General features: G+C 44.3%; 1 protein-coding gene and 1 long non-coding RNA gene across 2 annotated transcripts; both read left to right on the top strand.

Moving 5' to 3' along the window:
* Positions 1–33803: 33803 nt before the first annotated feature.
* LOC140905773 (killer cell lectin-like receptor subfamily F member 1) lies at positions 33804–42003 on the top strand. Its single transcript, XM_073329233.1, has 6 exons — positions 33804–33873; positions 35174–35269; positions 35979–36125; positions 37403–37551; positions 37659–37765; positions 41874–42003. The coding sequence occupies exons 1-6, from the start codon at positions 33804–33806 to the stop codon at positions 42001–42003; spliced, it is 699 nt and encodes a 232-aa protein (XP_073185334.1).
* Positions 42004–44824: 2821 nt separating this feature from the next.
* On the top strand, positions 44825–50301 carry LOC140905769 (uncharacterized). Its single transcript, XR_012156939.1, has 3 exons — positions 44825–44982; positions 46398–46501; positions 49649–50301. It is a non-coding gene; the product is annotated as an uncharacterized lncRNA (long non-coding RNA).
* The last annotated feature ends 21788 nt before the right edge of the window (positions 50302–72089 follow it).

Raw genomic sequence — 72089 nt, 5'->3', positions numbered from 1 at the left:
AATAAATGATCATACCTGGTTAGTAGTGAATTTGTGCCCGTTGTAACTTGAGGCATGTTTGGTGGAGGCATGCTGAATTCAATCTTTCAGACCTTTAAAATTTCTAAACTGATTTTCTTCCAATTTTGTTTGATAAGTAGGTCTCATCCTACACAATAACAATACATGGCTTTGATTTCAAAGTGCTTTACAAAGAAGGTCAGTGTTGTTATCCCCATTTTACAGATGGGAAAATTGAGGCACAGAAATGCGAAGTGACTCATCCAAGGTCACCCAGCAGGCCAGTGACAGAGCTGGGAATAATAGAATTTAGGTCACCTTTGGCCCAGTCCAGTGTGCTATCCACTAGGCCAGGCTGCCTGCAAGACAAACTGTTTGAGGGTAGTATTGGAGTATAACTTTCTGATTTAACGAATGCTACATCATGCTGGGTCTCCACCTGAGCTGAATTTTTAGAATTATTCTCACCATCATTTTTTCTTCTGTTCCCACTTTTCCATCATAATAATACAATTTTCACATATCCAGATGAAGACAGCATAAGACAAAACACAAACCCTGGGTACAACTGTTATTACCATTCCACCACCTGCTAATCTCTTATCTCTATAATCAGCATGGACCATATTCAGTTGCACATTGACTGGTGAATGTGATGGGGAATGTAGGTGTGTTGATGGTGGGGCATGAGTATAAGTGAATATGATAAATGAGTTGTGCTCAGGGGAGTTTATGTATGTGTGGGAGAGAATTTACCTGGCGATTATTTATGAACATAATAATGGCCCATACTGTGTCAGACCAATGGTCCATCTAGCCTAGTATCCCGTCCTCCGACAGTGGCCAGCTCTAGAGGCTTCAGAGGGAATTAACAGAACAGGGCAATTTATTGAGTGATCCATTCCCTGTTGTCCGGTCCCAGCTTCTGGCAGTCAGAAGATTAGAGACACCCAGAGCATGGGGTTGTGTCCCTGACCATCTTGACTAACAACCATTGATGGACCTCCATGAACTTACTTAATTTTTTCTTGAACCCAGTTATACTTTTGTGCTTCACAACTTCCCTTTGCACAGAGTTCCATAGGTTGACTGTGCATTGTGTGAAGTACTTCCTTGTGTATTTGTTTTAAACCTGCTACTTATTAATTTCATTGGGTGACCCATGATTCTTGTGTTATGTGAAGAGGTAAATAATTCTTCCCTATTCACTTTCTCCACACCAGTCATGGTTTTATAGTCCTCTATCATATTCCCCTTAGTCATCTCTTTTCTAATCTGAGCAGTCCCAGTCCTTTAAACCTCTCCTCATACAGAATCTGTTCCATATCCCTAACCATTTTTGTTGCCCTTCTCTGTTGTTTTTACAATTCTAATGTATCTTTTTTGAAGTGGGGTGACCAGAATTGCACACAGTATTCAAGGTGTCCCCCTACTACCTTCAGAGTGAAATCCTGGCTCTGTTGAATTAAATCGCAAAACTCCTACTTTTCAATTTCACCATTAGCCTTTACGGTGTGGACTGGAGATGTGAGGGGAGCATGCTAAAGACTGAGAATATGGGGAACAATATGTGGAGGAAGGAGAATAACGGCTGTGTGGAGAGGGCTGGAGAAGGAAAATCAGGGTGTAGGAGAGCTCCCTTTGGTGAACCACAGCTGAGCCATTGGAGCAGATGCCCTCTCTGTTCCTGTTTCTCCCTTTCTGACTCCAGGGGAGCAGTCAGCTGGCTAGAAGCAGAGGTGAAAGTAAGCCGGTCTGGTCCGGTATGGCATACCAGCAAGAGCCAGGACACCGTGCCGGGCCAGACCAGGCTGGCGCTTTAGAATCATAGAATTCTATGATGTAAAGCGCCCCCCGAGCCCTGCTCCCGGAGCCCCGGGGTAACAGCGGCAGGGCTCCAGCGGTGATTTAAAGGGCCTGGAGCTCTGCTGCAGTAGCGGCGGCCGAAGCCTGGGGCTCTTTTAATCGACTCTGAGCCCCGGGGCTCCCAGCTGCCTCTGCAGCTGGTAGCTCTGGGGGTGATTTAAAGGCTCGGGGGCTCCCCACCACAGCCCTGGGGCCTTTAAATCTTGATTTAAAGGACCCGGATATTTAAAGCCCCCGCCTCTTCCGGTTGAGGCCACACCCCCCTCCTCCGCTCAGGACTCTGGAGTACCGGTAAGTCCTTTAAGTTACTTTCACCCCTGGCTAGAAGACAGTTCCTGAATTTTTGAGCCTTGACATTATCCAAACCCATTGGAAGCAGAGGCAGTCATTGGCTCTGTTTAAGAAGAGTGACATGGGTTGTTCCCTGCTAATGTTTTTAAAAGGAAGAGAGAAACCCAGGGCTGGAGGAAAGTCAGTGAAAAGAAAATCTCAGCCTTTACCATTTCCCAGTGCAGGCAGGTATAAACATGGGGGAGGGAGGAGTTTTGGGGAAGTAGGGCCAGAAAGCAGCAATGAGGGAAGCTACATCCTCTTGTATGGAAGCAGACAGGGACTGGCTCCTGAATGGAGGACTATCACAGGGAGAGGAAGCCTTAGATGAACACCACAGGGCTAATCCGAGACTAGTTTAGGGAGCAAAAGTGGCAATTTGGGGTCTAAGAAGGCAGAAGAGAAATATAGTGAGAAGGCAAGAAAAGGTGTATATGTGTTTGTAATGGGGTTCACTCACCACATGAGCACCTCCTCATGGCCATGCTTAGCATAGTGGCTGTCTTACCATTTAGCGCCACATACCAATGGTTGCTCCATTATTGTGGTGGTCTCTCTTCCTGCAACTTGGCCCTCTGGCCAGGTCATGCTATAATCCACCCCTGTTATGGTACCTTCCAGAGTAATACAGTCCAGTGACCTTACAGCAGGTCTTATGTCTCTCTCTCAGCTCCATGGTCCTTACTTCTCTTATCTCAAGGGGTTTCTCCTCACTTTTCTTGGTGGCTGATAGGGGAACCCAGGCTCTGCCTCTACTCAGATTCCAGTCCAGGGACCCTGCGGCTGGCAGCTAAGGTCTTCTCCCTCAGACTCCTTGGTCCCTCCCTGAACCGTTTCCATCCCCCAGAGCATGACTGCAGACTCTACTTGTAGCTTCTTTCTTCTTCTTCTTGGCTTTTGTGGCATACAAGACTCACTTCCTGCGTGTTTTACCACCATGCACTGTACTTTGTATCTTCTTCATGACTTAAGAGTCTTGCACCTTTCCCGGTATCCTTCAAGAATTGCAGAAGAGCTTTTTTTTATTCGGCCCCATTTTCCTTGTATTCTTGATAGATGTTGCAAGCAAACTTTTGTTACTTTTGTTAATTTCGTTACTTTAAGACCTCTGACTTTTCTATATAAATACTTCCTTTCACTGGTACAGTCTTTACAATCCCAAAGAATATGATCTATCATTTCCTGGACTCTACATGTTACGCATAATTCATCTTTATACTTGTTAAATTAGAAATCAATTACTATTTAACCTGCAATGCCCTGTTAGAATTCTAAATGGAGCCACTTCAGTCTTCCTCGTAGGCTTTGGGTCATATCAACATTTTCAACTGGTGAGCATACGTCAAAGAATTTTTTCCCTTTCTTTCATTTGCCCACAGTTCTTGCCATTCCTTCCTTAGCTCATTTTTTAATAGGTGTTTAAATTCCAGTTTGCTTAAGGGAATCCCTAGGTCAACTTGTTCAAGATTAATAGCACTTTTTGCCTGTTTGTCCACCAGTTCATTGCCCGCTATCCCTAGTTGTACTAGGAGCCATGCTATTACTATGTTTATATCCAATTGTAACAGTTTGGTTGTTAGCAGTAATATTTCATTAAGAATATAATTTCTGCTGTCAGATTTACACTGTATATTGCCTGCTGTCTGGATAAGGAATCAGTAAGGATGGCTATGGCAGCTAGCCACACATTTAAAGCCCAATGTAGTGCTAGAATAATTTCTCTTAGCTCAGCTGTAAAGATAGCTACGGAAGTTAGTTAGCATTATGGTTTTCTTGAGTCTGAGTGAAGGCATGGAGAAAGCTGTTCCCACTCTTCCTGTTCCTTCCTCTTTGAAGCTGTCTGTATATATTTGGCAGTAGTGTTCACACTTATCACCAGTTTATTGGTTTGCTATATCTTGTATATTTATCATTATTCTTTTCTCATTTCTTTCATTATATAATTCCATGTTTCTCTCAGGGGGATAAAAAGTATTTCCCCATAGCTATAGATTTTTCAATCTTCTATTTCCATCAATATTCCTTATCACATCTGTACTCTACTTACCTTGGGAATTCTGATTTTTTTGTCTTACCCAACCTCCACTTAATTCCCAACAATCATTATATTTTAGCTCTGTGTGATGTCATCTTCACTATTACTTAGTCAAAGGTTAAGTCCAAAAGCTTCCTTGTAAGCATGATGGGCATTTCACGGGCTGCTATCTGTAGTACATACAGTGGCAGAGTAATAAATGCACCACATCAATATATATTGCCTGTGCTTGGATATAGTCTAATTTTCTTAGATTTGCATTCACTGCTAACCCAAAGGCCTGGCATCCACACTCAGTAATTGGACTAACTTTCTAGCCTTACCACCATTTTCTTATCCACGCCACAGGATGTTCCACAGACACTTTTAAGTAAGTTAATTCTGCCTTTGGACTTATCTTTAATATTTTCATTGTGGTCCCTCCAAGTGAGCTTGTTATCAAATATCACACCTAAGAATTTGTAGTTTTTCGTTATATTTATCTGTTGGTCATACAGATATAACTTTACATCTTTCTGGATTTTCCTTTTTTGTGAAAATCATTCCAATCATTCTTAGTTTTGTCTATGGAGAAACTGAAGCCCCCACCTGTTTCTCTTTTCTGCACTTCTCTCACGTGCATCGTTGAATATTTTGGAGGTGCTTTCATGGTTTCTGCTTTTGGTCCGTATGGCACAGTCATCAGCAAATAACATGATCCCTATTCCTGTACTCATCTCCTTAAGGAGGTCATTTATCATGATGTTAAGAAGGGTTGGTCTAATTACACTCTCCTGTGGAGTTCTATTTGCAATTGAATATATGTTGGAAAAAGGTTTCCCTATTCAGAGATGTATAGTTCTTTTGCTCAAGAAGTCCTTTTTCCATCTGTACATTTTCCTGTAACACACATGGAGGCCACTTTTTATGAAGAAGTCCTTCTCTCCATGACACATCGTAGGCTTCTTCCATGTCTATGTATCATGAATACTTCGGTATTCATACTTTTTTATGCATCTGTCTGTATTTTTACAGTGTGATCAATCACATTCCTACCTCTTCTGAACCCACTTTGTATTCCTTCTATGGACCTATTTCTTTCTAGGTGAGCTACTAATGTCTCCATTACCGTTCTTTCCATAGTTTTACCTAAACATGCTGTGAGGGCAATTGGTCTGTATGCCTCAGGACCTGAGCACATCTTACCCGATTGCCTCACTGGGACAATAATTGCATGTTTCCAGTCATTAGATATTTCGCCTTTTAGCCATATGATATTATGGAATTTTAGTATCACCCTCATGCTTCCTTCACTTAGGAGTTAAAGCATTTCAAGCTTATTCCATCCTTACCTGTAGTGCTTTTATTCCTTATCATTTTCTGGAGTTCTCTCATACTAAACTTTTCATTAAAATAATATCCACATCCTCCTCCCACCTCTTCATCCTCTCATAATTATCCTTAATGAACGTTCTTTTCCTCTTCCTAATTTCTATCCTGTGATCCTTGTCATTGCTGACTTTTTGAAACATAGTGGCCCTCACATGCAGCCCCATGGCCTGACAGGAGCTGTCTCCCTCCCAAATACAGAAGTCAAACTATGCTTATGGATATTATCCTCCTCTTTGGTATTTCCTATTTCTTTAATATGTAATTAATTCCCTTCTCTCAGTAAATTTCCCAGCTGAATTTTATGGTATAGAAGCTAAAGAAGCTTCGGTCAACTGCATTGAATCTGGTAGGTGCTCCATCATTTAATAGTACTAAATTATTCTCTTCAAAGAATAGCTCTAAACATTTTCCATTTTTATCATTTTTCTTACTTCCTCATAATCTGTTGTGACTATTCAGATCACCACAGATAATGAGCAGGCATGTGACATCCACAATTAATTCTTTCAGTCCCATAGCCTCTAGTTTCCTGCATGGGTTATAGACATTATAAAGTCTTAGAGGGGCAGAATTGCTTGGCATCAGTATCTCAGTAGCAGTATACTCCATACTTAGCTTCGGCTTCCAAGTAGTTCAGGTTCTACTTAATGAAGGTGCAGACACTACACTCTTTCCTATTTCTCTCTGAGGTTTATATGTACCATATCCCTGGATTTTATAGTCTAGCTTTTCTATTGGCCCAGCGTCTCATGTGCACATTACATCAGACTTGGTTTTCATATCAGTAATATTTTTATTTAATTCCTGCCCATCTGCTATTAGACTGTAGGCATTCCAGCTGAAAACAGTCACTACCGTTCTTTTAACCTTCAATGTTTCCTTCGCTTCGGAAAGTATGAAGTCATTCGTTCACAACACTTTTCAGCAGCTTTAATTATAATTCTCATGTTCTCTGTTTTCTTTCAGCCTCTTTCTACTACAACCTTTTTGGCTTTATAATCACCACGCAGCCCCTCCCACACTGGGCTCGGTTATCAATGAAATCAGAGAGGCAAGCTCTCTCTCTCTCTCTCTCTCTCTCTCTCTCTCTCTCTCTCTCAGGTGCTGCCAGATATGTTAATTAGCCTCTCAGGCCCACATTAACCCTTTCAGGGCCTGCGTGGGTACATACCCAATCAGAGTGTTCAGAGTGGGGAGAGAAAAAAAAACTACATGTAAGGAGTAGTGACAATAAATAAAATACTTGCTAATAGTTTATGGACTGCTAAAAATAGAAGACTATGTCACTAAAAGTATGCTGATTGCAAGGTTTTGGGGTCCAAAGACCTGAACTTCTATTAGTCCGATGTGTTAATCCAAATAAACAATTAGACAAAAATTAACAACAATTAATCAATTAATATATTTTGGAGATATTTGGAATATATGTATCTGTGGAATGGGGAGGGAACAGTGAGACAAGAACAAAAATACCATTGAACTGTAGCTAAATACAGACTGAAATGAAGAGTCTTCCATGAATTAAAAACATTTTCAGAGTTCTCCCACACATTCCCTTTCTGTAACTCCGAGCTTCCAGATCTGTCTGTACCTCTGAACTAGTCTTGGTCCAGCTGTTCTCCATCCTAGGCTCTCCAGGCCCCACTGAAAACAGCAGCCTCCTGCCAGCAGGAACCCTGGTAAACAGAACAAGTGAGACTACAAAGAAAACCTCCTTTCCCCTGATCACCAGCTCTCTCTAGTATCAGTTCACAAAAATTACAAGTGTGTAATATAATCTTCCCCTACAGGCAGAAAGCCAACACAAGAATTATTGTGCTTGTGTTTTTGTTTCATTTTTTAAAGTTTCAAAGCCTGATTGTTCTCTCATGTTGGTGTAAAAGCAGAAGTAACTATTGAAATCTGTAGAGTTGCACTGATGTAAAAATGATGTAAGCGTGGTCAAAACCAGAGCTTTAATCTGACAGGGGAATGCCCCTCCTAACTAGAAAAAACAAGGAGAAGTCCAGTGGCACCTTAAAGGTCCTTAAAGATCCTGTAAGGTGCCACCGGACTCCTCGTTGTTTTTGTGGATACAGACTAACACAGCCACCCCTCTGATATTTGCCTCCTAACTAGAATGCTGGGACCTTAGCACCTCCCTGTTACATGATATCTCGTCCTCAGACTAGCCAGGCTGACAAAGGTCTGGCTCTGGTATGGGGATCCCAGGAGGAGCAGAAGTTATCTGCTGTCTTTTAGAACCATTCCTTCTGTGACCAAGGGAGCTGTCCATGTGCTCTAAGAAAGGAGATAAATAATTTAGGCCTGCAATCCCTCCCAGGGTGTGGCTGAGGTGGGCAGAGGGTTAATCCTGGGAAAGGAACATAACCTGGTTGTGGAACACTTTGGCTCTCAGATAGAAAGTTAGTCACAGCAGTCCTGGCTCTGTTGGAAGATTGCAGCACCCCTGATTCTGGTGTCTGGCTTCTTACACCAAGCCATGCTGCATATGCCACAGGAAACAGGGTTGGGCGAAGGAGCTGGTCTGGCAGTTGGATAAACACAATGCAGTGTCCCTTTGCCTTGGAGAACTGAGGTACTTGTGGTGCTGATCTGAAACTTAAGAGAACCAAATAAAGTTGTGGAGTGTGTCTCCTTCTTGCCCTGTCCATTTCCCTGTTGTGAGCATAGGAGTAGGATTTTCTGTGATGCTGGGGTGGGTGGGGTGCAGATGATATTCATGGTCACATCTTCCTTGGTGTGGAAACTCCATCTGCTAGTTGAGAATATAGTCAATTTCCAGTCAAGTTACCTTCCAGTGCTGTAAATGTATTTCAGCAAATGTCTGGTGTAGCAGAAACTCCAGTCAGGTCTTGAAGTTCAACAACAGCATAAATCTGCCTGGTCCACTTTCAGAGCTGACCAACCCCCTCCATTCAGCAATGGGTGGGTTTGACCTTTAGCAGAAACATCTCTCTGGCATAGATCGCCGGATCTCTTCCTCTATTCCATTCTGGTGTGTTGAAAACCACTATGTTTTCCAAATGTTGGCCAGCCTTTAAAGAAAACATTGCCAACCAGTAATGAAGTCCCAGGACCCTCTGAAGCACCCTATCAACATTTTAATTTTTTTAAAATATCGGTAAATTTTCCTTACCATTAATAGCCTCTGCTCCTTCCTCATGGGCTGCCAGAACTTGTCTGGGAGCCAAGGATAGTTTAACAGTTGTATTCCTGGAATGCTGAAAGGTATCAAAATTTTGGCTTTCTACAGCAAAGTTATATTACACGGGGGGATTTCTCAGCTTCTTTGAAAGGAAAAAAATATATAGTACTATCCTTGTATTTGAAAGGACAGGATCTTCAGCTCCTGAGGTGAAACCATGCCACCGGGGGGGGGGGGGGGGAGGGGCAGGAGCAGCACTACAGGGACAGCAGAGGAAGAAGGACCCTGGAAGAGCTGCTCATAGGGATGGACAGGAGGAACTGGGAGAAGTTTGAGTTCCTCAGGGCATGGGAGGATTTCGTTTTTCAGCAAGAAGAGACACTAATGAACCGGTTTATGGAGCAGAAGGCACGCCAGAAGGAATTGGGAGCATTCCCTAAGGGAGAGGCTCATTGAACTGGTGGCTGAATGAGTTTGGGATCTGCCTGCAACCTAGGCCCCTGAACATGTCCATAAATCTCCAGCTCCTCCGAGGGTGCTGCTAAGCCAGAGGCTCATCTTTCAAGAACTATCCCAGTGACCAGGAGGAGAACATGGAGCCTGCAGGACTTCTGGGGCTACACCCTCCACTGGTACCCAAAACACCTCACATCCAGTAGGGGAACGATGAGCCTGCAGTAGTTCCTGAACCCCACCAAGCACCTGTCCCCCCAAGCCCTGTGGAGGAAACATCCCCAGTTTTCTCCCCTGTCATTCCCCACTTGTCAGGGGGAGGACAAGGAGGCAGGTGCAGGGACAGTAACATCTGACTGGTGTTCATGAATGAGTTCCCTTTGTGTTTTGAAGATTTTTTGGTTGATCTTTCTTTTTAAAGAAATTTTAATTTCACATTCTATCTAGTACTTTTAATAAACATGGTCTTTTCCTTCTCTTGTGTGTGGACCCTCCTTCCTAGTGTGAGAAACAGATGACATTTTGGGTGGTCCCACACCCAACCCCAACCCCCCCAGCTTCAGAAATATCCAAGTCCCATGAATACACAGGAGGGAGAGGGGAAATGCAATTAAAGTAATGCAGAAAGCATGCTAGTTTTCAATGCGGCAGAACTCTACAACACAGAAAAGGATTAGATGAAAGTCTCTATGGCTTTGTGTGCATGCAAACAATCAAAACACAATTCCAGTTATAATTCAGGCAATGGCAGCATCTGCCACTACCCTGTGCATAAACAGCACCTCCCTCCCCAACTGTAGCAGGGATTGGTGCTGTATAACAGCCAATAAGTGCAGTTAGCACCACTGATAATGAATGATTAAAAAAAACCCCCAAGAATGTCTGAATACCTTTCTCTCCTCTCTCCATTCCCACCCCTCACAGCAAATCGTCATAAGGTCATTCCGAGAAATTTAGTGCTCCTGATAACAGAGGTTTGTAAGCACATTTGAATAGTGAGGAGCCTTAGTATGTTCACTGTTCAGTATTTGAAAATGTTGTTGTGTTTGTTCTTTTCGGGGGAGCTGTTATGAGCAGCAAGGGAGTTTGTTCTCTGCCTTAATCTCTGTAACTAGAGTCAATTCTTGAGGCAGAGTTGCTCTCTGGGAACTCGCCACTGATGACAGAGGGATTTGACTGGATGCTGGTTATGGCCACCTCTATTCAGGGACTGCTGTCAACAGTGTAAAATAATCAACTTGCAGTAAATGTATGTATCCAGATTCCATCACTGATTGCTCCTCCAATAAGAAGCTGACTTGCAAGTCCCTGGACATCTGCTTCTGCTCAGCAGAGGGATGACATGCATTCCTTTCTTCTCTATCATCTAGTAACCTTCTCTCACTCCCTTTTTTGCAGCAGTATTATTAATCCTGTGAAGTAGGATATTCCTCTTCAAGCATGGATTACATCTGATAATGAGTCTCAGGGCAGCAGAATTCACTGCAATTCAACACGGAATGCAAGAAAGAAAATTCAGGGACTTAGAATCATAAAATATCAGGGTTGGAAGGGACCTCAGGAGGTCATCTAGTGCAACCCCCTGCTCAAAGCAGGACCAATCCCCAATTAAATCATCCCAGCCAGGGCTTTGTCAAGCCTGACCTTAAAAATTTCTAAGGAAGGAGATTCTACCACCTCCCTAGGTAACACATTCCAGTGTTTCACCACCCTCCCAGTGAAAAAGTTTTTCCTAATATCCAACCTAAATCTCCCCCACTGCAACTTGAGACCATTACTCCTAGTCCTGTCATCCGCTACCACTGAGAATAGTCTAGATCCATCCTCTTTGGAACCCCCTTTCAGGTAGTTGAAAGCAGCTATCAAATCTCCCCTCATTCTTCTCTTCCGCAGACTAAACAATCCCAGTTCCCTCAATCTCTCCTCATAAGTCATGTGTTCCAGTCCCCTAATAATTTTTGTTGCCCTCCGCAGGACTCTCTCCAATTTTTCCACATCCTTCTTGTAGTTTTGGGCCAAAACTGGACACAGTACTCCAGATGAGGCCTCACCAATGTCGAATAGAGGGGAATGATCACGTCCCTCGATCTGCTGGCAATGCCCCTACTTATACATCCCAAAATGCCATTGGCCTTCTTGGCAACAAGGGCACACTGTTGACTCATAGCCAGCTTCTCGTCCACTGTAACCCCTAGGTCCTTTTCTGCAGAACTGCTGCCAAGCCATTTGGTCCCTAGTCTGCTGCGGTGCATTGGATTTTTCCGTCCTAAGTGCAGGACTCTGCACTTGTCCTTGTTGAACCTCATCAGATTTCTTGTGTCATTTTAACAAAATGTTATTATTTAAGCATACAGTCTCTTAAACTGGAGTATATCATTAAGCAAAAAAAGCCATCGTGTGCAGTTTACCATAGACCCAACTTTCCCATTTGCTAGATGTCTGATCGGTTCACTGCCATCAAGTCCAATGGAAGCACCTAAAGGGGAACCTATCCATTGTGTGGACTAGGGTCTTGACCTGTGAAAATGTAAAGTATTAGACTGTATATATACACTTCTTGTATCTCCTGAAATGTGTGAGAGATGGCTGGTTTGCACTCTTTGTTTAACTGGACACTTTCAACTTGATCACATTTCTGTCTAAAGTTTTTTTTATTTTATGTTGTGACAAGTAACCCATAAGAGGTGTAAAACTGCGTGGGATTAGAGAAAAATTTAATTTTTCCATTTAATTTGTCTACTAAGTACATTTAATAATGCTCTTGTGTCGTCATTTGCTCTGCTGGTGGACAGCTGAACTTAGTCTGATGCATTAATATGGGCACATGACACCCATTCACTGCTCTGGAATCCTACATGTATAGTTTTCCCTGGACTCTGCAAAAGCGTATTTACCAGTAATTGTAATGAAGGACCTTCTGATGTTCCAGAGTTTGGGTGGATGCTGCAATATAAGTATTTCTCATTTAAATGATTATGCAATAAAATGTCACTGAATAGTAAATGCAATGCATTTATGAATTTCTATTATATACAACAATTACAACTACATATAAAACACTACATTAAATAAATGTTAAGGTTGCAAAGTCTAGCACTCAAAAATTGGGCAATGCCAGAATTAAGGTTGCTCTTGCAATCTTAATTTATCCCACTGGGGCATATGTATTTTGAAAGAGTCTTTCTCATCATTATATAAGAGGTCTGTAGCAGAGCCAAAACCCTACACTTCTGCCTTCCAGTTACATGCTTTGACCACAGGAGAAAGTCCTTTCTCTTTTTGCAACCCTCTGCTCATTTACTATCTAGCATATGCATTGAAAGAGTCTGGAGTCCCACAGAACAAAGAATATGTGATCAAATAATTAACATTTTTTCATAATTACAAGGTAACCTAAATTCTGGCATTTCCATTTAAGTGATGGACTCTGAAACTTTAATGTACTTTTAATGTAGTGGGTTTTGAATGTAATTTTAATATTTTAACAGAAACATTAAAATACACTAAATTTCTGTTATCTGTAATGACATTGACCTCACACATAGGTCATCAAAAGGATTTCAACAGAGGATTTTGAGATTCACAGCACAAATCTTTACCTTTTGAGCTAAAGAAGTAACTAACAACAGTGATAGGCTGTTATCCTCCATATGGTCTAGCTGTGAGAAGGGTACACTGCATATGCTTTGCAAATGGCTTACATAACTATTAGGTATTGTATGCTAGACAGTAGAAAGTTGGTAACCAGAATATCTGGGTTATCTTTACAGCTGTGGAAGAGAGTGGGCTCTTGTAGTTAAGGACAGCAGAGTCATGCCCACAGATTTGGCACATTCATCAGGGAAGGAAGTGTGGCTGTGAGTGAGACCTGTGTCTGATACCTAAATATACTTTTATGTATGATTTCACCAGAATTCAAGTTGTGTTCCCTTCATTTTGCATGGAATATCCCAGTTGATGTGAAATTATGTTAAACCTGCTAAACCAATTTGTCACTACCATCCAGGATGTCTTAGATCTGCATCAGAGTGGCCCTTTTCTCACAAATCCATTTGTATCAGGAGTTGCAGCTATCAGCATGCATTCCCGTCATCTTATAAGCAGCACAATTTTCTCCTTGCTTCCTTCCTTTCATTTTAAAACTGAAAAACAAACCAACACAAAGATAAGGGAGATCAAAGTATAACTTGGTACTACAACACCATAAAACATAAATAGTGAAACAAAGAAGAACAGATGCTTTCTTGGTACCACCTTACTTGCAGAGGAACTGAGACTTGGAGGTCAGGTCCCCAAAGGCCACAGAGATGGGGCTTCCTTTGGGTCACACAGAATGGGGGCATCTCACAGGATCTGCCATTATTGATGGACTTCACACATTCTTTATGGTTTTTAACCCTTCTGTGTCTCACTGGTGGCTACCCAATTGGAAATTAAAGGTCCCATGGAAAGAGTAGATGTGTCCATGAAGTATCCTGGCCAACATTCCCCCTCTCAATAAAATGGGTTGCTCTTCTTATCGTTGTTACAAAATCTCAGCCTTTTGGAACTATATTGGCTTATTGGAATTTGTGTATGAAAGATGAATTATGGATCAAGCTTGCAATGTACTGGGAGGGGACACAAAGCACTGAAAAATGACTCTGGAATTATGTAGAATATTTATCCTGGTGTAGAGAAAAACAAGGACCTGTGATTGCTCTCTTTGAATCGATGATAAAACAAGCATTGGGTTTGACTTTCCACTGTCTTGTACCTCATATGGAGAGACAAGGTGAGTGAGGTAATATCTTTTATTGGACCAACTTCTGTTGGTGAGAGAGACATGTTTTTGAAACCTTGTTTCTCTCACCTACCTTGTCTTTGTCATATGCTGGGCCTGGCACGGATGCAACAACACTGCTTGCACCTTGTATAGTCATTTACACCTGTCAAGAGTGGGCTCGAGGTTGTGGTGTGCTTTACTTTGTTTTCAGTGTGCCCTTGTATGGATAAATCATCTGGGGGTGGGGGAGAGGAATATACTTGTCCAAGCAACTGAGGCAAGTTAAAGTGATGGCCAGGGCTGCAGGTGAGCAGGGCGTAAAGTAAAGGGGGATCACAGGCATGGAAAACATTTTTGAAAACTTGAGAAGGGTTGCACATCAAAGCTGTAGAGTCATGCAGCTTCTCAGGATCTGCTCCACACCCTCTGGGCAGAAGCACCACTGCCCACTCATTAGCTCATCTGCCCATGTCAGACATGCAGGGTCTGTTTACTGCCTCTCTACTGGGGAGAAATATTTTGACCCTACCCACTGTTGGGAGGAGAGTGGGGAAAGTTGCTGGCCTGATTGGCTCTTTGTTTGGAAGCTGGCAGCCAATGGGGACTGGGAAAGAGAACACACCATAGAAATGAATGGGGCAATTCACATCTCTGCAAGGCTTCTAAGGTTCTTGAGGTGGGTAAGTTACTCGAGAGATCCCTTTTCCCCTCCAGCTCTACACCAGGCAGGGATTCCCTTGTGCCAAGGAAATCCCTAGCTGCCCTGTTTACAGCTCCTTCATACAGCAGTGTAAGTATTGGGGGCTGAGAATCTGACCTCACGTCTCCAGAGGCAAAAACCTAAAAGCTTTCAATATAGTGTCTGGAAATGTTCACAGTTCTTATTTGAAAATTAATCTACCTCTGTTCCTGTTGTTTGGACTCATCAAGCCATATCCGTCTTCCTTTCTTCTCTTCATAATTTAATTCAGCCCAAAGAAAAATAGCATCTTTGTCCTTTAATTTGTTTATAAATTCCTACAGATAGAATTACATCATTACACCCTAATAATAATGGCATGTTGCAAAACTCCAGTGGCAATAAAGTTCAATAGTAACACAATATTTGCTTGTGCACTTTTCATGCCTAAGGATTGAAAAGTGTTTTACAAACCATCAAACTATGCACAAGGGGCCAGATTTGCAGCTGTGCCCAGATTCACTGGTTGCAGCTGCTATGGGGGAGTGGCATGGGAGGCAGATCTTGGGGTCTATTCTGTGCTCTCCCAAGCCCATGCTAGCTTACTTCAGACCAGCTGCAGGTTCTATAGCACACCAGCTTATAATGAGTCTTCTTGCCGAGGGACTGCAGGGGTTCGGGATGCTGAAGAACACTTCACTATTTCTGTCAACTGAAGATCCAAAAAATGTTGGGGAAGTCCCCATTTGGGGAGGTCCAACTGCTTTCTAGTCCCTTTTTGTTGCAGGAGTGACAAAGTTGTTTAGGATTTGGCCCATGAGACCTGATTCTCCACCCACCGGTGAAAAGCAGCAGCCATTGGGGTGGTTTAGTTGTGCACAGAAGTTTAGGACAAAAATTGAAGGACAGAAATCTGTGAATCAGTTACTAAATATCTATTGTTGTTTGGGTTTATCACTAAGACAAATTACTGCAAATATTGTTTAAGTGAAATTTAGGCTGATGCACATCACATCATTCATACAGACAGCCAAGAGGTTTCTTCATATACAGGGGTCTATTTTCCCTCAGCGCACTTGCTTACTAGTGTGGAAGTATAACATTGTATAAGTATAACATTGTATAAGGGGACATGCTGGATACATTGTATATGAGAGGGCATGCCAAAACATGTTACAAAGTATCTGAGGGAGCACATGTAGGGACAGTTAGCTTTTGAATGCAGAAGCAATTAAGATAGAGCCAGCACGTCTAAGAAGCAGGCATCAGAATGGAAGGTGTGAAGGGCAATTAGTTAAGTTAACTGGAAACTGTTAAAGGAGATTGTTAAGGGTGGCAGGTAATTGAAGATACATGACTGGTCTCAGGGATCTCGAAGGTGGTGACTAAAATCTTTTTCTTCTTTTGTCTGTAACTTCTCTGTAACTTGTTCTCCAAAAAACTGTATAAATTAAAAGACACAAGCCCCACTCGGGGGGCTCACTTCCAAATGTATTAGCAGAGCAGCTTTGCTAATAAAACAGAGTGGTCTGATAAATTATGAGTCTGAGTCAAACTTTGACAATTTGGAGGTCCCACTGAGATGGCAAGCGGCTTCACTGAGGCTGTGTGATCCCTGACTGCCTTGCAGGACGATCGTGGCAGCCGGTGCCTGGACGCTTAGTCCAAGCGATCCTCCACAAGACAGAAAGGTACACAGCAACAGCGCAGTCTACACCATTGAACCTGTTGGTTCCCAGTCTGTTCGGGTAGGGGTCTTTGGATCCAGCTTCTGGAATCAGACGTCTCAGGTAATTATTATTTTTGTGCTTTAACCGGTTTGAGGACTGTCTTGTCTTTGTGTCTGTCCGTCTTCCTCGTGGTGTGTGTGTGAATCTGGGAGCCATCTCTGTCCGGAGACTGGCTGACCAAGGGGTCCCCGTCCCCACGGTCTGAATAAGTGGAATCTGCACAGCTGCAGCCGCACCACGCCTTGGGTATAACCCCTGGTGTGAAAGCAAGGGCAGTTGAGGCAGTAGCCTGTGGGCTCCTTTCTGTGTGTTGCACCGGGTACCGCTCTGTTGAGCCCGAATTTCCTTCTTGTGTGAGTGCTGTGTGAAGTCCTCCTGGATGGGTAATCAGAAGTCTAAGGTAGAACAGTTCCCTAAGGGAACTCCAGCTTATTTTATGTATTTTAGGAGGGGTCCAGACTCTTGTAGGTTTCTTGAAAAATGGTCCAAATTAGCTCTAGAGAACCCCAAATTACAGTGGCCACTGTTAGGTTCTTGGGACAAGGATCAAGTGGACGCCTTAAAAAGCAAACTCGTCCTCCCAAAAACCAAATTGGAGAGAGGAGAAGTAGACTGCTTCATGCAGTGGTGGGAAGAGGCAAATCATAGATGGACTGAGTCAAAACTCACCTCTCTTAAAAATTCTATCAAAAAACTAACAGTTCAATTGGATGCAGTCTCTCCCACCACTAGTCCGAGCGCTCCCCTTTGCCCAGTCCTGTGCAATGATCCGGATCAAACCCGACCCCCACCATACTCCTGCGCAAATAAGAAATCAGAAAAGGAAAAATCTTCAGTGACTACAGATAATGAAAGTGAAGAAGATACCCTCATTGGCCTCGCAGCTCTGCAAAATATTATGAAGAAGAAGTCCAAAGCAGACTGCAAAGATTCTCTTGACATCTCTTCTTGGAAAAGAGAACCTGATGGGAGGTTAATGAGAGACTCTGATCAAACTGTTGTGGCACCCTTACGAGTCCTTAAGATGGGAGAAAGTGAGTCCATATGGGATTATAAGCCCTGGACTCGTATGGAACTTTTATCTATAGTTAAAAGTTTTCCCAAACCACAGGAAAACTCTGTCAAATTTGCTGAGGAGTTTCTGTTAATCTGTGAAACCTATGAACCCTCTGAGACAGATCTCTTCCAACTGTGTAAATTGTTAGCTCCTGCCAGTTATTATGAAAAATAGTTGGCTGCCGCAGACTGGCCAGCTGAGGCACGCCACTTAACCATAAAAAGTACTGGGCCAGATTCGGCATACAGAGACCGGTGTATGGCTCTTTGGAAGTGCCTGCATTAAGCCATTCCCAAAGTGTGGTCTCCTAAAACAAACTGGACAGCAATACGTTGCTGTAAAGCAAGGGCAAGGAGAAAGCCCAGGCGACTATAGGTCCCGGCTAACTGATATTTTCCTACAACATTCAGGAATACAAGAGCCCAATGTAAATGGGCAGGGGGCCTTGGCACATGCATTTGTTGATGGTCTTCTCCCTGCCACAGGCAGCATGTTAAAACGAATAAGTGTGGGATGGGAAACTGAAACCATGGACAAATTGCTGGCAGTAGCAGAGCATTGCCACCGCACTTTAAAAGGAAAGGAGGAACAGTCCTCCCAAAAGTTAATGGCTCTGCAGATACAGCATTATTCAGGACTAAGCAGACCACACTGGGGACAGGGACGGGGGTTGCGGAAGGGGGCGGGGAGCTGGATTAACTGGGGTTTGTAACTCCTGTAAACAGCTTGGACACTGGAAAAAAGAGTGTCCAAGACGACCTAATAATTGTATGGAAAATCAAGTGAACCCCCCGCTGGTTCCTCCAGCTGATCCCCAACCCTATTTTTCACCCCAACAATGACAGGATGCTGGGGAACCTCACAAAGTTTTAGCTCCCTTATTACCTCTGTCCCCTACTGGAGAATGTGTCCTGACTGTAAATGATCTCTCTCTCCCTTTCCTTGTTGATACTGGAGCGTCTCTTTCTACAATCCGCACCACTGACTTGCCTGAGGTTCCCCGATCTGGAAAATCTGTGTCTGGTGTTGGCATTACAGGGATCCCTACCTCTTTTCCCCTCTCAAAACCTTTGTCTGTTCAGGTCGGTCCCCTCTCTGAGGAGCATGCATTCCTCCTCTCTGATTCCACCCCTGCAAACCTTCTGGGACGGGACTTGCTATGCAAACTTGGCTGTTTTATTTACTGCTCCCCAGATGGTGTCTATCTGCAAATCCCTCAGTCTTCCTTATGTGATTCTGTAGCCTCCCTGCTGTCTGAAACTTCCCTCTCCACTCCGGTCCCTTGCTGTCCCTTAACTCCGTCCCTAGAGCACCTAATCTCTCAGGTTCCTTCCTCCCTATGGCCATCGCACCCATCTGAAGTGGGCCGATTAAATACTGACCCAGTTTGGATTACTGTAGACAATTCCAAACCTCTGCCTTGCCTGTCTCAGTATCCTTTGAATCCAGTTATATCTGCATTAAAAGAACAAGGAATTATTGTCCCTTGTTCCAGCCCCTGTAACACCCCTATCCTCCCAGTTCAAAAGGCTGATGGCAAATCGTGGCGATTTGTTCAAGACCTTCGAGCTATTAACCGTATTGTCATACCTTCTTTTCCAGTGGTTCCTAACCCTGCTACAATACTAGCGTCTATTCCTCCAAATGCAACCCACTTTACTGTTGCAGATTTGTGCTCCGCTTTCTTCTCTGGCCCAGTTCACTCTGAATCCCAGGATCTCTTTGCCTTCTCCTACAAGGGTCAGCAATATACATGGACTACCCTTCCCCAGGGGTATACAGAGAGTCCATCCTATTTTTCTCAAGCCCTAGCCAGGGATCTCGCTGATCTAGTTTTCCCATCAGGATCCACACTGATCCAATATGTGGACGACTTACTCCTGTGCTCCCCCTCTCTGTCTGCCTCAGAAACTGATTCACTAACACTTCTCACAGCTTTAGCGAATAAGGGTCATAAGGCTTCTCGCACAAAATTGCAGCTCTGCCAAACCTCTGTCACATACCTAGGCTTCCTTCTCTCCCAGGGCTCCCGTACACTCTCTCCAGCCCGGGTACAAGCCATCCTTAGCTTTCCCCAGCCTTGCTCTCCACGCCAGGTCAGAAAATTCTTAGGCATGACAGGGTTCTGTAGGCAATGGATTCCCCAATATGCTTCTCTGGCTAAACCACTCCAAGAACTCACTCGATCCTCTGTACCTAACCCCATGCCATGGCCACTTGAAGCAAATGCTGCTTTCATCTCCCTTAAGCAGAATTTAGTCTCTGCCCCTGCCTTAGGGTTACCTAACTATGACAAACCTTTTACCCTTTTCTGTCACAAACAATCTGCTTGTGCCCTCGGGGTTCTTACTCAGGAGCACGGTGACAGAAATCGCCCAGTGGCTTATTTTTCTGCAACCTTGGACCCTGTAGCCCAGGGTTTACTCCTTTGCCTACGTGCTGTAGCTGCTGCAGCATGCCTGGTCGAGATGTTTGAGTCCCTTGTCCTCCGCTCTCCTCTCACTCTCATGGTTCCCCATTCTGTGGAAACTCTCCTTCTGCAACGCAACCACTGCTCACCTCTCCTCTGCTCGCCTCACTAGGTATGAACTTTTGCTGCTTTCAGCCTCACATATCACTATTAAGCGCTGCTCCTGGTTAAACCCTGCTACCCTCCTTCCTTTACCTAGTGATGGTGAACCCCATGACTGCCTTGCAACTGTCTCCGCTATCACTGTCCTGTGCCCCGACCTTTCAGATGTACCTCTCCCTAACTCTGACCTGGTATTATTCACTGATGGGTCCTGTTATAGAAATGACCAAGGCCACCTTCTTGCAGGGTACACTGTGGTCTCTCTCTCTGAGACCATAGAAGCTGCGCCCTTACCCTCTGTGACCTCTGCCCAGGTGGCTGAACTGATTGCTCTAACCCGTGCCTGCTTTCTAGCCGAGGGGCTCTCTGCCACTATTTTTACTGATTCTCGGGGTTGTGCATGACTTTGGCACCCTCTGGCAGGCTCAAGGTTTTCTTACCTCTACTGGTATCCCTATCAAGAATGGCCCCTACATTGCCGCCCTCCTGTATGCAGTTTTACTACCATCTGCCTTGGCAATTGTTAAAGTGTACTGGCCACTCAGCGGCAGACACCGAGGTGGCAAAAGGTAATGCACTTGCTGATGCTGCTGCAAAACATGCCGCCACTATAAAACCTTCACCAGAAGCGTTTCTTGGTCCCCTCTCTGTCTCTGTAATGCCACCATCCCTGTCTCATCTCGCTCAGCTCCAGGATTCTGCCCCAGAAACAGAGAAAGACTGCTGAAGTGCTTTGGGTTGCTCTTTGCATTCTGATTCCCTTTGGCGATCGCCCACCGGTACCTTTGTAGCCCCCCTCTCACTTTACCCGTCTCTAGTCGCCCTGCTACATGGTGTTTTGCATGTCGGCAAGGAGGGGATGGTCTCTGCTATGAGTAAGGCGGGGTGGTGGGCTCCCCATTTCAGCTCCTTTGCAACCCGCCACTGTGCCGCTTGTGTTACTTGTCAAAGCCACAAAGTAGGCAAATCTGTAAAAGTAACACAAGGGTTCCGGGGTTTGCCTCAAGCACCTTTCCTACACTGGCAACTTGATTTTGTACAAATGCCAAAGTGTCAGAAATATGAATTCATTTTAGTTATAATATGTCTGTTTTCGGGTTGGATTGAAGCCTTTCCCTGTCGCAAAGCTGATTCATTGTCCGTTGCAAAATGTCTGTTAAACCACATTATCCCTACCAAGGGAATTCCTGCCACTTTGTCTAGTGACCGGGGAACACATTTTACTGGAAAAATTGTTCAACATCTAAACCAGGTATTACATGTCACCCACCTGTTGCACTGCCCTTACCATCCACAGAGTGCAGGGGCAGTTGAAAGGCAAAATGGTGTGCTTAAAAATAAGCTGGCAAAAATCTGTAGTTCCACAGGGTTAAACTGGCCAGCTGCTTTACCACTGGCCCTTACAGAAATTCGGTCATCCCCATCCCAGAGACACAAATTGAGTCCATTTGAAATCATCATGGGACGCCCTATGCGAACAATGGCTACTATTACCCCAGCCCCAGACCTAAACCTAACTCACAGCACGCTCCTCCAGTACTGCAAAGGGTTAATGCAAGCTGTGAGCTCCTTCCATTCGCAGGTGCGAGCAGCTTGGCCGACGGAACCCACCTCTGCTGCCTGTCACACTCTGAGCCTGGTGATTGGGTCTACCTGCAGCACCACCTTCGGAAGCACGCCTTGGAACCCCAGTGGAAGGGTCCATACCAGGTACTGCTCACCACCCAGACAGCAGTGATATTATCCAGCATCACTACATGGATCCACGCCTCACAGTGTAAGCCAGCGCCACCTCAAGGGGACCAAGCAGCTCTGCAAGACCACGCAGAACCAGCTTCAACCTCAGAAGACAAAGAGGAACAGCCTGCAATACCTTACAATCTGCGCTCTCATAAGGGTTGCCAGAAGCAGAGGGTAAGCAGACAGCAGGACCCAACAAACAAGAAGCAGTAGTGAGCCTAGCGCCTGCTGCCTGGTGGACATAAAACCGTGACTGCGGTTCCCTCGAAAGGGGTTGTCGGAACCAGAAAGGGTCCTGCTTCCAACATGTGTCCTTTGAGAAGCTTAATCCTCAGCTACTGTGTCCTGAGGGTCTGGGGAATCCAGAGTGACAGTGACAATTCTTTCATCCAACAACAGGTGCAGATAGCCCAGATCCTGAATATTTCTAATTGCTGGGTCTGCAGCCACATCCCAGCTCACTCACAAGCTAGTATCCCCACCATGGCAATCCCTTTGAATTCCTCAGAGCTTGCTGGAGAACCCTATCCACTTAAAAGGACATGGAAGGAAAATGACACTTGGGGGCTGGGAAAAACATACGTTCCTAAACGTATAAGTGTGGTGAAAGGAAAGGGCCACTGGTGCTGGGTGTGTAATGGGACAGGGCTGAATCTAGGGAGGAGCAGCTGTCTCCAATACATCGTGTCCCATGGTGTATGGGACTATTCAAACAAGGTTGGAGAATGGCGAACCGGGTATGGAAAGATAAACTTCCTCTCAACCTGGGATCAAACCAAAGATTCAATCTCTTGCTCCCCCTACAGCCTCCCTGAGAAAAACAGCACCATCTACAAATGTCATGTGAATACTACCTCTTCTCCCAGTGAAAATCATCCTGTGCCCTTTGGGGGATACTATTCCTCCTTCGTAGATTCTTACATGTCAAAGGGTTGCAGTCAACCCTTCCCAGCTTTAATGGGACATCATTGGGTTTGTGGGGAAAATGCTTACACTGTGTTACCAGCAAATTGGTCAGGTATCTGTTATCCTGCTCAGCTTTTCCCACAATTCCGGGTGCTTCAATCCCTCCCAAGAAATCGCCTCCGTAATTTCAGGCGAAAAAGGAGGGACTTGCCAGATGCTAAATGGTATGTGGATAACATAAGCCCCCTAATTTGGGAAGAAGCTGTTGGCATTTCTTTAGTCCCAGTAGGGGGGGTAATCCACCATGCAAAAAGGCTTTTAAGGTTACAAGCGGCGGTTGAGATCATGGCCAATGAAACAGGAGAGAGCTTAAAAGCTCTAGCCAAAGAAGCAGGAGCGGTCCGACAAGTGGCCCTCCAAAACCGTCGGGCATTAGATATAATACTGGCAGCCAAAGGAGGGACCTGTGCTCTAATTGGAATAGAATGCTGTGTATACATACCTGATAATACTAATGAGGTAATAAATCGTGCTAGCCATCTGGAGCAAATTGCATATCTTCCCCATGAAGAACCAAGTTCCTTGTGGAAATGGATAAGTAACTTATTCAATTTCTCTAGTCTGGGAAACTGGTTGTTTCAAGGAATCCTGACTATCCTATTTGGAATTCTAATAATCTTTGTGTGTTTTCAATTGATTTCTTGTTGTATCTGCACAAGACACACCATCCATCAGGTTACCCCTAACCAGAGTGCTAATCTAATGTTGTTAAATGTCACCAGTGAAAGTAATGAAAAAGAACGATTGATGTATGGAATCCAGTAAGTCACTGGTCATGGGTGTAGCCTTGACCAAAAGGGGGGATTGTGGAAGTATAACATTGTATAAGTATAACGTTGTATAAGGGGACATGCTGGATACATTGTATATGAGAGGGCATGCCAAAACATGTTACAAAGTATCGGAGGGAGCACACGTAGGGACAGTTAGCTTTTGAATGGAGAAGCAATTAAGATAGAGCCAGCACGTCTAAGAAGCAGGCATCAGAATGGAAGGTGTGAAGGGCAATTAGTTAAGTTAACTGGAAGCTGTTAAAGGAGATTGTTAAGGGTGGCAGGTAATTGAAGATACCTGACTGGTCTCAGGGATCTCGAAGGGTGGTGACTAAAATCTTTTTCTTCTTTTGTCTGTAACTTCTCTGTAACTTGTTCTCCAAAAAACTGTATAAATTAAAAGACACAAGCCCCACTCAGGGGGCTCACTTCTAAATGTATTAGCAGAGCAGCTTTGCTAATAAAATAGAGTGGTCTGATAAATTGTGAGTCTGAGTCAAACTTTGACACTAGCCATTAATATTGCATTATATGAGCATATTTATAGAACTGACCTCTGTTAACACGGGGAAATATTCTGCTCTTTTTCAGATTTATATCCATGCAAATGAGATCAGAAGTTGACCCACAGTAGGCAATACAGATTTACCATTTCAGTTTCATCTTCAATAACAAGCACCTCAGATTTTTTTTTCTGAACAATATTCTTTATTGTTGTTCCAAGTCTCATGATCTTCTGAGTAACAGTAACATCCCCCACTGTGCAGCACCCATCCATTGGGGCAGAGCTTACATTTTGAATCTGAAGAGTTAAGGAGTGAAGAGATATTAATATTAGTTATTTATAATTGTTTTATGTATTGCCAAATTCAAACTTTTGTTGTGGATTTTGAAAACAGAAGCCAAGTTTTTTTTTTAAATGGGTGCCTAAAGTCATGCCCTTAAGTCTGTATTTAGGCACCTAAATAGGTGCCTGCTTTTAAAAGTCTGAACGTTAAAATGAGGCATTTTTCATGCCTTATGTACCTTGTACCCTTTCTACTTGTGCTGCTTTTCTTTTGGCTTTTCCATAAGGAGAAGTCCAGCAGGCAGGTGTTGGGAACTAGCTGATCCAATTAAGCAGCAGCTAATGATTGGCTCTGATTCCCAGCTGGAAGATCTAAGTGAGGCCTCAGTGCTGTTGTGGGGTGGAGGTGAGAAGGTATAAACACTTTTCTGGCAGGGTTGGTGTCCTGAGGTTAAGAGAGGGCTGTTATACAATTCCCTGAGCTGTGGGGTGGGGATCCTGCAGGATCAGTCCAGGTCAGGACTATCATTTGTTCCAAAACCATAAGGAACATAGAAAAGTGACAGAAAGTAAAAGAGTCTGTGCAGAAGGCTGATATGGAGTGGGAGTGTCTGATTGTTTTGTCCCCTGAGCCAGTGGGGAGGCCCACCACACAACAGCCTCCTTCCATGAAGTCTTCTGAATATAACAGGGCTGGGCAAACTACAGCCCGGGGGCCACATCTGGCCCTCCAGACATTTTAATCCAGTTCTCTAGCTCCTGCCAGGGAGTGGGGTCAGGGGCTTGCCCCACTCCACACAGCTCTTGGAAGCAGCAGCATGTCCCCCCTCTGGCTCCTATGTGTAGAGGCAGCCAGGGGGCTCTGCATGCTGCCCCTGCCCCAAGCACCTCCCCTGCAGCTCCCATTGGCTGGGAACCGGGGCCAATGGGAGCTGCAGGGGAGGTGCCTGTGGATGGGTCAGCGCGCAGAGCTGCCTGGCTGTGCCTACATGTAGGAGCCAGAAGGGGGACGTGCTGTTGCTTCTAGGAGCTGCTTGAGGCATGCACCGTCTGTACCCCTGACTCCCTTCCTCCCTCCCACACCCCAACCCCTTGCCCCAGCCCTGATCCCCCTCCTACACTCCAACCCCCTCCGTCCCAGCCCAGAGCACACTCCTGCACCCTCACCCCAACACAGAATTATAGAATATCAGGGTTGGAAGGGACCTCAGGAGATCATCTAGTCCAACCCCCTGCTCAAAGCAGGACCAATCCCCAATTTTTGCCCCAGATCCATAAATGGCCCACTCGAGGATTGAACTCACAACCCTGGGTTTAGCAGGCTAATGCTCAAACTGAGCTATCCCCCAACCACTAATTTCATGAGCATTCATGGCCCGCCATACAATTTCCATACCCAGATGTGTCCCTTGGGCCAAAAAGTTTGCCCACCCCGGAATATAAGATGCACCTGTTGGGGAATGCCTAGGTTAAGGACATGGATCCACATTCTTAAAGGTATTTAGGTGTCTTGGGAGACAGGCCAGTCCTTGCTTACAGACAGCCCCCCAACCAGAAGCAAATACTCACCAGCAACCACACACCACACAACAGAACCACTAACCTATCCTTGCAACAAAGCCCGTTGCCAACTGTGTCCACATATCTATTCAGGGGACACCATCGTAGGGCCTAATCACATCAGCCACACTATCAGAGGCTCATTCACCTGCACATCTACCAATGTGATATATGCCATCATGTGCCAGTAATGCCCCTCTGCCATGTACATTGGTCAAACTGGACAGTCTCTACGTAAAAGAATAAATGGACACAAATCAGATGTCAAGAATTATAACATTCAAAAAACAGTAGGAGAACACTTCAATCTCTCTGGTCACTTGATCTCAGACCTAAAAGTGGCAATTCTTCAACAAAAAAACTTCAAAAACAGACTCCAATGAGAGACTGCTGAATTGGAATTAATTTGCAAACTGGATAAAATTAACTTAGGCTTGAATAGAGACAGGGAATGGATGAGTCATTACACTAAGTAAAACTATTTCCCCACGTTTATCCCCGCCCCCCCACTGTTCCTCAGACGTTCTTGTTAACTGCTGGAAATGGCCCACCTTGATTATCACTACAAAAGGTTTTTCCCCTCCCCCCCACTCTCCTGCTGGTAATAGCTCATCTTAAGTGATCACTCTTGTTACAGTGTGTATGGTAACACCCATTGTTTTATGTTCTGTGTGTATATAAATCTCCCCACATGCAGTATTTTCTACTGCATGCATCCAATGAAGTGAGCTGTAGCTCACGAAAGCTCATGCTCAAATAAATTTGTTAGTCTCCAAGGTGCCACAAGTACTCCTTTTCTTTTTGCGAATACAAACTAGCATGGCTGCTACTGTGAAGACAGATACCATGACCTTTAATATTGCTTCACCATCACCAGTACAGATAGAGGATTATGTTCTCACTAATGTAGAAACATTCACATACTTGGGCAGCACCATAAGCAGGATGGTGGAACAAGCCAGGACATCCAGAACAAAATCAGTAAAGCCAGGAACACCTTCAGGAGCTTAAATACAGGCTGGAAATCATCAAAATACAACACCAAACCCAAACTCAAGATTTATCAGAGCTGCGTACTTTCAACACTACTTTATAGTGCAGAATGCTGGGGAATGAGAAAGTATGACATGTCTAAACTGTTTTCATTCCATACAACCTGCCTCAGAAAATTCCTCCTTATCTTTTGGCCCAGAACAATTTCAAACCAAGATCTACTGACACAGTGCAGCGAAGAAGATCTGAGCACCATCATTGCCAGGAGGCGTTGGAAATGGATCGGTCATGTGCTTTGGATAGAAACTGATTCCATCACCAAAGTAGCAATAAAATGGACACCTGAAGGCAAGTGAAAATGAGGCCATCCAAAAACAACACGGTGAAGAGCTGTGGAAGCCAAGCTGAAAAACCTGGGGCACAGCTGGGGAACCATTGAAAGACCTGCCAGCAACAGACAGGAGTGGAGGAGCTTCGTCACTGCCCTAAACGCCAAAGACGTAATAGGAACATAGAATCATAGACTTTAAGGTCAGAAGGGACCATTATGATAGTCTAGTATGACCTCCTGTACAATGCAGGCCACAGAATCTCACCCACCCACTCCTGTAACAAATCCCTAACCTATGTCTGAGCTTTTGAAGTCCTCAAATATGGTTTAAAGACTTCAATGTGCAAAGAAGTTACCCATGTGAAAGTTACCCATGCCCTACGCTGCAGAGGAAGGTGAAAAACCCGCAGGGCCTCTGCCAATCTACCCTAGAGGAAAATTCCTTCCCGACCCCAAATATGGCGATCAGCTGAACCCTGAGCATGTGGGCAAGACTCACCAGCCAGACACCCAGGAAAGAATTCTCTGTAGTAACTCAGATTCCACCCCATCTAATATCCCATCACAGGCCATTGGGCATATTTACTGCTAATAGCCAAAGATCAATTAATTCCCAAAATTAGGCTATCCCATCATACCATCCCCTCCATAAACTTATCAAGTTTAGTCTTGATGATGATGATGATCAACTCTTACAAATGGGTATTACTGGGTTGGACTAACCAACAGAGCAAAGGGATGGGAGTGGTATATAAGCTATTTCAGCTGTGGCTGGCAGGTGTGGGGGATGTTGGCACATCTGGCTGATCAAACCTAGAGAAAAAATCAAATCTCCCAAAGTAGAGTTGAGGAAGTGGTACTTGCTGGTTAGTTTTGATTTGGGGTGAGGTAGGGTGTGCGTGTGAATGCATGTATATGTAAAAGGGGGACAGACACTATTGGTGGCCCTGTTACTTAATTTAAATGCCAACTTCACAATGGAGTCAACTTTATTCCCATGTTTTCACCCTCTCCAGAATTCCATTGAAAAATGATGGCCAAAACTTGAACTGTGCTTACCTTAGCATGAAGCAAATGGCTACTGTCGACTGTGTGTTTCTAAGGACTTGTCTACACTTGAAATGCTGCAGCAGTTCAGCAGCATATCTGCACTGCTGTAGGCCAGGTGGACACTGTACACTTACTGTGGTATAACTACGTAGCTCAGGGGGGTGAAAAATTCACCCCCCTGAGGGATATAGTTATACTGACCTTAGCCCCCCATGTAGAGTGCACTATGGGGGTAGCTCTCTTGCTGACATAGCTATTGCCTCTCAGGGAGGTAGAGTTATTAAACTGGTGGGAGAGCTCTCTCCTGCTGGCTTAGAGCATCTTTACACAGAAGCAAGGACTTCCCTGGGACTGACAACAGCATAATATCTCTATAGTTGCTACATTCAGCCTTATAGCCCTTTTTGAACAGAGTCAGAATAATTCCCTTCTTCCAATCATCAGGAATGATACTGGTGTGTCAGATTGTCTGGAAAAGCCTTTGCAGTCATGGTATAATAATATTCTAACCTGTCTTCAGCAACTTAGGGGTGATGCTGTAAACCTCTGGTTCCTTCCTAGACTTCAGCTTATGGACTGCTATCTGGATTTCTTCTTGATTGAAGAAAGGTGGCTCTATTGTAAGTACCGGCACCTCTTCAGTTGAGGAGCATCTTGAAATGATCTTCGCTTCGATGTGACTGATCCTGCAGACTATGGCAGATGATACTATTCTGATGCTTTACTGGACAAGTTTGTGCCACCTTCCCCCGCAAACACCACAAAGTTGAGTAGAGGGTTCAGAGACTGTGCCTGGCAGAAGGCTGTTCTGAACTGGCTGCCTGAGTCAACCACCAGGATTCCTTATCTTTTTTACAGTGGCTTGACAACATTCTGAAGTCAAATCCAGCTCTCGATAAACGTGTTTCAGAAGTGCCACCTCATTTTGTTTCTTAGTTCCAACTGCTGTAAACATCTCTTCACTGATCCACGGTTGATGTTTGAAGGGCTGAGGCCGCAGCACCAAGCTGGCAGCAGTCAGTACTGCGGACAGAGGAAGTGAGACTTCAGTCTGTAATGTTTCAGTGGCCTTACACAGGTCAGAACAGAAAGCTATCTGATAGCTTGGATGCAATACGAGCTTTTGGTTGAATTGCACTAATTTTGGCCCATTTACTGTCTGCCTTCAAAGGTGAAGAAGCAGTTTTGTCAGTAGAAGTTGATGGTCAGTGTCAAGTGGAGCACCTCTGTGAAGGCGTACATCAGTGACCATTGATCACCAATGATTGTTAATAAGGACATGATCAGTAACAGTCACAATGAAACCATCTGGGCTGTACCAGGTCAGTTTGTGAAACCTTGGATGACAGAAGAGCAAGCCAATGGTCACCCTGTCATTGGCAGCTGCAAATTCCAGCAATCACTGTCTGTCCCTGTTCTTCTACCCAATACCAAACTTCCTGAGAGTACTCACCCAGGTGTCATTATCTTTTCCTTCCTGAACATTAAAGTCACTCAGGATCATGATAACATCTCTCATGATGACATATCTTCTTGGAGTTTCATTGAGGAATAACTGCAGTTGCTGGTAAAAATCATCTCCAGCCACATCATTGGCCTTGTACCATATACTGTGATGGTGGTAAAATGTCCAGAGCTGGTAAGGCGTCAGATGCTGCTAAGTCACTCATTAATCACCTACCAACCTGCAGTGCCCATCGGTCATTGTGGGAAAGTACAATAGCCACCCCTTGCTGGAGAAACCTATTGGGGCAGCCTAACAACAAAAATCTATAGTGCTCAACATTCTTTTCCCTGGCCATCACACTTCAGATAAAATGCAGATGTCAACATTCAGGCTTTTCAACTGCTTGACAAGGAAGATGGCTTTATCTGTTTCAGACAGTGTTTGAATGATCCTGGCACAAATTTTACATTTGCCCCGAACATATAGCATACCGGAATGGCACTTTTGCAAGGTTTCATTGGTAATTTTTGCCTCAGTGGCAGAGAAACTCTTGGCTGTTTCATCTACAAGGACCATCAACTAGATCATCACAGGTGGTCAGCTTCAGTATAAACACCCTCACGATGTGAACATACCAATCCTTCTTGTTAGTGTTCTTTCAAAGTGCACTGAAGTCAGTGGAAGAGTTCTGTTGGCTTCAATGGGCTTTGGATCAGGCTTTCTTTGCCTTTTTCTTTCCTGCCTGCATTACTGCCCCCCTTCAGTTTCTGAACCCAGTAACATTCACCCTTACTCACCATCCTCTTCTCAGTCCCTCCCTCCAGTCTCCCTGCAAGAGTCTTTCTTCCATTTATAACATTTACACTTCAGCCTTCTTGCTCACATTCATGAGAGATTATGAGAAAAATGTCTTTGCTGGGTAGCTCTTTGCTGACATAATTTGGCATGAGCAGTCAACAAACAGCACTGTGGTTTTAGCAAACTTTAATGCTTTGGCCACTATGTGAATGTCACTGCAGGAAGTGGAGAAAACTTCTGTATCTGATCACACTCTTTCCTGTCACTGCCTGTGAAATGTGCCTGATATTGCTTTTTAATACAAACCAATTTCAATTGTACAAAGACGAGGCTGTGACACTGGGTGATGTCAGGGGAGTGAAACTGGTATAAAACTGGAGTGATTGCAGTGGGGAATCAGGCCCAGAGATTTTAAGAATCTGAATAAAAATCCCATCTATTTTCAACTGCCCAAGTTTCCCTTCCATGGTGCCTCCCAACTGACTGTGATGTCAGAATCTGATGAGTTCTCCCACCTCATAAACTATTTCAGTATTTTCCATTCACTTTGCACTCGCTTTGTTTAGGGGGAAATGACTATGGATGGTGCCAGGCCATGGGGAATCAGGCCCATAGAGTCAGAAGTTAGTGTTCTATATCGGTGTGTTACTGCTCAGAAGCGTATGGTCTCTCCAGCCCTTCAGGAGTCTTGTGTCAGGATGGGAAGCAACAGCAGATCGTTCTCTCTCTAGTTGCCACTAAGCTGATTTTTCTTAAATCCACTCAGGCCTTCCTAGCCATTGTAAAAAATCAGAGTGTGTTTATATAACCACATTTCCCTTCTGTATCATATTCCACAATCAAGCAGTCAGTTGTCTCCCTACACACAGGCTCCAGCCCTTGGGGTGATAGATCGTTTCCTGAGAAATATTTTCTTCTTTACAAAGGGTCTGGTTAGAGCATTGTTCTGCATCTGCACATCGAATTCTACGACAGAACCAAAGGACGTTCAGCTCGGTTTACTTTTACTCCTCTAGTCTCGCATGTATTTTCCCAGGACAGGTAGGGATGGTGGAGCCTTATTTGCATCGTAAGCAACATGTTGATGGTGTATGAATGATTCAGAAAGAAAAAAGATTCACATTTGAGTCTAATCAGCTCTGTCTTTAAATGGGGGCAGGGGAGGGGTTGTTGAATAGCATCCAAGACTCTTAGGTAGAATCCACACCACCAGATAGGAACACCTACCCGCACCCTGTCTCTTTTTTTCACTAGGATTTAGCCCCTTACCCCCTGCTTATCAAGTGCAGTTCAGTTGAGGGTAACCTCCTCAGTCAGGGCAGGCTAAGCACAGTTCTGCTGTCCTTTGCTCAGACAATAAGGACAATATAATCATTTCCCCTGCATTCAATAGTAAAGTGATTTGTAACCCAACACCAGACAAAATGGATCACTTTGGCAACACAGCTCTGTCTGCTGGATAGCTAGGCAGAGTAGGTGTGTTCATGTAAATACAGTCTGCTCCTGAAGTCTTTTCCCCTCCCCAGGTCATCACTAGCTGTCAGGGGAGAGCTCGTTCAGACCCTGTTACATATAAATTGGAACCCTTTGGTCCCTAAAGAGAGTGGGTGTTATGTGTTCTGGAGACCTGTCTCATGGGGAGGAGGCTGCCTCATGATCCCTACAGATTCAGAGCTACATTTTCCAAAGGCCTGAGCTTTTAACTGCCTGACCAGGTGACCGCCCCGACTCCCCCACACCACCCTACCCAGCTGCTGTGCAATTATTCATTTCACCAGCCGTGGTACATGAACCAGCCAGAGACAAAGAGCAGTCACTCAGAACCTGGTCATTGCTGTTGAACACAGCACCAGCAACATCTTCAGAGCTCACTCCTGAGCCAATCCAACCCCAGGCAGGAGGGGAAAGGGAACAGAAACAGGAAGAAAAGACTCACAAGACCCTCACAAAACACACAAGGCTCTGAGTTGCTACAGAGAATTCTTTCCCAGGTGTCTGGCTGGTGGGTCTTACCCACATGCTCAGGGTCGAACTGATCATTGTATTTGGGGTCAGGAAGGAATTTTCCACCTGATCAGATTGGCAGAGACCTGGAGAGGGGGGTTTCATCTTCCTCTGCAACATGGGGCACGGGTCATGTGCTGGTTTGAACTAGAGTAAATGGTAGATTTTCTGTAACTTGAAGTCTTTAAATCATGATTTGAGGACGTCAGTAACTCAGCCAGAGGTTATGGGCCTATTGCAGGAGTGGATGCGTGGTGGCCTGTGATGTGCAGGAGGTCAGACTAGATGGTTATGATGGTCCCATCTAGCTTTAAAGTCTGAGACCCAGAAATGGAGCAGAGTCCAACTGAACACCCAGCAGGAGTCACAGGATATAGGGACACTGGGATAAATCCAGCAAGAATATCCCTGTTTGGACTTTCCTGGAACCATGTACAAGTATACACACACACACACACACACACACTTGACATACTGTTGGACAACAGCCATATCCATATGCAGGATGTGACAGGGAACATGTGGCATATGAACAAGGACATTGCTGGGATCAATCTCCCACCTCTGCTGCTGCCATATGCATAGAGCAGTCCAGGAGGGCCTGTCCCAGGACATGGAATCAGTAGCATAGGTGTCCATACCACAAAGATGCAGGTATAACCCTGAGAGTGTATGTTCCCAGTGCACAGGGCCCAATCCTTCCCCCACCCCCCAGTGGCCATAACTGCAGTTTGGGATTACATATCCTGTGGCATAGTTTTGGCCTCTCTTGGAGTCAGACTGGGGATGACTCAGGAAATTTCAACCCTCATGCAAATTTCATCGCTGCCTGGGGAGAACATCCATTCTGACTGGCTGCCTTCCCCACAGTTTAACTCAGGCTCTTGTTGTGCCTGACGCACTTCCTGCTGTGACTCTAGGGGAAGGTCAGAGATATGCACAGTAGGAACAAGGCAACATATTTATGAAATCATCTTTTTGGCCCCAATTTAGCAAAGCACTCAAGCACATGTGAATTATCACATCCCTTTTCAGCAAAACTCTTCAGCACATCCTTCATTTTAAGCAGATACATAATCCTATGGAGATTCAATGAGACTATTCACATGCTTGCTAGTATGAACTCAGCCTGAGGAGGTGAATAGTGAATTAAACCAGCCTTGACTGTGGCTGGTAGGAGGCACCTATGATCCCGAAGCGAGGCAGTAGTCACAAGGAAATGATGATAGCCAATCTGCTGTGTAGTTTCCCCTAGAAGTTCTCAAGAGACCTGCCCCTGCTCCCTTCCTGTATGTACTTGCCGTCTGTAGTTGCCTGGCAGTAAAGCTCATACTCTAGAGACCTAGAGATGGAGGATAAGGCTGGTTGTGGTTACACAACCCCACAATTCAAAGAAAGGAAACAAAGCTCCTACACAGGTAGGATTAAGACACCTGTGTGTTTGATACAAAATACAGATATGGAGTTTATTTTCTGTGTTGTCTCTCTCCTCTCTTATCTTTCTCTGCACAGAATCAGACTTTCCACTCTGGGTAGGAGATACAAGTGAGAGCAAGATTTGGCTCTATCTTAATAAAAGTTTGGTTTAGTATTTCTAGATGCCGATGCATTAGAAGCCACAGGTGAGGCACTCCGCTGTCTGATTCTGATCTCACCAGCATAATCCTGGAGTAATTTCACAGAAGCCAGTCTAGATACACTGCTGCAAGTGAGATTACTGTTGGATGTCAAATCTCAAGCTGCTGAATATGAAATTCAAAGGGAAATATAGATCCTAGTGGAAATAGCTTTGTTTTTTTTTTAATAGACTCTTAGGGGACAAGTTCAATTTCAAGTGTAAAGAAAATATTTCTGTGCAGCACCAGTGTTATCTAAACTATTCTTGGTGTTTGCTTCTATACCTTGGATCAGTATAAAGTTGAGAAAGAAGACATAGGTCCAGATCCTCAAAGGTATTTAGGTGCCTAACTCCAACTAAAAGCAATGGGAGATAGGCACTTAAATATACTTGGAGATCTGGGCCATACAGCCTAATAAGGGCCTGAGTCTCAGCTGATATCAATCAAAGTAGCTTCAATGTCAGCTCCACTAACTTACACCAGCTGAAGATCTGGCATCATGAATTAATCCTCACAACACTCCTGGGAAGCAGAAAATATTAAATGATTTGCCCAAGGTCACACAGGAAGCCTCTGGCAGCGACATGAATAGAATTCCCATCTCCCAAACCCCTGTCCAACATCTTAGCTACAAGATCATCCTTCTTCTCCGGTCAGTTATCCCCTAACTTTTTTCTCAAAGTGGTATGTGATCTTGAACTTCCACCTTGCCAGTTCATCAGTGTAGGGAAGAAAAGTGCTAGTCTTCTCACGCTGCAAAAGAACATAGTTTCTCACAAGACAGTACCATACTTCCAGTGGACCTGGGCAGAAAGGCACATAATTTAACATCTTCTTTGAAGGATGCCACCCCAACCCACAATCTGCTTGTCGCTTAACAAAAAATTTACTCTGTCTTCTCTGAACAGCAGCACCTCTAACAATGTATCAGGGTTCAAAAGGGACCTTTTAGCCTGGCTTGTAGACTCCTTTTTACCAATGGGCACCTCTCACCTCTATTCAGATCTAAACTACCCAGCTACTGACACTTATTGGAACAGAGCTAACGTACAGCAGCTTCTCTCTGCTGAAACCAAACTCTTTCATTTCTTATTGCCAGGTCCCTGCTCTCAGCAGCTAGGCTGGTGCATTGTTGCTCTAATTCTAGGGACTAAGGCACTGCTGCAAGGAGTTGCAATCGTCTTAGCTCTGCAAGGTGAGTGACACTACCCAAATGGCACAGTCAATAAGTGTGAGTTCTGTACTGTATTGCCATTGGCATTTTGGGTTTGTGATGGGCAATTTCAGATGAGTGATTAATCTGATATCACTTTGATCTGAGGTTGAGAAGGGTGAAGGTCAACTCCAAAAGGTGTATTCGTTCTATGGACCTGATTCTCCTCTCCCATACCTTGCTGTAAATCAGGAATAAGTCCAGTGAAGTCAGTGGAGTTTCACAGGTATAGTGAGAAGAATCATATTGTCAATATCTAGTTTTTCCCCAGTGACCATACTCTGCATAATAAAATGGTGCGGAGCTAGCCTGTCCCTTCCAGGCCTCATCTACCAACATTTTATCTGTCTACTTATAAGAACATAGGACTGGATGGGACCTCCTGGGTCATCGAGTCCAGTCCCCTTGCTATCACAGGCTCCCATTACAGTAGTACACAAGTGCCTCACCATCAATAATGAATGAATCCTCACCACCACCTGTCAGGTAAGGGAAGTATCATTACCCCTATTTTTCAGACAGAGAATATAAACACCTCATCTGAAGTCACAGTGGAAGGCTGAGGGAGAGCTGGGAACCTAGATCTCTTACTTCCTAGCCCAGTGCCTTAGCTGTAAAACCATCTTTCCCCTCATTTTATGTAACCAAAGTCCCTATTAACCATCAATTTATCTCCTTTTTTGTGTGTAAGCCTTGAGGGAGTGTTGTGAAAAGGCTGTGAAGACAGAGGCGTCACTAAGACATAATGCAAACCACACTTCAGTGGAAGATACCCATGGAGCTCACTCGTTGGTACTGAGCAGACTGAAAGAGAATCTGTGTGGAAATAAACAGGGTGAGGAGATAAAATATTTCTGCAAGAAGATGTTTGTTTGTCATATCTCTGGGTCCCATCATGCTCCAGTTGAAGTTAATAGCAAGACTCCCTTTGATTTCAGTGGGAGCAGGGGCAGGCAACGTAGTAGAAGGCTGCTCACTATGCGGAAGGTATGCTTACACTGCCCCGGGAGCAGTGTAATCCTAATATTCAGCCTACGGCCACATCCACATTGTAAATTAAGGGAGAGCACAAAACTGATCAAATGCAGGTTTCTACTGGTGGTGAACCCAAACGAGCAGTAATTTCTATGAATCTGGCAAGGAAAAGTCCTTTAAGTGCACATATTACAGTGGTGTGCATTTATTTTTATTTTAAAAGGGTAAATGGTACCTACATTTGATGCAGTTCTCAAACACCTGGAAAAGCAGTCAGTCTACTGTGGGCCTTGGTGTTCCAGGGGCTGAACGGCTCTGGTCTTTCAAGTATGTAGCTTTATTGAGACAAACCAGTGAAAGGCAATACAATACTAAGAGGTTTTTTTGCAGGTAAAATCAGGCCCACAAAAATTGTGCCTGCATTTTTTTGTGCCCATAGTTAGTTGAGCACAAAAATCGAAACAAAAATGTAGTTGCAGCTCAGTTATTTATGCCTCTAAATTGTTGGATTTGCCACCATAGTTGTGAGTGCAAAAACTTAGGTGCATTTTTCTGGGCACTACAAAAAACGGAAAGCTGTCCTTTAATACCAAGGTATAAGGCAAGTTTCATTCAAGGATCTCAAAGGGTTTAACAAATATTACCTAAGCCTCACGACATCTCTACAAGACAGCATAAGTATTGTTATAATAATTTTACAGATGGGTAAACGAAGTCATAGATCGATAGGCTCAAATTTCAAGACTCTCCACTAATTTTGGGAGCCCAACTTGAGACATGGTCGACCTGAATTTCAGAGGTTCTAAGTAGCCACAACTCCATCTGAAGTGAATGTGTGCTGTGGATACTCAGCACCTCTGAAAAGCAGCCCCTAAAAGCTTCAGGCTGGGCACCCGAAGTGTTGAAAATGAGGGCCTACATGACTTCCCCAAGGTTATAGCAAGTTACGAGCAGAGTTCAGATCAGCATCTAGTTATCCTGATGCTCAGTTTCCTTTCTTAACTACAGAACAGCAAAGCTTTGTATAGTTTGTGTGAAAAGCCTATAATATTGAGAATTTTCACAGGTATAAACTTTAAAAAATGTACTAATGTAAAGAATAGTAAAAGGACCAAAAATATACGAATGCCCTTGCGGGAACAGAGCATGAGCTCTGCCCTCCTGAGTGGCTGCTGTACAGAGGAAGATGTTACTACTTCTCAGAGGAGAAGAAAATCTGGCAGGCCAGCAAAGATTATTGTGCAGCCAGGAAATCCAGCCTCCTGATTTTTGAAAGTGAGGCAGAAATGGTGAGTACTGAAGTATTGCCCTATTCTTCAAAGAGGAGCAAAACAGACACCACACTCCTGGATTTCAGCAAGAGACTTACATATTCAGGTTATCATCTCACCCACAGGGATTTTTCAGTACCCAGTATGAAGATGCTAGTTTTCACTGGATTGGATTAAATTTCAAAGAAGGAGGATGGACGTGGCTTGATGACCCCAAATTACAAGGATACAGGTCAGTGTTGTTTTTCTTCTTGAAGTTAAATTAGTTCTAAAGCAACTGGTTTGCCCAGCCCTAGTGCACAATTTGCTGCTCCCATTGTGTCATTCCCTTTACCCTGATACCTCAGCCTAAGAAGGCTCTTGAGTGCTGAAGCAGGCTGAGCTTCATATACGTTTGCTTGAAAAGTACCAAAATCCCACAGAGCTGCTACTCACTTTTCCCTGGTCACGTTGTGTATCTCAGGTAGAAAGAGCACTACATGCCCTCCCTTAGCCTTTTGATACATCCTTTTCGGTCAGTGTTAGCCTCTGATTCAAACTAAACCCTACTGATTTTTCCCACTTCACATTGCTGCCTCCCTCATATTTCCCCTCAGTCTCACACTCACTTTCCCATCCCCCCACTAATGCCTCCCCACACTTACACTTACCCCATTTACCATCTGCCACTGACCAGCAGCCTTCTAACTCTTTTCTCATGACTGGAACACTCACTCACTCACTCACTCACAGTATCGCCAACCCCAAATGTTCAAAAATCATGAGTTAGACCAGGGGTTGGCAACCTTTCAGAAGTGGTGTGCCAAGTCTTCATTTATTCACTTTAATTTAAGGTTTTGCATGCCAGTAATACATTTTAACGTTTTCTAGAAGGTCTCTCTCTATAAGTCTATATATTATATAACTAAACTATTGTCGTATGTAAAGTAAACAAGGTTTTCAAAATGTTTAAGAAGCTTCATTTAAAATTAAATTAAAATGCTGATCTTACACCGCCGGCCCGCGCAGCCCGCTGCCGGCCTGGGGTTCCGTCTGCCGGCTCCTGCCAGCCAGGGTCCCGGCTGCCGGCCCCCCTCAGCCCGCTGCCAGTCTGGGATCCCAGCCCTGCCCACATAGAGCAGGTACCTATCTTCTCCCTGGTTCTAGCCCATTCTCTTCCTCTCTCTCTGCACTGAGCTGAGGGTGGGAGTGCACTGAGCACAGGGCTGGGTGTGAAGGAGCAGGCTGGGGGTTGGGGTGCAGGGTCTGGCCAGGAGCTAGAATGTGGGAGGGGGCTCAGGGTTGGGGCAGGAGGTTTGGGTGTGGAGCGTTTACCTGGGCAGCTCCCATTTGGTGCGAGGGGTGCAGGTGGGAATGGGGCGGGGGGTGCAGGAGCTCCCGTTTGGTGCTCAGGTTGGGAGTGGGGATGTGGGGGGTGCAAGAGTCAGGGCATGGGGGGGCTGGGTATGTGTGGGGGGTGCCGGAGTCAGGGCTGGGGTTGTGGGGGGGTGCACAGGGGTCAGGGCAGAGGGCTGGGGTTGTGGGGGGGGTGCAGGGGTGAGGGCAGAGGGCTGGGGGTGTGGACTGGGGTTGTGGGGGTGCTCCCAGCCCCCTGCCCTGAACAGCTCACAGCAGGGGGCTGGAAGGGATATGCCCTGATTCCACCCCCCTTCCCCAAGGTCCCCAGAGCAGAGAGCGTGCTGTGGCTCCGCTTTTCCCTCTCCCCCTCCATAGTAAGGGCCGTCAGCTGATCAGCCGCAGGGAGGGAGAGGAGGAGGGGCAGGAACCCAGCACGCTGGGGGAAGAGGCCGGGGGAGTGGGAAGTTTGCCTGCCCTGCAAGGAGAGAGCGGGGGACGGGGGGGGGGGGGGGGGAGGAAAAGAGTGGGCCGGGCCTGGCAGGATTTTTAGTGGCACGCTGCTGTCTGCCCGGGTCTGGCAGGCAGCAACGTGCCATTAAAAATTGGCTCGCGTACCGTGTTTGGCACGCGTGCCATAGTTAGACCCCTGAGTTAGACTCACCAAATATCACAAGATTGGCTTTAAAATCATGAGATTATGTACAAATAATAGATGTGGTGTGATTTTTATTTGCCTTCTGCTTTTTGAGCCTGCAGGGTGCTCTGGAGTCACATTTTGAAGCTTTCTCCGGAGCCCTCTTTTACCATTACCCCTGCCGTTTTCTGCTTCTTTCCGGTACTCAACTTCACAGTTCACATACCCAGCTACAATCCCACTCTCCCACTGTCTCTATTCTCTTCTCTGTAAAGCATTTCTCAGTAAAACATTAAATCTCTCACTCTCACTTTTTCTCTTTTCTGTAAAATCTGTTCATGCTTTATTTGAAGGATGTGGTATAACTGTGTATGTATTGAGTTGCAGCTAACATAACAAAGTGGTGAGAAGGCATGACAAGATTATAGGAAACTGGGTTACAGCAGGTTTCAGAGTAACAGCCGTGTTAGTCTGTATTCGCAAAAAGAAAAGGAGGACTTGTGGCACCTTAGAGACTAACCAATTTATTAGAGCATGAGCTTTCGTGAGCTACAGCTCACTTCCTCAGATGCATATCGTGGAAACTGCAGCAGGCTTTATATATACACAGAGAATATGAAACAATACCTATTCCCACCCCACTGTCCTGCTGGTAATAGCTTATCTAAAGTGATTTCCAGCACAAATCCAGGTTTTCTCACCCTCCACCCCCCCACACAAATTCACTCTCCTGCTGGTGATAGCCCATCCAAAGTGACAACTCTTTACACAATGTGCATGACAATCAAGCTGGGCTATTTCCTGCATAAATCCAGGTTCTCACATCCCCCCCCACCCCCATACACACACAAACTCACTCTCCTGCTGGTAATAGCTCATCCAAACTGACCACTCTCCAAGTTAAAATCCAAGTTAAACCAGAACATCTGGGGGGGGGGGGGTAGGAAAAAACAAGAGGAAACAGGCTACCTTACATAATGACTTAGCCACTCCAAGTCTCTATTTAAGCCTAAATTAATAGTATCCAATTTGCAAATGAATTCCAATTCAGCAGTTTCTCGCTGGAGTCTGGATTTGAAGTTTTTTTGTTTTAAGATAGCGACCTTCATGTCTGTGATTGCGTGACCAGAGAGATTGAAGTGTTCTCCGACTGGTTTATGAATGTTATAATTCTTGACATCTGATTTGTGTCCATTTATTCTTTTACGTAGAGACTGTCCAGTTTGACCAATGTACATGGCAGAGGGGCATTGCTGGCACATGATGGCATATATCACATGCACATTGTGTAAAGAGTTGTCACTTTGGATGGGCTATCACCAGCAGGAGAGTGAATTTGTGTGGGGGGGTGGAGGGTGAGAAAACCTGGATTTGTGCTGGAAATCACTTTAGATAAGCTATTACCAGCAGGACAGTGGGGTGGGAATAGGTATTGCTTCATATTCTCTGTGTATATATAAAGCCTGCTGCAGTTTCCACAATATGCATCTGAGGAAGTGAGCTGTAGCTCACGAAAGCTCATGCTCTAATAAATTGGTTAGTCTCTAAGGTGCCACAAGTCCTCCTTTTCTTTTTGGGTTACAGCAGCGCAGACAAACTTCTGGCACTCTAGTAGGAGCAAGGGTTGGTTTGTGGGCAGAGATATCACTTGTGTGTGTGGCAGGAAAGCAGAAGAAGCCTTAATACTCGTGGTGGGAAATGTTTCTGGTCTTGCTGGTCCTTGCTGAGAGCAAATGGAGACTTTCAAGGGGCACTGTTGTATCTTAAACTCTGTTTTGACTGACCTTTGCTAAAGGAATCCTAGGCACTTACCTTGCTTCAGGCAGTGTTTCTGTGATTTGCTCACTCTGGCTGAAAGTTCCTTGTTTCCTCTGCAATTGGCAGCAGCTTCTTTCCAGCCTGAAGGAATGAAAATGTCAGTGTTTGGTCAAAATACGATTGGTTTTGATTTTTCACTGAAAATTCAAAATTGGGTGGGTGGGTGGGGGGGGAATTCTGTCCAGCTTTAGTTAGTAGGCATCCATCAAGCCTCGGTTGCAACCCCTGTTGCTTACTATTTGCATTCCTGGTATCCATTTAGATATGGGGAGATGTGCTCTAACTGTACCAAAACACTAAATCAAAACCTATCTCAAAAACTTACTGCTTCCTTCAACCAGCTTAAAAGTTAGGTAGAGGTGGTCCAAAATCAGAACTCTGTACCCAAACACACCTGAGCTTTGATGGTTCGGAGAAAACAGAACCCAGATCTGAAAATTCCTGATTTTGGGTTTGGTCTTGTAAATCCAAAAGCATAAAGGTGCCTCCTCATCCCCATTTCAGAAGTTATTAGCTCATCTTTGAGATCCCTCTCCCTCCCCGCCCCCAGTTTTACCATGAAAGACAGAAAAGGTGGAGGGGGCTGTGCTGCTTTCAAGAAGCAGGAGATTCATGCGGATAGCTGTCATTCATCATACAAGTGGATCTGTAAGAAAAAGGCAACTCTGCTGGATTTCTGAAACACTGCAGGAGGACTAGCTGCATACGCAAGCCTTGTCACACTATATGTTCAAATGGATTGCTTCCCAATAGAGGGCACTTGTGACATTCTGTACTCCAAAGCAACATCCTAGCACCCCATATTCACCATGGTGATATAATTATATGTTTTGTACAAAGTATGCCTTGTAAGGTATCATTCTAAAAGTCTTGATGTGTTGAACAGTTATATCCTGTTGGATTGTATGTGCTGTCATCTAGAAATTTAGAGAACTTTTCTTTCAGGAAGTGCTTGATGAGAGAAGAAAGTACATGTAGAGGAAGGAATAAAGCCTGAATGTTGCACTGTCTTGGCTCTCTCTCTTTGTATGCTGGACCACTGAATGCTCAGTCATTAATGAACTGGTTCCTTTATGTCCACATACCACATGGCTAGTAACCATTGCAGTTGTGTGCCACCCTTGCCAGTGGCCTAGGCTGGCACATATCTGTAACCCACTTACCACAGTTTTATTCAGTGCAGATGGGACCCTAATTGTTCCTGTTTAACCCAGTTTGGCTGCTTCTTCTTCCTCCCAGTTCTCTATGCAACAGAACATCCCAGAGTGCACTGTGCTCCAGCTACTCTCTTCCAGTGCTTCTCAAACTTTTTGTTTCACAGGCCACTTGAAAATTTCTAAGGGTCTCAGTGGACCACTTAATGATCTTTCCAAATGTTGTTTGTACCGTTAGCTAACTATTGTAAAGCTCTTTGGATAAAAGCGTTATAATAAAAAAAACCCTTAATAATAATTAAGGTTTTTTGTTCTACAAATAAAAGCACACAACTCATATTTTAATATCAGTAGTTTTACCTTTCTAATGTGATGGATGTGCCCTCTCTCCCCCACCGCAGCAGTCCCCAAGCTGTGGCTGGGAAGGAGGTGGAGGTCTCTCCCTCTCTCCCCCACCGTGGCAGGCCCCGAGCTGAGGCTGGGAAGCAGGGGGGGTCTCTCCCTCTCTCCCCCGCCGCAGCAGCCCCTGAGCTGGGGCTGGGAAGGAGTGTGGTCTCTCCCCCACCACAGCAGCCACAGAGCTGAGGCTAGGAAAGGAGGACCATTTCTCCCCACCAGCCACAGCCGTGGAGCTGGGGAAAGTCACCTCTTTCTCTGGCCATCGCAGCCCCGCACATTCCAAATTCCCCCCACCCCCTCTTCCCCTCCCACCTACCCGCTATTCCCCACAAGGCCACCACCTCACCTTACATGTGCGTTTTCTCCAGGGTCCAGACACCTAATTAGTGCATCCACGCTGGCCCTTCACTCTCTCACGTACGGCTGCCCAGATGCGCACCTTAGAGGGAACTATCCGTGAACCCCTGAATGCAGCTGGGGGATCACTGGTGGTCCGCAGACCACAGTTTGAGAACCTCTGCTCTATTATATACTACCTCAGCATATGACACTGACTGGATTTTCCCGAAATGCCCTCTTAAAAACATATGGCCTATTCCAATGCAAACATTGCCATTGACTTAATTGGTTATTGCATCAAGGCCCTCAATGTGGGAGCTTAGCAGGTATGGATATGCAAATACAACTGAGCCTGGGTTCGACCCTGTGTGGTGGGAGGGTACCAGAGCTCGGGCTCCCTCCCAAGCCCAGAAGTCTACACAGCAATGAAACTACCCCAGCCCTGCGAGTCTGAGTTGGCTGGCATGGGCCAGCTGCAGGTTTTTCTTTGCTGTGTAGACATACTGTTTGTCTGCTAGCTTTCTCTCGGCTTTCTCTCACTGAAACACACCACACGCACACAGCTGCAAACGATCAATATTTGCAGCCTATGTTTGCAATCAGGCCCTAGGGAAATCCCTTGGCTCACATGGCTTTATCTTCCACTCAGGTCTTGCCATGCTGGCCCTTGCCTTGGACAGTAGCTTTTTTGTTTCATCTATCTCTACACAAAGGCATATGGTTGTGCCTTTATTTATGCAGAGAGCATGCATCAGCTTTAGCCAGGTCTATGATCAATGGTAGCCATTAACACCTTCATTGAGGGTTGTCTCTGAAGCCTAATTACAATTTATCAACACTGCTCTCTTTCACTGCTGATCAGTTCAGCAGAAATCTTCAGCAAATCGGCCTTTCCCACAATCTCAAACAAAGAGTAGAGGGGACTGCTGTAGTGATTGTATTAGCCATGATTTACAGTGAATTCTCAGCTTCTTTTTCCATTTAAATGCATTTCCCATCTACAGTATGAGTGGCTGGGGCTAATATCAGACTGTGGAGGTGGTGCTATCCTCTTTCAAGAGATGGCACCACTGCCTTACACAAAAAGAAAAGGAGTACTTGTGGCACCTTAGAGACTAACCAATTTATTTGAGCATAAGCTTTCGTGAGCTACAGCTCACTTCATTGGATGCATCTCTCACAATCTCAAACCACTTCCCATGCCTCAAAGCCCCAAACATTCTTCACTCAGCTGTCTGCCCTTCCATGTCCTGCCAACTTTTAGCTGTGTATTTTCAATACAGAAATTTACAGCCCATTGTCAATTGATAATTTAGGGAGAAAGTAAAATAAATTGAATTTAATATTTTAAATAATTAACAGAGCATATTGTATTGTATCGTTCAGTTTCATCTTTAATTCAATACAAGCTTCCATTTTTTAATATACTAGAGGTTGCTGCAGAATTTCCAGGTTGTTCTGGCAGTATCACAGACACCAAAGTGCCTTGCCACAGAATTTAAGACCAGCTTGCTGTGAAGTTTTTAGGGAATAGTGAATAAAACACAGTCCTATGCATTTGCTATGTACTAGGATAGTAATATTCACTTCATTTCAAATAAAGATCCTCTCAGATTGCCTCACCTGGAGCCGTGCCCTGATGACTGGTTATACTACAGAAAGAAATGTTATTACCTCTCAGAAGATCAAGCAGACTGGGACTCCAGTCAGAGCTTCTGCTCTGCACACAGGGCTTCTCTTGCTGTGATTGAAAGCCAACAAGAAATGGTAAGGTTTCCATCCTTCTGATACAGCATCCCTTCTCTCACCCCAACGATTCCTGTAATTGTATCACTCTTCCCCCTTCCTCCCTCTCTACCCCCCCCATACATCCTGGAATATCAGAATATGCTGGAATCCAACATAGCATGTGACAGAGCTGCTTGTCACTAACAGAGAAGTCAAATCGCAAACAGCATGTTCAATGACATATAGGTTGTTTTCCATCAGCATCCATCACAGAAGCCCATTCATGTTCTGAGATGGGGTGGAAGAAGCTTTCAGAAATTAAAACTGCAAAGTGGGCATGTATTAAAAGTAATCATCAAAGGAAATAAAAAATTTGAGATGGACTTTTTTTGTGTTTCTTTTTTAATTAACAGAAAGGCCTAAATGTTGTTTTTTTAATAATAATTTTTTACTTATTAGAAATTTAGGGTCTCCTGTACCCCTAAAGTCAATAGGAGGTTTGCAATTTGACTTCAGTGAGTGCAGGATCAGAATTTAGATCTGATCTTCCCAGAAAGAAAATAGAATGAAATGGTGAAATGATATCGCCAAAGTCAAGAGTAAAAATTGAACAACTGGGAAGGTAAGGGATATTTGTTCTGTATTTCTCAACTTTTATGCTGGTGTAACTCTACTGAAATCAGTAGAGTTACCCTGGCATAAAACTCCATCAGGAAAATGGTGAATTAGGCCCCGTGTACTTAAACACTGTAATCTCTTAATCTAGATATGTATTTACTTAGATTTCACCTACTCTCACCCCTCACCACTATTAATTGAGTGAAGTCATTGTACTGAAATATTTTGCTATCCTTCAGAGCATTGTATTATCTGTTATCCATGATATACAGCTGATGATATTAATGATCTATGTACTTTTGCAACTGCAGGGGTAGCGGAGCATGAGGTGAGGTGGGGTGAGGATATACCAGTGTCATTGTGGTGGTTTCTTTCTGACTGGCTGAAGTTGTATTTTGGTCTACTCTGATCAGCGAGCAAGGCTCTGTTTGTCCAATAACATGGCCAACTGGCTCATCCTCCATTGACTATAGGTCGTGACCTCTCTGTGCTTTTAGAATTGTTTCTTGCAATGAAATTTAGCAATAGAGCAGTAGCGATCTAATCAAGAAAACACATTGGGCTTGATTGTCCACTTCCTTGTATCTTGTGTGGCTATTTAGATCTGTACAAAGATGGGGTAAAACCCTTCCTTTTCAGAATGGTGTCATTTTAGACCCACTTGGCCAGGCAAAAATGACAACACAAAGTGCAGGGCTGTGGAGAATCAGATCCCCGGTATCTCTAAAATAAAGGTAGGAACCCATTTTCAGAACGGAAACTCTTCCATACTGAATGGAATCAGAAAAGATGCACTTCTCAGTGTGGAAATTCATTGTGACATATGTTTTGTCTAGAATTTCATAATGAATCGAATACGCACAAGAGACTCTTGGATTGGGCTGCGCAAGAAAGGAGCCAAGTTCTACTGGGTGAATGGAGAGACACTTAATACGAGTCTGTAAATTTTCTTTCAAATGTGCTATGTAAGAGGAGAGTAAGGAAAGTGAGAAATTAAGGGCTTGTCTACACACAAAAGTTGTTCTGCTTTACCTTTACCATCTAAAGTGGACCCCCACCACCACCCCACCCCAAGTGTGGACACAGTTATACTGGTATAAATGTACTTAGGGGAAGAGGAATAAGCTATGCTAGTAAAAATCACCTTTATACTGATGTAACTGTGTCCATACTAGGAAGGCTATATTGGCATAACTATTTCAGTAAAAATATCAGGCCCCTCACTGAACTAATTATACCAGTACAAAGTCTGTGTGTAGACCTGGCCTAATGCTGTTGTTCTTCACAGAAGCTGAGGCTATTGTCCCCCTGAAGTATCATTTTCCTTTGTTCATTAGGAGAGAGCTCAGCTTCTTTTTAGTTAGTTAAAGAGGAGAGAAGAATTAGATATTGAAATTGTTGCTGTGTGTATGGTAACAGTAAAATCAAGACACTGGCCCACTTTCTACTCTGTTACGTCAATGCTGATCTGAAAGTACTTCATTGACTGCAATGGAGTTACTTCAGATTTACACCAGCTTAAATGAGAGCAGATCTGGATCAATCTGTTTCATTTAATCTTGTTGCCTGCCTTTTATTTGACTATATGCACATTATGCTGCTACAGTCATGACTACAATCCATTATATCTATAAATTTCCACCTTATGTGAGGAGAAATTGACAGTAGTAATTTTAGTGGGTAAGATTGTTCTTTAAACAGGAATTACCTATGCAATATGTTAAACTCCATGAGGTTACCCGGTATGTGAATCGTCTAGGATCCAGAGGTCCTGTACTCTTTTAATAGCTCTCTGTAGTATAGCGCTATATTGATAAGGGCTCCAGCACTAGCAGATGTCCCCAGAAGCCCCACTAAAGATTTGTTCCCAGTGTGAACTGGGAAATGCCTGAGGTAGCATTAATTTAGATGATTTTCTCCACCAAGTTGGTGGCCACCTCCACCTCTACCCCTCAAAAACCTAGCAGAGGAGGCTTCTCTGAAGTCTGGAAATCGGGAGACCTATGCTACAGGTGGGACTTTCCCTTTCCGTGGATTCCTCACTAGGTTTTTGCTGGGATTTTGTCCTCTCCATCCATGGAGATGGTCTGGGCCATTCTTTCATATCGAAATACCATTTTAGATTTTGAACTGCCTTGCGCATTCCAAACACACAAGCAGCTCCAGTAACCTAGCATCCAGCTGTGACTAAAGTAACCTTCTTTAGAAAGGGTGTCACACAAAGCAATAGTGGGAGTTTTCCATATACGAGTGTCACATGGTATGCTCCATCTCCCCATGTGTTTTGCTTTGCAAATAGCCCACACACACTCCTCTCTAAGTCCAACATCATGTGCTTTAATTATAATGTCATATACACGTTCATGGTCTCCAAAACATAATGCTTTCCCCAAGCTTCTACTTACTCCCTAGACACAGGATGAGAGGAGGGGGGTGTGCTCACCTTTCTGAGCTCCTGGGCTTCTTTGCTCTTCCTTCCAGCCTCCTCCTGTCCCATTCTGTTTCCATTTTAACTGCCCCCGCTGATGAGCTGAATCCCCTTGTTAACTGGTTGATCACCCAGTCTTTAATCAGTTATCTCCCATTTGAGCCCAGACAGGGAGGCTTACAGAGTGCATAGAGTGATGACTCAGCCTTAGGCTATGTGACGGGTTGGATCACAGAAACCCCCTTGGGGCTGCCAACTGATTTGCCAAGATTACTTCTGCCCCTGCTTTCCTGCCGTGGCAGCTTGGGACTTCAGTGCCCTGCCTGGTTTGAGCGAGACCTGCTAGCCTGCTACAAACCCAGTCCCAGGTCTGAACCATGTCCCCTAACAGCTATAGGCTTAATTGAAAGCAGTTTAAGAAGTGTTCCTGCTTTAACACTCAGATACCCAACTTCCAATGGGTCCAAACCACAAATAAAACCGTTTTACCCTGTATAAAGTTTATACAGGGTAAACTCATAAAATTGTTCGCCCTCTATAACACTAATAGAGAGATGTGCACAGTTGTTTGCCCTCCCCCCCCAGGTATTAATACATACTCTGGGTTAATTAATAAGTAAAAAGTGATTTTATTAAATACAGAAAGTAGGATTTAAGTGGTTCCAAGTAATAGCAGACAGAACAAAGTGAATCACCAAGTAAAATAAAATAAAACATGCAAGTCTAAGCCTAATACAGTAATGAAACTGAGTACAGATAAAACCTCACCCTCAGAGGTATTCCAGTAAGCTTCCTTTTACAGACTAGTCTTCTTCTAGTCTGGGTCTAGCAATCACTCATACCCCCTGTAGTTACTGTCCTTTTTTTCCAGTTTCTATCAGGTATCCTTGGGGGTGGAGATGCTATTTCTTGAGCCAGCTGAAAACAAAATGGAGGGGTCTCCCACGGGCTTAAATAGGCCTTCTCTTGTGGGTGGAGACCCCCTCCTCTCTCCTATGCAAAGTCCAGCTACAAGATGGAGTTTTGGAGTCACATGGGCAAGTCACATGTCCATGCATGACTCAGTTTTTACAGGCAGCAGCCATTGCCCACATGCTATCTTTACTGTCTCCAGGAAGACTTCTTATGTGGATTGGAGCCTTCCAAGATCCATGGTTTGTTAAGTGTTTCTTGGTTGGGCACTTAATTTGCACATTCCTTTCTCAAGAAGCTGACCAAATGCTTTACTAAGGCGACTTAAAAATCAACTAAGTACACAGCCAATATTCATAACTTTGAATACAAAAATGGTAGATGCATATAAATAGGATGACTAGATTCAGTAGATCGTAATCTTTACAGAGATATGTTACATGGCATATGTAGCATAAAACGTATTCCAGTTATGTCATATATATACATTCATAAGCATATTTCCATAAAACCTTATGGGGTGCACCATCACAGGCTACTCCTGTTCTGACCCACAGAGAGATGGACAAAGCAACATGTTTGTTCCTCCTGAATCAGACAAATGTCAAATGGTTCCCTAAAATGTGTTCTCTGGGGCTTTGTCAGCTCCAGTTTTAAATGACATAAGCAATGAAGCATTGATCATTTATTTTAGAATTTTCAGACTGGAATTTCTGCCTTAATTCCTATTTTCTTGTGGTTTTTCAGATTTCCTGTACACCTATCAGGTCATGAAGAATGTGCCCACAGAGATTCAATCTCCATTTCCACATCAGAGTGCAGGTTACTCAGGAACTGGCTCTGCAGTGTGGGTCTGCCTCAGTCCAGCACACTTTCTCCATAAAACAGAGCTTGATGTGTAAATCCATTGACTTTCTTCACATGTGGATCACTGGCCTGTAGTCCACAATATCTGAACATTTTGAAATTCAGGATCATGGTAGCAGCAGAGAAAACAGAGCCATTGTGGTAGGGTTCATGAATGCACATCTTCAGTGCCAGCTGGATACTGATAAAGAGAGCAGTCATCCCTACATGGAGAAGAGTGATAATTCCTACAGAACGCTGGTAGGATCCGAGGGAAGGGCTGATATACTGATAGCAATTGTAGCAGACTTGATGGGCCATTGACCATAATGAGACCTAAGAAATGACTGCAACATTTATGGCGGGGTGGGAGATTGAGGCAAATCTCCTGGCCGCTGGTTATGCGCAGCCAGACACCAGGGCAGTTAGAAGAGCACAGGATGGCACGGTGCGCATCAGAGAAGCTTTGAAAACCAGTTTCATGACTGGCCAGGCTATGGTGTGAAAGTTCTGTTTGTTTCTCCTTGATGAAATCCCCCGCCCCTTGATTCACTCTACTTCCCTGTAAACTAACCACCCTCCCCTCCTCCGTTCGATCACCGCTTGCAGAGGCAATAAAGTCATTGTTGCTTCATATTTATGCATGCTTTATTAATTCATCACACAAATAGGGGGATAACTGCCAAGGTAGCCCAGGAGGGGTGGTGGAGGAGAGAAGCGCCGGGAGGGGTGGTGGAGGTGGTGGGCGTCTGGGTGAGGAGGCTATGGAACTTGGGGAGGAGGGCAGTTGGTTACACAGGGGCTGTAGCGGCAGTCTGTGCTCCAGCTGCCTTTCCTGCAGCTCAACCATACGCTGGAGCATATTAGTTTGATCCTCCAGCAGACTCAGCATTGAATCCTGCCTCCTCTCATCACGCTGCTGCCACCTTTCAGCTTCAGCCCTCTTTTCAGCCCGCCACTTACTCTCCTCAGCCCGCCACTTCTCCTCCCAGTCATTTTGTGCTTTCCTGCACTCTGACATTGTCTGCCTCCATGAATTCATCTGTGCTCTGTCAGTGTGGGAGGACAGCATGAGCTCGGAGAATATTTCATCATGAGTGCGTTTTTTTCGCCTTCTCATCTTCACTAGCCTCTGGGAAGGAGAAGACCCTGTGATCCTTGAAACACATGCAGCTGGTGGAGGAAAAAAAAGGGACAGTGGTATTTAAAAAGACACATTTTAGAGAACAATGGGTACACTCTTTCACAGTAAACCTTGCTGTTAACATTACATACATAGCACATGTGCTTTCGTTCCAAGGTCGCATTTTGCCTCCCCCCACCATGTGGCTAGCCCCTCCCCCCTCCCCGTGGCTAACAGCGGGGAACATTTCTGTTCAGCCACAGGCAAACAGCCCAGCAGGAATGGGCTCCTCTGAGTGTCCCCTGAAGAAAAGCACTCTATTTCAACCAGGTGACCATGAATGATATCACTCTCCTGAGGATAACACAGAGAGATAAAGAACGGATGTTGTTTGAATGCCAGCAAACATACACTGCAATGCTTTGTTCTACAATGATTCCCAAGTATGTGCTACTGGCCTGGAGTGGTACAGTGTCCTACCATGGTGGATTGAATAAGGCTGCCCTCCCCAGAAACCTTTTGCAAAGGCTTTGGGAGTACATCCAAGAGAGCCGCAAATGCCAGGGCAAATTAATCATTAAACATACTTGCTTTTAAACCATGTATACTATTTTAAAAGGTACACTCACCGAGGTCCCTTCTCCGCCTGGCGGGTCCAGGAGGCAGCCTTGGGTGGGTTCGGGGGGTACTGGCTCCAAGTCCAGGGTGAGAAACAGTTCCTGGCTGTTGGGAAAACTGGTTTCTCCACTTGCTTGCTGTGAGCTATCTACAACTTCATCGTCATCATCTTCCTCGTCCCCAAAACCTGATTCCGTGTTGCACTCCATCTCCATTGAAGGAGTCAAACAACACGGCTGGAGTAGTGGTGGCTGAACCCCCTAAAATAGCATGCAGCTCATCACAGAAGCGGCATGTTTGGGGCTCTGACCCGGAGCGGCCGTTTGCCTCTCTGGTTTTCTGGTAGGCTTGCCTCAGCTCCTTAAGGTTCACGCGGCATTGCTTCGGGTCACTGTTATGGCCTCTGTCCTTCATGCCCTGGGAGATTTTGTCAAAGGTTTTGGCATTTTGAAAACTGGAACGTAGTTCTGATAGCATGGATTCCTCTCCCCATACAGCGATCAGACCCCGTACCTCCCGTTAGGTCCATGCTGGAGCTCTTTTGCGATTATGGGTCTCCATCATGGTCACCTCTGCTGATGAGCTCTGCATGGTCAGCTCTGCTGATGAGCTCTGCACTCACCCGCAGCTTGCCACGCTGGCCAGTTTTATTCCCGGAAAACAAACATTTGAGAACAAACATAGCTAAGCACTGCTGTTGAGATATTACTATAGAATTGCCCTTGCCAGGAAGACCCTGGCTGAACCAGTTGCTTGTTCTTGTTACACTCTTCAAATGCAAACAATCGCTAGTTCAGAAAAACAAAACAAAACTGTGCTCTGTCTCTGTCTGATTTTAGCACTGAAACAGAACAAAGTGTTTGACTTAACCACGTTAAACTTATTTATTGGAATATGGGTTTGAGCCAAATTCTCCTTTTAGTGATATGCAGGCCTGCCTGTAAAGGCCTATACTTTAAAAACTTAGGTGTATTTTTATCACTTAGCTAGTTATTGAGGTATAAAACAAAGAATCAAAATCACAAGTCTGCCTGTGTATGGGACTTCTTTCACTAGAATAGTCTGAGGCTTGGTTCTTAGGCTAAGGCCCTTGGCTAAGCAGCAGGGGCAGCCATAAGCTGGGAAGCATATGGTCACATCCTCATATTCCAAACCAGTCACATTGAAATAAGGTGGTATTGGGCTGTTAGGAATACAATCCTGTCTGGCAAGAAATCACTTATCAATGGTTGTGGTTGTCAAACCCTCATTTCTGTATGTTTTATCTTTATAGCCCCCACTTTTCTATTGTTAATCTGTCTGGTTCTTTAATTATTTCTGTCTGCAGTATAATTAATTTTGCTAGGTGTAAGTTAATTAGGGTAGTGGGATATCATTGCTTAGAGAATTATGTTACAATATGTTAGGATTGGTTAGTTAAATTTCAGTAAAATGATTGGTTAAGGTATAGTTGAGAATATTACTATATAAACTGGAGTCAGACAAGAAGTGGGGGGAAGGGAAATTGGAATCATGTTTGCTAAGGGGGAGGGAATGGGAACAGGAAATAGGGAATGGGGAACAGGGACACAGGCCAGGTTCTGCGGCATCAGAACTGGGAAGGGGGACAATGGGCAACAGACTCTATCGGCGTATAGAGATAAGCCCGACTGATGTGAAGGGCTTCGGAATATGCTTGTTTGGAAACTAACCCCAATAAACATTACATTGTCCACACTTTGGACTTCTGGTCTTTTGCTGCTTGCTGTCTCATGACAAGAACCAGGGAAATGGGAGTGTTGAGGGAAAGCCCTCTAACAGAAACCAGTGTAAATCCAGAGTCATTCCACTGCAGTAACTGGAGTTACTTTGGAATCACCCCAGTGTAACTGAAAACAGAAATTGTCCCGAGAAGTGTAAAGTTTTTTATTTACTGAAACCATTTTAAACTTCTTTCACGATTAATGCATTTTGATATTCACAGATTTCATTGAGTTATGTATGACTGGTGAAAAGAATCTAGAACAATGGATATTGGACATTAAACACTGAGCACTAGTTAGTATTTTAACCGAAAATAAAGCCAATAGCTCCTAGATAATCAAGATTCTGCAAGTAAACTTCTGCCCTCTATTACACTTATGCAACCCTATTGTGGGACCTGCCCAGATGTGTAACTGAGACTCAGGGTATGTCTACACTGGCAAGTTTCTGCGCCACGAATTATACCACTTTTATTAAAATGCTGGAATTAAACCGCTGTTGCATGTCTACGCTGTGCTCCTTGTGACGCTGGAGTGAATCCACATTAGCAGCCCTTGCAACGGCAAAGACAGCAGTGCACTGTGGTAGCTATCCCACTGTGCAACTGGCTGCAGGGTGCTTTGGGAAGGGTTTGCAGTGCCTCATGGGGCAGGCACAGCATCACATGAGGCAGGTTTCCCATGGGCATCCGACTACATTGCCAGCCACTTTTCAAATGAAGTGGGTGGGGGGGAGTGTGTGACAGGGAGTGTGTGTGTGTATGGAGGGGGGAGATAGTGTGTTTTGGGGCACAGAGAGTGTGTCAGCATGCTGTCTTGTAAGTTCAGACAGCAGCAGGAAGCAACCAGTCCTTAGGCAGTGGGAGGGGGAAACCCCAACATCAGCCCCCGCCTCCCTCCCTGGGTTCTCTGCACAGCAATCTCTCTCTCACACACATGCACACACAGAGACCGGCCTGTGTGTTCACCGGCATGAGCATTCTACATTAGTGGTTTGCTTTTTGTCCCGGAGCAGATCAGCACAGCATGCAATGGCTGTCAGAAATGGTGCTTTGAAAGGGGAGGGGCACATGTCTCCAAAGCTGCTGAGTTCAAAACAATGACAGAGCGGTCACTTGAGGCATTATGGGACAGCTCCGGAGGCCAGTTACAGTGCAGAAAGCAATTAAGTGTTCACACTGGCAATAGGGCGCTGGAGCCTCTGCGCAAATAGCCTTCCAACTCTCGTCAAGGTGGGGTTTTTTACAGCGCTGCAACTGAGGAGTTTCTGCGCACCAAGTGGCTTGGCGGTGCGTACATGTCTGCAGCTTGAGCGCAAAAAGCTGCTTTACTCCGCAGAAATTTGCCAGTGTAGACAAGCCCTGATTCTCTCCTGCTTTGCACCTTGTGTTATTCCGGTGAAAAGTGGATGTAAAACTACCAGATTAGAACAACCGGGCCTGATTCTTCTCCCACTTACACTGATGGAACTTCATTGATTTCAATGGAGCTACTCCAGATTTAGGTCTGGTCTACACTAGAGACATTGGTATTACTGTGTTGCTCGGAGGGCTTCTCCCGTCGACAGAGCTACTGCCTCTTGGTGAGGTGGATTAACTACACCAATGGGAGAGCTCTCTCCCATCAGCCTAGACCATCTTCATTACAGGGCTGCAGCAGGACAGATGCTTCGGTGCAGCTGTGCCAATGCAGCGTTTTAACTGTACAGCTGCCCTTACTTAAGTGTGGGAGAAAGTTCAAGCCATAGAGCTGGCCACAGGTGTAAATTGCGTGCACGGGTTGCCAGGGAGTGGAGAATCAGGCCCTTTGTTTTTAATGTGGTTGCAGAGGTGTAAGAGAAGAGTTTATCCCTGCATTTGGAATATAACAATTCTGCTGCTGATGCACAATGTGGAATAGGATCATCTCATGCGCCCATTGCTATCAGTCTCTGCAGTGCCACTAGGAGTGAAAAGGAGTGAAAAAAAATTTGTTCCTGATGTAAGCAGATATGACTGTGAATACAGACAGGTGGCCTGAGTCTCCTGTCACTTGATCCAGGTTGTTTAAAACACTTTGTTTTTTGTTAGTTAACTATTTAATTCAAATTCTTGAAAATCAGTTGGGTTGAAATATCTCTATTAAACATTCAACACCTCTCTCTGCCTTTCCCCCTTCAATTGAGGGCTGAGAAATCTCCATCTCCAGTTTTCTGGTCTTGTTAAGGAGTCTTCCAGCAACAGCAGGAAAGACAAGTCTTCTCATTTCTGAGGTAAAAAATAAAGAAGCAGATTTAAAAAAAGAAACCCTCTCAGCCCTCTTTATCCCTCCTAAAGGAATAACAAAATGGCAAAAGCTCAATTTTGTTTTCTGTTGTGGGTCCCCTTTAAGTTCCAGATTTCTCCTTCCCATATAATATTCCTGCCTGTTATTGTATCCCAAACTCTTCAGGTGCTGCAGATAGCACAGTTTTTTGCTCCCCATATTTCAGTGCACTCCTTCCCCTGGTCAAGACAGATTCTTTTTCTCCCCACTGGGACATATTACAGTTTCTTGCATCACATGCTATTTAAAGGGGGTTCAATCAGAAAATATATTTAATTACCTTTTTGAGAAGTTGACAGATATTAGAGCCTACAATTCTGAGAGAGACGTGGTCTTCAGCCAGCAATCTAGATCCATGACCCTAAGAGCTCATAAAATCAAGAAGAGTAGTGTTAGGCCCACCAGAAGTTGAGATATTAACTCTTTCCTTTTCAGGGAATGGGGTTCAGAACCCATAAGTCTCTAGGATTTCCCTTCTTCTGTGATTCCCCAGCTGTAATGCTGCTCACCTCTGTGCAGTATCTCTTGCCCTAATCTTCAGTCATATTCCCAGTGTCACCAACTGCAACTACCCTGATGGGATATTTAGCCCAGACACCCCCGTACGAATTTAAATTGTACATTTTGGCCCCATATGTACTACAACTATAACTGGATCAGGGGCCTGGCTACTGCACACATGTTCCTTGATCAAGTTATTATAATCCAGACCAAAAACACATTAAGATGGAGTCAATGTTGAGAGGTTTCAGAGTAACAGCCATGTTAGTCTATATTCGCAAAAAGAAAAGGAGTACTTGTGGCACCTTAGAGACTAACCAATTTATTTGAGCATGAGCTTTCGTGAGCTACAGCTCACTTCATTGGATGCATACTGTGGAAAATGCAGAAGACATTATATACACAGAGACCATGAAACAATACCTCCTCCCATCCCACTCTCCTGCTGGTAATAGCTTATCTAAAGTGATCATCAAGTTGGGCCATTTCCAGCACAAATCCAGGTGTTCTCACCCTCCGCCCGCCCCCACACAAACTCACTTTCCTGCTGGTAATAGCCCATCCAAAGTGACCACTCTCTTTAAAATGTGTATGATAATCAAGGTGGGCCATTTCCAGCACAATTCCAGGTTTTCTCACCCCCCCCACCCCCCTCCAAAAACCACACACACAAACTCACTCTCCTGCTGGTAATAGCTCATCCAAAGCGACCACTCTCCCTACAATGTGCATGATAATCAAGATGGGCCATTTCCAGCACAAATACAGGTTTTCTCACCCCCCCACCCCCATACACACACAAACTCACTCTCCTGCTGGTAATAGCTCATCCAAAGCGACCACTCTCCCTACAATGTGCATGATAATCAGTTTGTGTGTGCGGGGTGGGGGGGATGAGAAAGTTTGAGAACCCCTGATCTAGCCAGTTTGATGACCCATCAAGGGCAATCAGCTATATAATGAACCCACTGAAAGAAGCCGGGGCTTCCCTAAGAGTCAGCAGGACATGTAGGGATATGGTGATGGACAGGGGACTCTCATAGGCTGTGAGCTTATGTTTGGGACAGAGGATGTACAAGCCACATGGGAGAGAATATAAAAAAAAGTTGCATTTTGTCTTCAATCCTGCTTTTTACCTCTGGACCAACTTTTCTACAAACTGAAACATTGAACAAAGGACTGGCAGACCCATCCAAGCTTTGGATGTGTTACAGGGGGACTCCACAAGCCAGAAAACTCAAAAATGCTGCTAAGAACCTGATATATGGACTCTGAAGTCTTATGTATGTGTCGGATTGCTTTGACCATTTAACAACTCTCTTTTTAGTCTTTTATAATAAACCATTAGTTTTAGATACTAAAGGATTGTCTGGCAGCGTGATATTTTGGGTAAGATCCAAACTGCTATTGATCTGGTAATGTGACTAGCCCTTTGGAGTCAGAAGAACATTTTGTATAGTGAGCAGAGTTTTTAAATAACTCCTCACTTTACTGGACCTATTTGCTGGCTGGGAGCCAGAGAACTGGAATGCAATAAAGAGGGCTCTGGGATTTCTTTTTTCAGTTTCTTAATAACCAGTGCGGGGGATCAGGAGCACAGTATCTCACTGGTTGGTGAATCTAACTTCAGTGTTAACCTCCAGTTTTGCAGCTTTCCTTTTGCAGCCTGCCTTGACCTTGATATTTTCACTGTGGGCTATGCTACGCACTATTCGTTCATCTGTTTGGGGGTGGTATGCAATGGAGCTGGATATCTGGACATCCAGTAGCCTGAGCACTTCACACAAGAAGTGAGCTAAGGGCCTCAGTTGAAAACTATGTGGTCTAGGAGTTCATGGAGCTGGCCCACATTGTGCAGTAGGAATTGGGCAGTAATCTCAGCAGTGGTCAGCTGGTTGCAGGGGATGAAGTGGGCCATTTTTTGTCAGGCAGTCCACATCTGTGAAGACTATGGCGTGGCCATCAGATGGTGGGAGCTTCACATTAAAGTCTAGACTGATGGTGGAGCAAGGCCTAGCTGGAGTCTCCAGGGGTACTATGGTGCCAAGGGGTGCCAGGGATACTGTGGTGCCCTCCTTTAGCTCACCATAAAATATCTTCTGTGGCAGTTGCTTATCTGACATTCTGGTGACATGACCTGCCCATCTCATCTGTGATTTCATCAACAGAGTATGGATGCTTGGAATACCTACCCATATTAGACCTTCTCATAAACAAAGTAGGGAAATAGAACCTAGATGGAGCTATTATAAAATGGGTGCATAACTGTTTTGGGGTGTCTTGGTACGTGCACACCACTTGCAGGAGTCCACATATGCTTGGACCTTAGCCCACATGTGGGGCTACCAGAAAAAATCAGAACCAGATGTGAGGTCTTCCAGTGGCCAGTGTGATCCACCAATGGAGCATCATGACACAGCCGCAGCACCTCCTGTTGGAGACGCCTTGCGGGCACATATATGTGCTCATTGAAGTATGTTACCCCATCCCAAACAGAATGGTACAGCTTAGCCCCCAGTGGCAAGGGGCTGAGTCATTTGAGCAAGCAAGTCTTCCTTCAAGATCAATCAGATAAGGGAGAGCAGGTCTCACTGGATTGTGGCATTGGCAAAGTTACCAGGTTTGAGGAGGTAGCGGGGGCTCAAAAGTCCATTATTTGCTTTCCAGGTAGTATTTCCCCTTCTGCAACAGAGCACCAGCTTTTCCATTTCGCCTTCCTGGGCGGTAGGTAACAGTGAACTCAAACCAAGCAAAGAAAAAGGCCCTCCTTAGCTGCCTCTGGTTCAACACTTGGGCCTTGTGGAGGTACATGAGGTTCTTATGATTGATGAATACCTGTATTGGATACCAAACCCCCTCAAGGGTGACACCATTCTTCAAATGCAGTTTGTATAGTGAATATCTCCTTGTGCCATATTTCAGTTTAGCTCAGCGGGGCTAAGCTTCTCAGAATAGAATGCACAACTGGGGCCTGAGTTGCTGTGAGAGTACCACCCCTAGGGTCACATTGGATGCATCTGCTTCCACTGTAAACAGATTAGTTGGATCAGGGTACACCAGGCTGTAGTGAAGGTGGCCTTTAGCTGGTCAAAAGTGAGCTGGGCTTCAGGTGACCAAATGAATCACATAGCTTTATGGAGAAAGGAAGTCGGGGTGGGGGGTTATTACTTGAGAGAAGTCAGTGATGAATCTTCTATAAAAATGTGAGAAACCTGGGAACCAGTTAAGTTCCCAGAGGGTCTGGGGTTCTGTCTAGTTACGAATGGCTTCCACCTTCTGTTGATCCATCTGGATTCCCTCTGGGGAGATGATGTATCCCAAAAATTCCATGGCGGCCTGCTGGAAAGTTCACTTTTCTAGTTTGGCATACAACCCGTGCTTCCATAATGTCCCCAGGATGGAACAGATATGGTAGTAGTGCTGCTCCAGGTTCTCAGAAAATATCAATATATTGTCCAGGTAGATAATCATGTATTGATCCGGGATATCCCATAACAAGTAATTTATTAAATATTGCAGGGGCATTGGTGAAGCCCAAACGGCATCACCAAATATTACTGTCCATACTGGGTACAAAAAGCAGTCTTCCATTCGTCCCTAGGCCTTATGCATACTAAATTGTATGCCCTCAAAGATCTAGTTTTGTGAAGATCCTCGCCATCCTCAGGCGTTCCAGCAATTCTGGAATGAGGAGCAAGGGGTATCAGTTACATATGATCACTTGGTTCAATGCACAATAGTCTACTCAGAGTCGTAGTGACCTGTGTTTCTTCTTCAAAAAGAGGACAGATCCCCCTGCTGGAGAGGTAGGTCACCAAATCTAAGCAAGCCCTTGGCAAGGTTTTCCTGCATATACCCATGCAGTGCTCCCAGTTCTGGTTCTGACATGGAATATATCCATCTATAGGGCACCTTTGCCCTGGGCTGTAGGTCTATCAGGCAGTCATGGTCTCTTGTGGGGATAGCAAATCTGCATTCTTCTTCTTGAACACAGCCAGGTAGTTGTGATACTTGTTGGTGGCTGAGGGTCTGGCCTGGAGCCACTCCCGCCTGGTTAGCACTTGCCATCAGGGGCTCTGCTTCTCAGGGTCCTAGGCGCAGGTCAGTTAGGGGTTGGTTGCTTCGTTAGAGACACACATTCTGACAATATTCAGGAGATAACATGGATGGTTCTATTCCAACCAGGGAATGTTGAGAATTATCAGGACAGATGGGGAGCAGATTACATTGAAGCAGATTGTTTCTCAGTACCCTTCCATTGGCCTATTAGAGGATGGTCTCCTGAGTCACTGGTCCTGATGATAGGGGTCACCCATTAATTGTCTCTACCAGGTCCAGTGCAGATTTTGGCCATAGCATCTATAAAGTTCACAGCATCTGTGAGGGGGTTGGATGGATTTTTGGGGCAGGGGAGTGCAAAAGGTGGTCTGAGCAAACTGTCATGACTTGGTCATGGGTAGTCAGACCTAGTGATCAGAGTGGGAGTTGGGAGTCAGGCCAAGTCAGGTACCAAAGGGTCAGAGTCCAAGTCAGGTCAAAGGGCAAATCGAGTGTCAGAAGTCAAGTTACCAGAAGATTCAAGTCTGAGACAGGTCAGAATGCAAACCAGGAGACAGGCACCAGGAGGCAGGCAGGGTCTGGTTACCAGGAGGTCCCAGTCCAAGGTAGGCTGGAGGGTAAACCAAGAGTCAGGTGTCAGGAAGCAGGCTGGGTCAGAAGCCAGAGTCTGGGACTTCTCACATGCAGGGTCTGAAGCAGACAACTCCCTGTTATGGCTTCCTGGCTTAAGCCAATCAGTGGCTGGAGAGAAGCTGCCACTTGGGTCCTGCTGTGCAGTACATCCTGCTGGGCCCAGCCTCATAGGGTCTTCCCTGTGGTGATGTTGGGGTGGCAGCAGTCCAGGACATGCCCCCCCCACCCCCGCCCCCAGGTTCTAACCATGCATATTCTTATACATAGATACTTCTACTTAGCAGTGAGCTGTTTCCTTCTCACCACATCTGGGGATTGGCTCTGCTAACCTGACACCCTCTTCTCATAGTTCCTTGGCCTGTTGTTTCATCCTGCATCCCCTCTCTTGCTCCTCATCTTTGTGGCTTAGACTTCTAGCCATGTCACAGTAGTCCTGCTCTTCCAGGGTACTATCTAAGCCTTCCATGTCTACTCTTGGGGGAATTCTGCTCTAAAAAATTAAAAATTCTGCACCAAAAATTGAAAATTCTGAGCACAATATTTTAAAATCCTGCAAAATTCTGCATATTTTATTTGTCAAAATAACACAGTATAATCACATCAGTTTCAATTATTTTGGTAATCTATTTCAAAATACCTGTCAAGAAGTATGTCAACTATACAGACAACAGCAAAATAGATTCTCCCAAGATTAGAGAGTTAAAGAAAATCCTATGGCAATCCAGTTCCAGTTGGGAGACGCTGGAGGGGGCTGAGTGGAGCCCCCAGAGCCCAGACACCCCACCCCCGCACCCGCACCACGAGCCCAGCTGCAGGGCACCCCCCAGCCCAGACATCCACCTTCCCCTCACATCAGAGCCCTGCCACAGGGCACATCTTGGCCCAGACACCCGCATCCCATCCCCTCAGAGCCCAGCTGCAGGGCTTGGCATGACAAAAGTTATTGTAAATATACATTTGTGATAGAACTGATGTTATTGCTAATGATTGTAACTAACTTGTTGCTAATACAAAAACTGTAAAAATGTACAATGTGCATGGCCTTTTGGAAAAACCCTTGAACATGTTAAGAGTGGTACATTATAGAAACCCTTATGATTATATTGTTTGGTTCAATAAGAACATACTTAAAAGGCCTAATAATGTTGAGTTTTCATAGCTAATGCCTATACACTATTCTAAAACTTTCCAGAGAAGAAAAACCATTACGAGCTTGGACTGCTGTGCACAACGTGCACTGCTGACTTCCTGGCTGAATGCCAGAGTAAGTGCTAAAGAACATTAATGGCTATGTTAAGTCAACACATAGACCAAACCCTGAAATCACTGAAGTGTTTCACGAAGTATGAATTAAATTTTTAACTTGGGCCAAAGCAGGCACCAGTAATTTGGCCTTACAAAGAATTCAATATAGACACAGCTCATATCAATACTGGAAAATCCTTAAGGTGTATCCAGGAGCTCTAATTTCTCCTTTTCACACCAGATTCACGTTGGGGATGTGATAAATGACCAGAAAGGGTTAAGCATCCTGCAAGATAAATTACTCAAATTCAACCCTTAAAAACATATGGGGAGATAATGTTTGTGTTTTTGTGTATTTATATATATAGAGAGAGAGGTCAACAATGTAATCAAACAGTCTCTGTCTATGCTGTATTCTGTTAATTCAAAGATCAAAAGACCATTTTAGCATTTAAATTAACTGTAAACACGGGATATCCGCTGTGTTAATCTCTCTTTGAAATGCATAGCCAATCATCTGAGAATGGTTGAAAAACAGGCAGTTTCCCTCATGTTAATTCGTGTAGCTAAGTTTCGGTATAAAGGATCCTTGTGTTCTGATCCTGTCATCTCAGATCTGCTTGAGATTTCATGCAGGAGAAGCTTAAGCAACCACGACTGAGATCCCAGTTCTGACTAGATCATCCTGAATATAAACGTTGAACTATAACCTATGGACTATTTCTGAAAGAACTCTTTGCATCTACAAAGTTCTCCATCTATGTTATGAATCTGAATCTCAAGACTGACTCATGTCTGTATGTATTCTGTTTTTTTTTTCACCAATTCTCTCTCCCTTTTCTTTTAAAATAAATTTCAGTTTAGTTAATGAGAATTGTCTGTAACCATGTATTTGGGGTAAGACATGGAATATTCATTAACCTGGGAGGTAATGTGTCTGATCCTTTGGGATTGGTAGAACTTTTTCTTTTATATGATGAATAAGATTTTTATTAATCCTCATCATACCTGACTTGGGTGTCTAGGTGGAGGCCTGAGGCTGGGTTACTTTAAGGGAACTGTGTTGTTGACTTCTGTGTAACCAGTGAGGTATAACAGAAGCTGTATTGTGCTGGCTTGGTAAATCTAAGTATTGGAATATCCACCAGCTTTGGGGATTGCCTGCCCCATTCTTTGCAGTTCACCCTAATTGAGTGACCTCAGCCGGCTCCCCTGGGATTCCAGTCACAGTGGTGAAATAGAGACACCTGCTGGCTAACATTTGGTATTAAAATGACAGGGAAAACAAATCTAAAGACAAATACTCCAAAATATAAGTGTACAGATGTAGTGATATGCCTCTCTTCCCACTGCTATCCCAGTTAAAAGTAATTTATTAAGATACATTTTAATTAACCTTTCTATTGATGAAAATAAAATAATGAGCAGGCTGGGGAAAATATTGCTGTGGATTATGTGAGAAATTATCCAGATAGAAAAGTGCATGATTTCTTTACTATCATTACTGATCTGTCAAGACCAGTTTTGTGTTGTGAATGACTTCCCCCCCCCCTTGTATAGTTGGTAGGCAGAGTGGGAGGGTGGTAGGTGTGGTGTGAGATATGAGCAGCAATACCATGCCAAAGGTTTACTGTTTCATTGCTGGACATTCACTCTCCTCCCAGCCCTGCACACTTTCTCCTCTCAAACCAGATGCAGACAAATACATTCTCCTCTCAGCCCAGACACATAAATAGATGTCTTTGGTGAGGGCCCATCCAAGGAGGCTCTTCCTTTTCCCCTTTGGGCTGAGCAGAATCCACATTCTCCAATGCTTGGGAAAGACCAAAAGAGAATTAGAAATAATAGAACCCATTGCCCTAGCTCCAACCCTAATGATAAAAATAGTAATTATAATACACAGTTACTAATACTAAGCAATAATAAATTAGAATAAGTATAATACAAAGATAATTATAAGTATAATACAATGATAAATAATAATAAATACTTATTTAATAATAATGATAATATAATTGAAATGTAAAGCTATTAATAATACAGTTTATAGATAAAGCTAGTGCAATATACATTGTAACTGCTCTATAAGGCTAATTATCATAATACTTTATAGGTTTTATCCTAATGGTAATACCCACAGTAATGAGCAGTAAATAACTCAACTAATGGAATAACATAAAATATAATAAATAACAAGATGTCTTTGGCTGCAGGTGACTCTTCCTATTTTGGTTGAGGTCTATTGCAGGGCTAGAAAAGAAACGCAGTGAGATACTGACCCATCAGCTCCTGAGACCCTTGGGCACTCAGCTCTTGCACATGCTGCAGCCTTGGGGCTTGTACATGGAAACAAAGAACTGGAGTGGCTGGGTGAAGTTCTGTGGCCTGCAATGTGCAAGAGTCAGACTAGATGATCATGACGGTTCCTTCTGGCTTTAAAGTCTAGGAGGCTATGAGACTGTTACACAGGCCAGAGGATCTTTATCTCCAGTAAGGATCATTTTTCTAGTTATAGCAGCTAATGTAGGCACAGGCACTGGCTTCTTCCTGGCCCTGGGGATGCTCAACTCCCCACTCTGCCCTTTCTTCTCGGTTCCCCTGACACTAGAGGCTGAGCGATCATGCCAGGGTGATTGAGGAAAGGCACTGGGGAGTCTGAGGATGCTGAGGGATGATGCCAGTAACACTGAGGACACCCAGGAAGGTGCTGGGGTCACTGAGGATGCCCAGAGAAGGTGCCAGGGAAACCAAGGACACCATGGGATTGCGCCAATAAGATGGACGATGCTATAGAATCATGCTGGGGAGACTGAGAACACCATGGGACCATGCTGGGGAGACTGAGGGATGGTGCCAGGGAGATCCAGGATATTGAGGGAAGGTGTCAGAGATCTAGGAGGCAGAGGGAAGACACCGGGAAGCATAGGTGTTGACTTTTATTTTTCCCTAGGGGTGCTCCACCCTGGCTCCGCTCTGAGGCCCTGCCCATGAACCTTTGAAATCAATTCTTCAGAAGATTACACCCCAAAGTAAAGTTCATCCAAGCTGTGAGGAAGGGGTCATGGAAGGAAAATTGTGAAGGAAATTTCATGCTGGCTTCTTCCATTGGTGGTGTTTGATAACATGCAAATTGATCTGTTTCCTGCAACCTCCTCCCCCTGCTGTCTTGATGGTCCTGTTTACCTTCTGTGTAATTTGCACTGCCATTGTCTTATCATGTACGTTGGAGATGCCTTCCAGGTGACAGAACATTTCTTTGTTTAGGGTGGGGTAACTTTAGTTTTGCCTGACAGGCACACTTTGATAACATAATTTCCAATATGCTTGTAATTTTTATTTTTGTCCTCCATACATACACCACACAATAATATTAATGATCAGTATGATATTAACTTTCAGTTGATATCTTGCATGACACCTTTTAGATACAGGGTATGACATTAGTGAGTTGAATATACTGGTCAAGCCAGCTGATTCTCACAACAAGATACCAATGAGCCCCTTGTCCTCTTGCATTGGGATGCTGTTAGGATCACAGCTGTCCCATCATATCCATTGCAATCTCTAGTTTTGCAGAATGAAGGAAAACGAGTGGTTCCCTCCATTCTGGAAGCACTTTCAGCAATGAAGACATGGATCCATATGGTACTTTTGCTAGCTCCAAACCAGAGAGGGAAGTAGGCTCATTCCTTGCACTGAAGAACCCTTCTTCAACACCAAGAGAGCCTTTTATCCTTATGGCACTGACACAGGTGAAGAATTTTCCGCAGTCCATTTTCTTGTTCCAGATCCAGAGGCTGGTGTCACTGAGGCTCTGGAATTTTTATCTTGACTTCTGAAGAGGGCCTTTCAGCAGAGGATGGGATTTTGTGGCCCTGCATGGAGTTCCTCAGAATTGGAGAATTCCGCTGCTAAAGCATCTTTCAAAAGAAGGCCCTGTAAGTGGTTCTTCCTTTCTTTCTTGGCCTTTCATGGAAAAAGATCTTCGAACAGGGCACTGGGAAGGAGAATGTTCTTCACCAAGGCAGCTGCTAAGGCCAGGAAGGCTGGTGCACAGGAGATGACATACCTAAACTACAACTTCTGGATGGTCATGTCCAACATATCAGATCCAACTGGGAACTACATGCAGAAGGCTCCAGTGATCCTGCAGCACCACAAGGCATCTGTCCAGACTGAGAATGTGCAGCGCTCACCCTAGAAAAACTCCAGTTACTGGTAAAATATCCCCAAAAACTCTCCTCCATTTCTATCCCCATCCCTGCTGCTCAGCCTGACATTCTGAAATCCTCAAAGCAGCCAAACACCAGACCAGCCCCTCAAAGGAATCCATCCTCCTCCTCCTCCTCCTGGTGCTGAGTGAACCAACTGAACTGAAAGATGCAGTTCCAGGTCCACAGCAATTCCAGTGCTGCCAGACTCAAAAGAGCAAAAGTCATGAGATCTGGCCCCCAAGTCATGAGATTTTTAAAAAAATCTAATCATGTTTTTAGTCTTTTGACTTTTAACTCCCCCCTATTCTTCTGCCAATGTGTGTGGGTATTTCAGGTTGAAAAGTCAATGTTTAATGCACACAATATGAACATCTCTCCCTGAGTGCTCTCCCTGATCTTTTTATTAGATCTCAAGCACACATATATGCTGTAGCAATATGTTCAGAGCCCCCCCAAACATTATAGTTACCCAAAGTCTGAGATGGTTTTAAATGATAAACAGCCAGGCTTCTGGAGGCCCTCCTTCCATCCATCTGACAGGGAGTAAAGGTGTCAGCTCCTTGCCCAAAGAAAAGTTCCCTCAGATTGCTCCAAGGTGTTTACTTTTACTTAATCTTTTATGGCTAACACAAACTCATAACTCAGAGCAACCCCTAGGGGATTACCATAGTAACCTGTACTGGGTCACCAATTCTCCTAGCTTTAACCAATTACTCATTATCTCTTATCAACAATACATTCCTAGTATTTCTAGCCATAATAAACTTATATGTCAGGGGCACCAAATTCAAGGTTGCTGTCCACTTACTCTATTCCATTCTTGTCGTCTGTTAACTCTTTTCCCCTCCTCGCATTCTGATTAGCAAAGCTGCAACTGCAGCAATTTGGCCTGGCCTATGAGAGTTGTCAAGGTTCCTTCCCCACTCTGAACTCTAGGGTACAGATGTGGGGACCCGCATGAAAACCTCCTATTCTGCTGAGCCTTTGCCTTCTCCATCTCCAGTGCATGCTTCCTCTCTTTTTCCTTCTCCATCTCCATCTGTCTGAGTTCTACCCATCTTTCATGTTAGAATCATAGAATCATAGAATATCAGGGTTGGAAGGGACCTCAGGAGGTCATCTAGTCCAACCCCCTGCTTAAAGCAGGACCAATCCCCAATTAAATCATCCCAGCCAGGACTTTGTCAAGCCTGACCTTAAAAATTTCTAAGGAAGGAGATTTCCCCACCTACCTAGGTAACGCATTCCAGTCCTTCACCACCCTCCTAGTGAAAACGTTTTTCCTAATAGCCAACCTAGACCTGGGGCCCAAAACTGGACACAGTACTCCAGATGAGGCCTCACCAATGTCGAATAGAGGGGAACGATCACGTCCCTCGATCTGCTGGCAATGCCCCTACTTATACAGCCCAAAATTCCATTGGCCTTCTTGGCAACAACAGCACACTGTTGACTCATATCCAGCTTCTCGTCCACTGTAACCCCGAGGTCCTTTTCTGCAGAACTGCTGCCTTGCCATTCGTTCCCTAGTCTGTAGCAGTGCATGGGATTCCTCCGTCCTAAGTGCACTTGTCCTTGTTGAACCTCATCAGATTTCTTTTGGCCCAATCCTCCAATTTGTCTAGGGCCCTCTGTATCCTATCCCTACCCTCCAGCGTATCTACCTCTCCTCCCAGTTTAGTGTCATCTGCAAACTTGCTGAGGGTGCAATCCACACCATCCTCCAGATCGTTAATGAAGATATTGAACAAAACCGGCCCCAGGACCAACTCTTGGGGCACTCCACTTGATACCGGCTGCCAACTAGACATGGAGCCATTGATCACTACCCGTTGAGCCCAATAATCTAGCCAGCTTTCTATCCACCTTATCGTCCATTCATCCAGCCCATACTTCTTTATTTTGCTGGCAAGAATACTGTGGGAGACTATGTCAAAAGCCTTCCTAAAATCAAAAAAAACACGTCCACTGCTTTCCCCTCATCCACAGAGCCAGTTATCTCATCATAGAAGGCAATTAGATTAGTCAGGCATGACTTGCCCTTGGTGAATCCATGCTGATTGTTCCTGATCACTTTCCTCTCTTCTAAGTGCTTCAGAATTGATTCCTTGAGGACCTGCTCCATGATTTTTCCAGGGACTGAGGTGAGGCTGACTGGCCTGTAGTTCCCAGGATCCTCCTCCTTCCCTTTTGTCTTTCCTCAGCCTCAAATCTGGCTAATTCCAGCTTCTGTTGAACAGTGCAGTCTGTCATCTTAACCTCACTGTTTTTAACTGACTTTACACCTGAGAGTTAGAAAGAAAACAAAACAAAAAAAAAAACCTTGGCTTGTAAAATTTTGCTGTGCTGTACGGATACCTATGTTCTCTGATAGTGATTGTCAGCCTACAGAAAAATCCTTTAAAAAAAACCCTAACACCTTTGTCTCCAGGTAAATAGACAGAAAACCCCTCTAGTTGCTCTTAGGAAAAAAAAAAACTTCTTCAGGTCTGTGAAGACTTATGAATTTCCCTGCAGGAGGTTAACTACCCTACCTTTAGGTCGAGAAAACTCCAGCTCACAAAAGACAATTCCCTTTTGTCTCTGCTCTGGCCCCAAAGCAGAGAAAAAAAAAACCTCTAACTGCTTTTAGCTTAAAAGCTGCTTTCCAGCAGCCCAAAGGAAAAAAAAATATTTCCTTTTAAAATCTGTGCTTCTGGTTCAAAAAATCTCAAATTGATCTCAAAATGATTTCAAGTTAATCCCACTGCTCTGCCACAATGTCAAGGTTCCTTCCCCACTCTGAACTCTAGGGTACAGATGTGCAGACCTGCACGAAAACCTCCTAAGCTTATTTTTACCAGCTTAAGTTAAAACTTTCCCAAGGTACAAACTATTTTCCTTTTTCCCTTGGACTTTATTGCTGCCACCACCAAGCGTCTAACAGATATATAACCAGGAAAGAGCCTACTTGGAAATGTCTTTCCCCCCAAAATCCTCCCCAAACCCTACACCCCCTTTCCTGGGGAAGGCTTGATAAAAATCCTCACCAATTTACATAGGTGAACACAGACCCAAACCCTTGGATCTTAAGAACAATGAAAAAAGCAATCAGGTTCTTAAAAGAAGAATTTTAATAGAAGAAAAAGTAAAAGAATCAGCTCTGTAAAATCAGGATGGTAAATACCTTACAGGGCAATTAGATTAAAATCATAGAGAATCCCTCTAGGCAAAACCTGAAGTTACAAAAAGACACAAAAACAGGAATACCCATTCCATTCAGCACAGCTTATTTTCTTAGCCATTTAAACAAACAGAATCTAACGCATATTGAGCTAGATTACTTACTAAGTTCTAAGACTCCATTCCTGTTCTGTTCCCGGCAAAAGCATCACACAGACAGATAGAGAGAGACTTTGTTTCTCCCTCCCTCCAGCTTTTGAAAATATCTTGTCTCCTCATTGGTCATTTTGGTCAGGTGCCAGTGAGGTTATCCTAGCTTTTTAACCCTTTACAGGTGAAACGATTTTTCCTCTGGCCAGGAGGGATTTTAAAGGTGTTTACCCTTCCCTTTATATTTATGACAAGAGTCCTGACAATTATTTCTAGCTATGTGGTGTTCTGCTTTTATTTAATGGTGGCTAAATACCACCCAAATGTCTGTGGTTTAGTTTGGTCAAGTTCTGGGGTTACACTCATGGCTTGAATGCTAGCTGCAGTTGCAGCATCTGAGTAAACAGTTCTCTTAATAAAGAGTTAGTTTTACAAGCATGGAGTCCTTTCATGTTATTCCCCATCGTGCCGTACATGAAATTGGGTATGTTATGGTGCATAACAGAGAAAGAATCTGAAGATCTAATATTTCCAATGTAAAAAAATCAGCAGGAAAAGATGTTTTTTTAAAAAGTCAATAGCAGTTTTTATACATAGGAGAGGAATAGTAAAGCGGGGGGTGGGGAGGGAAGAAATGTTAGCTGAAGTGCACATTTAATTTCTATATCTAAAAATAGAATAATTTAAATTATAAAATATTAACGTTAACTGATGTGCTAGGATGATGTGGGCTGTAGGTGTTTGTGGTGGTCTGGCCTTCCTTTCTGCCACCTACAGCTGGCTTGTTTAGAAGCACAAACCAGTTTATGTAATTCAAAGTGACAAACCAGACAAACTCTCAGGCCAGATCAGTACAGGATGTTTGTTTTACTACAGCTTTACTAACAACCTACCCATAAGTTTTAAAAATAACCAAAGAACAGTAACAATAGTGATATGAGTATGTAGCTGTGAGTCCTTTGCTTTCTGTGTACTGCACCGTTTTATTAAGAACTGCTGAAACAGACATTTTGAGAGGTAGAGTTGCTACATACAGCTTGTTAGAACGCACACACTGTGCTCTTTAAGGGAGACTTTCTAGCTTCTCTCTCTTCTTTTTCTTTCTTCCTTGTAGGGTATCTGTTTGCTTTATATGTAGTAAAGATGTGGACGGGCTCTAAAACCATAAGGCAAGAGAAAGTGAAACAGCAAGGAATAGGGATCCTGATAAAAGCCCAGAGAAGTCAATGGGAGTCTTTCCAATTCATTTACTTCAGTGGGCTTTGGATCAGGCCCTAAGAGAAGAAAGGAGAAAAGTGAAAGGCCAGATTTTCAAATGTGTTTAAGCCCTAAAGATGCAGATAGCACCTTATGGAATTTTCCGAAGTACCTAAACAGGTTAGACACCCAACCACCATTGAAATCAAGATACTGCAACAATGAAGGCCATAGGAGTTTTGTAATTTAGGCTCCAATTTAGTAAAGCACTTAACAGTTTAAACTTAACTTTAAACACAGTCTTAAATTTCATTGTAAGCAATGGAAAGATTCCCCTTGACTTCACTGTGCTATCTGGACAGAGATGAATTTAAGAATGTACGTAAGTGCTTTGCTGAATTGAGGGTCTAACTTTACCACCTGTTATCTGGATAATATTGATAACCCTGAAAGATATAGAGGAACTTGTCAGAGACATAAATGAGACTCTGGTAAGGGTTCTGAATTCTCTCTCTCCCACCTCTGACCCCCTAAACCGCTGTTCCAGTTGGAGCAAACAGTAGCAGGTGGTTAAAAAAATGGTAAGATCTTAGAAATTCCACAAAGGAGTTCAGACTAAAAACCTTAACTCCAAAATTAAATATCAAATCTCCCCTTAAATACTCCAGAACACTAGGTCTTGTGGAGGACAGCTGTGTTAAGCAACTCTAGAGATTCTAGCCCACACCATTTAAAAAATATTTCAAAAACTAAAAAACCAACAAACAAACCAAAAAAAAAAAAAAAAACCAACCAACCAAACAACAAAATCCCTTAAGAATGTGAGAAACATTAGTATTGTAAATTCCATGGGTGAAATCCTGGCCCCACTGAAGTCAATGGAAATTCTCTTCACTAAGACTTAGGATTCACCTCAAAGCTCTGAAACACCTTGATTCCTATGAAAATGTGTACACATGCAAAAAACCAGTAACTCCTTGTGGCCAGAGATTGTGAGTGAGAAATGTCAGGCAGACAGGTTTTGATCTGAGGAATTCAGAAGGGAGCTCCAAATATCATGCATACAGGACAGCTAATTAATTACAGGTTTAACTTTGTTTTTATAAAAGGCAACACAGCAGAAACCTTACATCTTAACATTTTGGCTTTGTGGGGTTCTTTGTTTGGGGGCTGTATACTCCTTTAATAACTTGCAAATGTGTGAAATTAAAAATTAAACAAGACTAGCTAGAATCTATGAAGCCACATACCAAAGATGTATGATAGCTTCCTTCCTTTGGAAAGACTGACCCTTCTGTAGAGCTATTGCAGCAACTGTGGTGGTGGGGGAGGGAGATGTAGGGTAAATACATCCCTCAACACCACAAAACCAGCTTGCTTTCAAACTGTCCCTC

This window comes from Lepidochelys kempii, chromosome 1, assembly GCF_965140265.1.
Source record: "Lepidochelys kempii isolate rLepKem1 chromosome 1, rLepKem1.hap2, whole genome shotgun sequence".
Taxonomy (NCBI): Eukaryota; Metazoa; Chordata; order Testudines; family Cheloniidae; genus Lepidochelys; species Lepidochelys kempii.
This window is presented reverse-complemented; position numbering and strand designations above follow the sequence as displayed.

Coding starts and splice junctions, on each gene's coding strand:
- LOC140905773 (XM_073329233.1), top strand. CDS start 33,804: ATGGAGGATAAGGCTGGTTGTGGTTACACAACCCCACAATTCAAAGAA. Junction 36,126..37,402: donor GTGTGGAAATAAACAGGGTG/AGGAGATAAAAT, acceptor CCCTTGCGGGAA/CAGAGCATGAGCTCTGCCCT. Junction 37,552..37,658: donor TTGAAAGTGAGGCAGAAATG/GTGAGTACTGAA, acceptor TCTCACCCACAG/GGATTTTTCAGTACCCAGTA.